Below are 61,281 nucleotides of genomic sequence, written 5' to 3' on the forward strand. Positions count from 1 at the left end.
GTCACCGCTCCGCAGTAACTTGGTGGAAAATGCAGCTGATTTACTCGAGTATTGATCTTTTCACTTTTTTCCTTTTTGTCATTTTCAGGGATGAAGAACCTCATTCACAGAGGTTTAACAAAATAATGACACTCACAAGTATTATTGCGCTTACTTCTTTTTTTAAGTGAGAAAAAAAAAACATGGAGGGAAAAAGGCTTCACCCATCAGATCAGATTTATTTTTTGCTACTGAGCCCATCTGAAGCTCTCTGCCCCCCCTGGGGGAAAAACACCCTTCACTTTAAAGCAGTGCTCTAAATAACGGAGCACACACACACACACACACACACACACACACACACACACACACACACACACACACACACACACACACAGGCGTGTGTCTCTTGTGTTAAAGTGAGGGCTGGGAGAGCAAGTGGGACAGATGTAAGAAATACTGTGCGTGTGTGTCCACACACACACATACACACACATACACACACACACACACACACACACACACACAAGCAGACAGGCAGCCCCCCGAGGAGCGGCAGCAGAGAGAGCTGGGACGGCGAGGACGAGCCGCCGGAGCAGAAGGTGGAGGCCGGGGCTCTGAGGGCCGCGTCTGTCTGGAGAGGCTCACTCTGAGGAGCTCGGCGGCGGCGGCGGCGGCGTGCGGAGAACAGCCTTGTCCAGATGGCTGCTGTGTGATTTAGCAGAAACGGGAAGCAGCTGTGGCCAGCGCCGGGCCCCCCCACCCCCCTCACCACCCCCCCCCTACGCTTGACTGGGACCCAACTGTGTGGAGGGAGAACATTTGCATGAGAGGGATAATTTGGCCAAACAAATGCGGCCGTGCCAGAATCCCAGATCTCACTTCCCCTTTCAGCCCAGCTGACGGAGGGCTCCTTCAAGAAGCAGACCGAAGGCCAGAAACGCTCAGGCGCTCCTCGTGTTGTGAGGCGTTGACAGCACGACGACGCCCGAGGCTGCTGAAGACACAACGGCTCCCAAAGCGGAACTTTCAGAAAAACACTCGTTCTCCGTCGCCGTTGAGATGGTGGGAATGCTGCTGACAGTCCAACTCGGCCGTCGGTCCATGTGTCCATATCCACTTGAGGCCCAACATCAAGCTCCATCATTTTCAGGACGTTGTGGTGTAACCATGAAACGACTGAGTTTTCATCTGGAACTTGGCCGTGTCAGCAGGACCTCACGCTCCGCTCTGGCTGAGGTTTTCAGATAGAATCATTTTCAGTGAATTATTGCTTCCTTTACATTTAAATGAAAAGTCCAAACACATCAAAACATCCATATTTTGCAAACGAGCTCTTAATACTCTTCATTTGTTACGCGCAGAAACTGCCCTGCTGAGAGCACGATCCAGTGTGTTCCTCAATAATAAGGTAGAGGTAAAGGCAGCTAAATTCATGCAGTTATCAACAAAGGAAGTGCAAATTTCAGATCCTTCATCTTTCCTGTAATATTTCCCCTTTTACTGACTTTACTCTTCATGATAACCATTGCAAGCTAATTTTGGGAACAGTTGAGAACAGAGGTGTAATGTGGCAGAAAGTATTTCGTTTCGGTGGCAGAAACTGTTAAAAGCTGACGGAGATCGAGTCACCGAGGTGCAAAATACTGGGGTTGTGTTGAAAGTTATGTTCCAGGAGGTTTTTTTTCTCACCTTTTCACCTCAGTTTCACTAAAAACAGACACTCACAACTAATTCATTAATCAAGCAAGGAAAATCTCTGAATATTTGGAGCCCAAATCCACAGAAAACCCTTATAGACGCAAGAAGACCATGCAGAGAACGCTCACCTGTGATTCACTTACCTTAATGCACCGTCCCTGCCGGACCACAGCGGTCCAGATGTTGAGGCTCTGCCTCTGCTAACGGGGGAATTTGCCCTGAACCCCTCCTAGCCTTCTTGATTTTGCCATTTTCATGCATCATACTCATTTTCAAACACCAGCTGCCACTGATAAATAAGTGATTAGAGAACGTGGAGGCATCACATGCAGGCGTCCACTTCCTGCATGCGGACTCACTCAGTGCTCTTTTATACCTTGGACTTCAGTCATGCAGCTGTGTGATGAGTGTGTTTGCAGCCGCTGATGTGACACACACGGTCAGCGGGACGGCGCGGATCCCGGCGGCACCAGAGGAATTCTGTGCATCTGTCCCGGTCCAGCTGTGGGGAGTGGGCCGTGTTCGGCGGCGCCCCCGGGAGGCCCGTGCGACGACTCTCGCTGCTGGCTAATCCAACAAAGTTTCAATGCAGTGGCCAACCACACAGGCCTGAAATATTTATCAGGGACTTGACAAAAAGATGAAAAATAAATGACAGCCGTTTTTCATGGTCTTCCAGATTTTCGAAGATTTGTTCATTAAATTTTCACGAGAATTTCACTTCATGTGTGCACAATCTATAATGGTCTGCTTCAGTGTGTGTGTGTGTGTGTGTGTGTGTGTGTGTGGTGTAAATCTCCTCTGACCACGGCGGGCTCTTGGCAGTGGACGGCGCTTCGAGGGGGGACGGACGACGAAGTCCAGACCGCGGCCGCTGTTTCAGACGCTCAGAAACTCCATGGAAGAGGACCGTCGGCCGCGACGGCCCGTTGTTTCATAAGAGGGATGTGTTGCCGTAAGAGATTTTCCTGTTGAGTCCATTTGTGTCTTCATCACGAAGAGGAAGGGAGGCAGAATGAACTTTAAAGTCTTTATTTTTCGTGAGACCAGGATTCAGGAAAAAAAAGCACAAACTTCATGTAAATAGATTCCCAAAAGGTTATTCAGCAGGAAAAACGTCTCTGGAAACCCAACTTATGGAAACGGTGTAAGGGACATCCAGAGCATGAAGCCTCCGTCACAGGAACAAACACAAATCAAACCTGATATAGTTGTTTAAGTTAAAATGACTTTGTTACTGTTTTTGTTTAAAATCCTTTTCAACCTTTCTGCTCAAGTTTTCTGTCTCAAAACATGTTTTTGATGGGAGGCGGTCAGAAGCTCTGACGCAGTGGACAGCTTGTCGGTGTGTCTGGGACGACATTCAGCAGGTTATTGTCAAAGAGGCACTAATGCCTCTTTTTCTCTTTCCTTTTTGACAGAATATTCCAGAAAATCACAATCTCACCTTTGCAACAATCATGGAAACTTTAAAATGGCCAATAAAAGAAGTCTTTCCTAACTTACACCCAAACTGCCTGGCGGCTGGTTGCACAAGGTGCAAAATCTCTCTGGTCATTTCCAAACAAACATCTGAAAAAAAAAAAAAAAAAAAACTACACGTGACGCTGTTGTCGTTTCTTGATGATGCAACCGAGATGTTCTGTTACAGTTTATCCAGCGTGATAACAGTGAGCCTTCTGACTGAAGTGAATTCCATCTGCGAATCTGACTAAAATAAAAATGTAAAGATTTCTGGTTTGCTTTTCATAGTGAGGATAAATAAATCTATATTATATGTTGACAGACTTGCAATAGCACCAAAAAAAAAAAAAAGATCGCATTGAAGGGTTGCAAATTAAATCTATCTTTGAAGAAAATTGGACAAAAAAATCTATTTCTTTATAAGCATTTATAAAGAGAAACAAGCTCGCAGATTTCTGTCAGGACTAACTTATAGTTTGTTATTATTGTCTCTTTAAGGGAAAAAAAGCACAAATCTGAGAGTTCAAAATAATTTTATTCACAAAAATATAAGTATGAACATGAATAGAAAACAACTTGCCATGTAGTGTGAGGAAGAGGTGGGAATGTCTGCGGTAAAGAAAACAAAACATTAACGTCTCCCCTCAGAGTATTTCAGGACGGACGGGAACGACTAAAAAACAAATTTAAAGAGAGATCAGTGCTTCATCTGCAACACAATGCGGTGCTCAACAATCCCACCAAACCGCAGAGCAGCAGAAGAATCGGTATCAGAACAAAACAGGCCGACTCTTTTCAAAACGCCCCAGAATCATTTGGATGCGTAACGCAGCCTGCCGAGACTGATGAGCAAGTAAACTGTGCTGAGAGCAAAACCTCTGAGTGCGACCGGTGAAGGAGGCTAATTAGAACAAGTAGAAGGCTGCATTTCAAAAACGATGCGCAGCAGACTCTTAATAACTCCTGTTTACACTTTCGACTTCGGCAGGAAGTGGGAGGCGAGCGGCGGCAGGGGAAGACGTCAGCGTCCGCACCCGAACGTCTTGTTCCAGTCCTCGTACAGCTCCAGGTCTTTCGCCGACACGCTGGGCCGGACGGTCTTCAGGGCCTCCTGGAAGTCGCAGTAGAGGATCGGACGGACCTGATCCGCCGTGATGGTGGCGATGTCGCCGAGCTGGATGCTGCGAATCGGCCCCAGCGCCGCCTCCCGACACAGCTGGGTCATGTCGGCGCCGGAGAAGCCCTGGGTCGCCGCGACGACGCCCTCCAGCTCCTGCTCCCTCAGCTGGTTCTTCTCCCGGGTCATGAGGTTGGTGACGATCTGGCGGCGGGCGGCCGCCTCGGGCAGAGGGATGTAGAGCCGCTTGGCCAGGCGCCTGCGGGCGGCCTCGTCGATCTCCTGCGGCCGGTTGGTGGCGCCCACCACCAGGATGCGATCCTCGGCCGCAGTGGCGGCGCCGTCCAGCTGCACCAAGAACTCCGTCTTGATCCTGCGGGACGAGTCGTGCTCGCCGTCGGTCCGCTGGGACAGCAGGGAATCGATCTCGTCGATGAAGATGACGGCGGGCTGGTGGCAGCGCGCGATGGCAAACAGGGCGCGCACCATCTTTTCTCCTTCGCCCACCCACTTCGACGTGAGCGACGAGGCGCTGATGCTGAAGAAGGTGGCGCCCGACTGGCAGGCAATGCATTTCCCAATGAGAGTCTTTCCGGTCCCCGGGGGGCCGAACAGCAGGATGCCTTTGGGCGGCCCGCGGAGGCCAGTGAAGATGTCAGGCCGCAGCATGGGCCAAACCACGATCTCCTTGATCGTGGTCTTGGCGAACTCCAGGCCGGCGATGTCGTCCCAGGCCACAGGAGGGCCGTGGTCCATGATCTCACTCATGATCAACTCCACGATCTTCGGCTCGAAGTTCTTCAGACGCTCGTCCAGGATCTGGGGCTCCTCGCTCTGGTTCCGGCTCGCGCTGCTCTCCTCCCCCTCCTGTCGCGCGACGGGCGGCACAAACTTTGAGAACGCGCCTCGAGGTCTGTTGGCACCGAGAGATTTCTTGACAATTGCTCCCATCCCAGGCGTCTGCGCTCTCTGGGGCTGATGGGAATTTTTCTTCTGCTGGTCAATAACAAACTGCTCTCGAGCGGATTTGAAGTTGCCTCCAGCTCGCGGGTCAGCGCTTCCTTGACCTCCGTGCGATCCCCTGCTGGTCTCCCCTCCGTCCGGGCTGTAGAAGTTCTTCCGTTTAGATGGATTTGAGGCTGGAAATAAGGCGGGCTGATGGTTTTGCAATCCCCGAGCAGTGCCAGCAGTGGCCTGCGGAAGAGCTGGAGGGTGGCCGAACAAAGACTGAGGTCGAGCCGGAGGCCCGGAGGACGGGTTTATACTGTTGGAGAACACATTACAGCCTCTCGTGCCCTCGGCAGACACAGACGCAGGATTTCTGGCAGCGCTGTTAACCTCTGATTTAGACGGTGGCACTGCCGCAGCTTTAAATAACGCAGCTTCTGACCTGCCTCCTGTGGAGGGGGCAGAGACGGAGCTGCCTCTGCCCTCTTGTCCCACCGGAACGTTAACATCTGCCGGAGCCACATGGAAGCCTTCTCCCCCCGTTCTCGCCTGAATCATCTTCCGTACGCTGGGCAGCTCCAGCACGCTCTCCGCGGTGAGGCCCGACTCCCATTTGTCGCTGTGGTTCTTCTGACTGCGGACCAGATGGAGCACGCTCTCTGCATAGTTGTTGAGCCCCGTGCGAGGGTCATCCGAGTCCAGCACCGAGCCGTAGCGCTCCGAGTAGGTCCTGAGCAGGCTGGCCGCGCCGGCCTGAGAGAGCTGGGAGCTTGCCCATGCATACTGAATGGAGAGGATGTGGGCTCGGTAGGCATCGGCCGTCTGTTCAGGTGTACAGCTGCCAGATGAAATGTCAAAGGACCTCCTCTGCCATTCGTCCAGGTGTGCGCTGCTCATGCCTGGCCTGTTCCAGCCGGGTGAAAGGAGAAGGGACAAAAGTTATTAAAATTAAATGATCACATGCACACAGAAAGTTACATCTCACTCAAACACATACAGAGACATTAAGACGCTGATTTATTATTCCATTATGTTTTAAATTAAATACCAAATAAAGCAGTGCAGGCTATTACTCATCTAAATGGAATAAAATACACTGTTTCCAAGCGTTATTTACCGCTTGTTTAGGATTCTGATGAAGGGACTGTTGTACTTTTCCTTTAAATGAATGCAGCCTTATAAAGGACACAACATTACACAACATGCAGGAACACGGTGGATATTCCAGTGACACCGTGCTGCGGAGTTCTGACAGAAGGCTGTGACACGACAAACATCCTGTAATCTGCTCATTTATTGAAACGTTACGTTACTTTATCTAGAGTTGATCTTACTGAGTATCTCCCCGTCTGTTCCCGCCGCTGCGTTCTTCTTCTGCTTCTTCTTCCTACTTCCTGTCTCGTTCCAACTCGCTCACGCGGGACCTGCGTCAGAGCTGTCAGCGCGAGTTTCACAGTCACAGACACAAAGTTTAATCTTCTTAAACTGCCGACCTAAAATAAAAGTACGATAAAAAAGATTAACTGAGGAAAAATATATAAATAAAAAAATATATATAAATTAACCCACCAAACAACTTCTAAATAATATTGGAACTCGGTTTAGTCATAGCATGTAGGGGATGTTTCTTTTATTCACCGGCTCCGCCCAGACACACGCTCCATCACAGTCCATTTGCAGACTATCAGGCCCCACATGAAACGTATTAAATTCTGTTGCTTCGTTTAAAGTACAGAGAAACACGGAGTTATTCTCGTGGACTCAAATACTTTTTTCACGGTAAGATCTGTGAACTCCTAACGAGGTCTGCATTGCCATCTTGTGGTCAAAATGCGCCATGCGTCGGAATTATTAATTGGGTCGCGTCTGCCTGTTGCATTCTGGGAAATGTAGTATCAAAGCTATGTGACTTCCACTAGCGACGTATTTTAGCGTACATTATTTTCAAAGTAAGCACAATCAAAAATAAGTATGCTTAGATATGGACTATATTGTTTTTAAACCCGTCTAAAAATTCTTTACAAGAAATTAATAAAGATCTACTTTCTGGCCTGAACTACATTACCCACAACCGTGGCGCTTTGTGTTGATGCCGTGGAGAGCGGATGACAGCGGCCGCGGATCCTGTGGGAATAAAGCACACGCTGTCGGTAAAAGACGCCGTTTTGTGACTGTGGACTGCTGATTATCTGGTTATTTGCAGCTCACAGCTGTTTATATCACCGCCTACCTTTGCTTTGAGCGCTCTCTGCAGCTGCTGGCGGCGGTCGCGGACTGTTAGCTGCAACGTTAGCTCGACCGGAGGCGGGATGTGAATGAATCCAGACGGGACCAGCCCCCGGAGCGCCGGCAGGAACTGCCAGTCACACCCTTGTCTGGAGGGGAAAAGAAGATGCTCTGAACGCTGAAAGCATCATGAGACCGCTCCCATTGCCGTGTCTGCGTGGTTTTAATCAGCTCGCGGATTGTTGAGGCTCCCGGATTGCACTTTTTGGGGCTCCAGTCGGGCTGAACTGGGAAGTGTGGGCTGGATATGACTGACTCATCGCCATGGCCCGGGCGGAGCAGATAACCCTGAGCAGTGTGTGTGCCGCAGTGACAGCCAGGCACGGCTGAGTGCTCCGCTACGCCCTCGATTCCTTCTCACTTGTCGGCTGGATTTCGCGGTCAGCGCGGCACCATGTACACCTTCGTTTCCCGCGATGACAACAGCACCGTTTATGCAGAAGTTTCCAAAATCCTCCTGTCGACGGGACAATGGAGGAGGCTGAAGAGAGACAATCCCAGGTTCAACCTGATGCTGGGCGAGCGGAACAGGCTGCCCTTTGGACGCCTGGGTGAGAGCAGTATTTTCTGTGATGGTGTCCACCCACTCAGGATCGGACAGCTGCAGGGCTGCATCCTGTGGAAACTTTAAATCATGTTCTTCTCATGTGACTTTACAGGTCATGAACCCGGCCTGGTGCAGCTGGTGAACTACTACAGAGGAGCAGACAAGCTGTGTAGGAAAGCATCCTTGGTCAAGTATGTATACTTTTTTTTTTTTTAACCACTAATGCAGTGAGTGAATTATTCATAGTGCATTAATTGAACATTTCCTTTCTGAACCATTAGGCTTATAAAGACCCGCCCAGAGCTGTCCGACTCCTGTAACTGGTTTCCAGAGTCCTACATAATCTACCCGACCAATCTCAACACTCCTGTTGCTCCAGCCTCCAATGGCATCAGTCATCTGAAGAGCAATCCTAAAACGGATGAGCGGGAAGTGTTTCTGGCCTCCTATCATGCGAAAAAGGAAAGCGGTGAGGGGACGGTGTGGATCGCCAAGTCGTCCGCTGGAGCTAAAGGTGATTCTCATCCATTTTTCACCGGTTTGAACCTGAGGAAACATTAGCCTCTGTTTGCAGGTATTTATTTATTTCTGAAAAGCCATCGTGTTGATATGAGATAAAATGCCCTGGAGATAAGGTGACACTACTTTGCTTCAAACTTTGATGAATAATGTAGTGAAAAGTGATAAATGTGTTTATGTTTGCTGTGTTTTTTGTTCTCGTGGTATTTTTATCTGCTCAGATCATCAGATTTCGCAATTTCTCAGCAGATCTTTTGCTCTGCTTAAAGCTGCGTCCTCCCCGATCACCCCGCCTGAGTGTGAGACATATCTCTTCTTGATATGGCAGGTGCTGGTATTTTGATATCCCACGATGCAAATCAGCTGCTGGAGTACATCGACAATCAGGGACAGGTGCACGTTATCCAGAAGTACCTGGAGAAGCCGCTGCTCCTGGAGCCCGGACACCGCAAGTTTGACATCAGGCAAGTGTGTGTTGCTCAGACAGACCTTCAGATTGTGTCTGAATCACTCATCCTTGTTGTCTCGCGCTGCTGCTGCTGCCAGGAGCTGGGTGCTGGTGGACCATCAGTATAACATCTACTTGTACCGGGAGGGGGTGCTGCGCACGTCCTCGGAGCCGTACAACAGCGCCGACCTGCAGGACATGACCAGCCACCTGACCAACCACTGCATCCAGAAGGAGCACTCGCAGAACTACGGCCGCTACGAGGAGGGCAACGAGATGTTCTTCGACGAGTTCAGGCTTTACCTGCTCAACACCCACAGCGTGACGCTGGAGTCGTCCATATTACCTCAGATCAAGCAGATCATCAAGTAGGTTCTTCTCCGTGATGGTTCTAACTCGAGAAGCGAAGAGACGACTGACGCTGGAAGAAGTGACCAGGTGATGTGCGGTGTTTCACAGGAGCTGTCTGACGTGCATCGAGCCTGCGATCAGCACCAAGCACCTGTCCTACCAGAGCTTCCAGCTCTTCGGCTTCGATTTCATGGTGGACGAGAGCTTCAAAGTGTGGCTCATTGAAATCAACGGCGCGCCGGCCTGTGCACAGTCAGTACCGCTCACCTGCTGCTTCTTCATCTTCCTCCTGTCTGAGTGAAAACATGTTCTCGTTTTCTCAAATTTAAGACCGACGCCACTTCACTGCGCATCCAGCCCTGACTAACGGCCCCGTTCCCCTCCTGCTCTCCCCAGGAAGCTGTACGGAGAGCTCTGTCAGGGTATCGTGGACGTGGCCATTTCCAGCCTCTTCACACTCGCCGGCGACTCTTCCTCTGCGTCGTCTTCGCCGTACTCCTCCTCCCCGTCCTCCTCGTTCGCCACCGGCGCCTGCTCCTCTCCCAAACTGCGAGCGCCTCTCCACGTGGGTCCCTTCACCCGGCTGTAAGCACACGCCTCGCCTCCCCGCCGCCTGGCGAGCCCAGGCCCGTCACAAACCAACGCTTTGTGCGTGTGTGTGTGTGTGTGTGTGGACATGTTCATGCTCCTCTCATTATGCATGTTGACGAACGTCCCGGGAGAAGCCCCGCCCCCCTTCCATCCAGCCCCGCCTCCTGCGTGAGGAACACAGACTGCAGTGCCTTACATTTCCACCCAGGCTCCCTTAAAAGAACCAGACAGATGAAAGCCTGCCGGCTCGCCGCTCCTCCTGCTGCTCAGTCGAGTCAACACATTTTCGGTCTCATCCTGACCTCTTTTCTCATCAGGCACTTTTTTATTTTTGATAGCTGGAGTGAGAATTACAAAGAGTAATCCAGAGGTTATAGAGGTCAAAGGTCGCCGATCTTCTGAGTGTGGAAGCAAAGTGAGCAGGTTCTAAACAAGCGTCCCAGAATACCTAGGTGTTTGTCGTGTTGTTTGAAGAGAGCATGTTCGTGTGACAGCATGTAGCAGACGCCGGTCCCGGTAACGTGTCGTGTTGATTATGTTTCTGAACAGAAGTAGAGTAGAAGCGTGCGGTGGGGAGACGTTCGGAGGCCCCATTGAAATAAAACCGACCCGCAGCGACAGGGTGTCAGACTCCACCGAGCTGACCGGCTCTGATCGCAGAGCATGACTTGAACTTCTCTGCTGTCTCTTTCCGTGCTTCAGGTTTCAATACGATCGACACGTATTCATCTAAAGCTTCGTCTCATTTACCGTTTCTAGTAATAATGAGTGTCAGAATGAAGGACTTTATTCTCTGCATGGTTTTATTTGTCATCAGTTTTTTGTTTCATGGGGTTTTTAGATATTTGTCTTTTTAATTGATTTTAGTGTTTGTGTGGGTAGATCAGACTGTAGTACTGTAGCTGTCGGACGAACCGTCAAATGAGCTTGTTGTTAATATTTTTCTCCTTGCTCTTCAGCGGCACTCCCAGGCAGGCGGCTTGGGTTTCTCTTGGCTCATGAACTTCAGAATTAGTTATTTTTTGTGTTTATTTTCTGATAGTAAGAATTCTGTGATCTTTCCATTTTTTTTTAAACATCTTCTCAAACTAGTTTAGGATCGTTTAACCATTTAATCCTTTTTCCGCCTCATACTTTGATTCTCTTGGGGAAATTCTCTGCATTTGAACTCATCCTATTTCACTGAAACTGCACGTTGAGTTTAGCCGCCACAGGATGAACACAGGCGAGCCTCTAGAACCTCCACACCACCACCACGACAGTATCTGGACAAATATGAGTCTGGATCAGGATTCAGGCCGGACAGACATTTGAGGAAGAGGAGGATATTGTAGAATTTAAAGTCGGTGTGCAGCAAATTCATCTTAACACTCGACGCCCCCCGATGGCTCTTGGAACTCAGACAGGACGGAGTTTCAGTTTTAATCAAACAGAAAATCACAGTAGTTAAAAACTCCAGATAATTGTACTCAGTTCATTTATTTCTCTGATCATTAAAACCTTTCTTGGTGGTTCACGGCACTATATTCAGCTAAGCTGTATCCTATTTAATCTTTTCTTTTACCGGCTTCCTCCTCTCATTTAAACGGGTTTCCTGTCACTCCGCCGTGTTGGGACGCCGCAGAGGGATGAAGAGTCGGGCGCGCCGGCTCCTCGTCCGCTGACACTGTGATGGATGTGGTTAAATCTCCCTTTTCGGCTGCGGCTCTGAAATGTTTGAATGTTTGAGAAAAAATATACCGGGAGAGAAATCAGTATTAAATTGACTCATTGTGAAAATGTGGTGACCAAAAAACATCAGTATTAAAAGTGAAGTAGTTAAAATGTAAATGAAGGAGACGGTGCCTTAGAGAGAATCTATATTGATGTAAACAAAAGAACAGCAGACCTCCAGCGTCTCGATGCACCTTCAGGTCTTTAAGGAGACTGTTGGATTTCAGCGATGTCATTTCCTCTTATTTGAAGTTGTTTCGAATATTTGATTCATCCTATTGTGTTTTTTTTCATGTCTTTTGTATTTCCTCATCTTTACCAAAGATTAAAGTTCCTGCTGTCCTCTCAGTGTCAGTATCTGAACGTCATGACGGCGTCTGGTCGACTCCGTCTGGAAGCAGATATTAGATCCAGGAGGACTTGTGCTGTGGTTTTTCTTAGGTGATGTCTGTCCCAAATCTTGCATGTGTGTTTGTCTTTATCTGAAATATTAGAATAAAACATTTACTGTCATGGAATCTGTGCTGTGCTGACTTCTCTGCTGAATTTTCCTCTCCGTGGACGCAGTGTAGTCTGTAAAGTGTTTCAGTTCTTTTAGTGGTTTAGTCTTCAATTAACCTCAAACAGATATGACTGGACTGTTTCAAGTAACCAAGGTACCTAGAAGAAACAAAAACGCACAGGTAGAACATGAAAACTGAATGATGGAAGACCAGTGGAGCAGATGAACTGAAGAAAAGATCAAACAGTCTGAAGTTGACTGGAGTCGATACAGGAAAGTAATTAATGATGCCACACATATTTGAGTGTTGTTTATCCTCATTTGTTGAGAACAGCATCAAATCAGGCATGTTGAAGCATCTGAAACATGCAGAGGACCAGGGTGTTGTTCCTACACTGCCCCCAACTGGAGAAAGAGTGTAACGACAGTGATGATGAGCAAAACAAGACATCTAACCAGTTTCACCACTGAGATGTTGGGTGGTGTTTTCCTTATTTAAAGTGTGTGGGCATAAAGAAAATGAACATAAAAAAGTCATCTGATAAATGGGAAGTGCTCTTACATTAAAAAGTCAAATCTTACATGCTGGTAAGTTTTGGTGTGTTAGACTGTGCTTCACTTCTATACCGTGATGTGGATGAAAAGTGACAGTGTGGTATTTATGTGCACTGATGCAGCATCGTAACTCAGAAATCATCAAATCAAAGTAACAGTGCTATATTTTATTTTCACAAACCTCCAGGTCAGCTCACAACAGTCAGGACAAATGAACTGATATTTTTAGGAGAACATAATTGAATTTCCCGATCGAGCGCTCGATTTGAGGGTGTCGAACATTGAGCAAACAAATGTTCACTTTCTAACTTGAAAACAAATCAGCGTTCCTCCTGGATGCTCCTGATGGTGAAGCTGCAGCCTTTGTTGATGCTCTTGTGCATCAGTTTATGAGATGTTCCTCCTTGAAGGTCACACTGACTACCGTGGATATTTATTATATAGATATGCTTGTTGTCTGACTGTATTCTTTAGCTTTATGGAGAAACCTGACAAAATGTGCCATCTTTCATCAGGAGCAATAAAAACTTTGAGGCGACCCTTCCAGTGGTGTTAGGGTCAGCACCGACACGTTTTCATTTTCAACTGCATGAAAGTACAACATAATTTTGTGTATTGAATCAAGAGTTTTGACTTTTTCAAAAACTTCAATTTAATCAAACTAAAATGGGTAAAATCAATTTGACTAAATTGTAATAAAATGCTCTGGTGGAAATCATGACCTTTATTTTGTTAAGGTAAGTTCAAACCAGTTTAATTTTTACTCACACTTCAAACAAAAAGTTGACGGCTCAAAAAACCTGAAAGTTGCACTAAGAAAATATCTGATGGGGACATACGTACATACTTTTATTGCTTTGGTTTTATACAAAAACCCTAACAAACACGATCAGTCCCAGAAGGAACACGAGAAGTAACATTCAAGACAGATTCATGAACACAAACCTGATTCCTGCTGACAATATTTGCTAAAAACAGAAACCTTTTATGTCGATGACTTAGTATTATAAATGGTTTCATCCACTTATTAAATCTATCATGTTTCAATATTTGTACATGTCAAGAAAAGTTATTGTAAAGCTTTTGATTTCAGATTAAAAAATGCAGATTATGAGGTCTGTATATGCTGATTACATTTCTTAACATCAGTGATGAAACCGATATTGTCAATCCCACAACGAAGAATAGAAGGGAACAGTTTACTGATAGTCATAGTAGATTCTCTTGAAGTCATGGTAAAGGAACCAATATTCACATTTACAAAAGCCACAGTCTCACTTTTAAATATCACTAGATACTGCACAAATGACAAAGTATCAATGAAAACTCATGTAATCTTCTGTAATGTTCTGGTATCTATATATATGCTGATGACATTGATTAATATTATTGATTTTATCCAAAACCCCAAAAATGTGCTCAATCCCACAAATAATATTAAAAAGGTTACCTTTCCAGTGGACATACTGGCCGTTGTAGGTTTTTTTTCTTGCAGACATGCTAAAGTATTGCTCTGTTTGAAAAACCTGAAATCTCACTGGAGTCGAACCTTCACCCAGCTGTTGTCTTTATCTGCTGTTGCCCCTGGAGCAGGGCAGTTTCCCTGCTCTGTGCAGAAACAGCAGGGGTAAAACCAAGCCGCTGATCAGAGCCAACCAGTTGACTGACGCCAGGACGATGCACCCAGTGTTGTAACTGAGCAGTCTGGAATTCTCCACAGCCAGAACAGCCACCAGGGCAACAAAGTACAGCAGCTGAACAGCCACGATGGTTGAGATGGTGTTGAAGGCCCTCAGCTTCGACTGATCTGGATGCTGACTGTCCCCGCCCACTTCCCCCGGGCCTGGACGAATCAGAACGCAGAGAACAGATAGGCCGCAGAACGTGACGACCGCCAGTGTGAAGACTGAGGTGCAGAAAAATGGTATGTAGGGTAAAACAGGGTAATGAACATGTGTAATGCCGATCCATGCAAAGCACAGCAGCCAGACACACCCGACGCTGATGTTCCTGATCCGGACTCCACCAGCCTGCCTCAGCCCCAGATAGGTGACGGGGTGAATGACGGCCACGTAGCGCTCCACACCGGTCAGGACGTGGAGCGCCAGCTCTGCTGGAAACCCCACTGAGGAAATGTAAAGCCAAACTTTAATCCACGCTGTCTGCCCCGTGTGCTGAACACAGAACAGCAGAAGTGCTGCGAAGGAGACTATCAGATGTATGACTGCCTGGTGGAAGGCGAAAACGTCTGAGTGGCTCATCGCTGTGAAGGAGCGACGTCGTCTGCATTTCTGGAAGCACAGGACGAGGACGAGGACACAGACAGGAGTGTAGGTGCAGAGTTTTACACCAAGGAGGGCATTGGAGAGGGCAATGGTGAGTTCAGAGTTGAAGCAATATGGTAACAAGTTGGGGATGGGTGCAGAGGAGTTTTCAGACATGTTGGCTGGTTCAGTGATCAGGCTTTAGATGAGAAAAAAAAAGACAAAATCAACTCAATTTCCAGAACTTTCAAGACTCTTTCTCAATTAAAAAACTGACATTTATATAATAGAATTTTTTGAGGGGTCTATATTGACCTGAAATTAAAATGTTTCTATGCTGATGATGTTGCTTTTTTATATGAGATTTATGGCCACCACAGGTGCTGCATTTTTCCAAACATGAACACAGTCAAAACATACCCAAACATGGATGAAACAATGACCCTCCTACCTTGCCATCTCTTGGTTGCTCCTCGTTCGACTTAAACCCAAACTCATCTGAAGGCTCAGGTGTGAAGGAGAGCTGGAGATGTGAACTGAGATTTTGCTCCACTGTGATGTTGGAGCTGAAGGAACAGGTTGGTTTCAAGATTAACTTTAGGAGCTCTGAGGGAGACTGAACATCATCCTAAAGTTAAAGCAGGGCACTGTTTCTTCAAAAGCTCACCTGAGTCTGTCATCCAATTGAAATGTTTGACAGCATTCAAATGATGTGTGAACAGAGTGCAGCAGTTCATTCAAATGAAATCATGCTTCCAGCAGTCACTCTTCACTTCATGCTTCTGAGGCCTTTTATCAGGCAAATGACTGTATTTTATATCTCCATCATTTCCTGACAAACCTACACTGATAAGCTCATAACATTTATTTATTTATTCCTTTATTCCTGAGTGTGTCAGAGTGTTAAAGTGTTTATTACTTTATTTTGAAAAGTGAGAAAGCCCGAACACATCAGGGTGATGTCCCTGTTTTGTCGGGATCCAGTCCTTCCCCCCGTTGGTGTGTTGTCTGTCTCTCATCCTTCTGCTGTCCTTGTCTATCCCTGGTTTCTTTCCTGTGTAATCAGCTGTAGTCTGTCTGCCTTGGTTCAATATTCCTATGAGCCAATCCCCTCCCAGCTCCTCTCCTCCTGAATGTATTTAGCCTCCTGTTTCCTGTCACTGAGTGTTGGATCGTTGCTCCCAGTCTCCTTGAGTGTTTCCACTTATGACTCAAGACTACAATAATCTCAAAAACCATCATCCTCTTGAGTCTACATCTGGATGCACCTCCTGCCTTGACATTTTTTTAAAATGATCAATTTTTCTGTTCCCTTTACAAAAAAAAAGAAAAAAGAACAAAATCATACAAATATTTGGAAATAAAGAGTTGGAGAGTGAGGCAGACTCCCACAATGTGTCTCCAGGTTAAAAGACTTCAACAACCATTGGTTTCATGACGTGTCTTTTTGTTACAGGCGCTGCTCTCGACAGGCTGGGGTTTAACTGTTGCTGTGTGAAAGACTGTTGAGGCCGCTGTGAAATATTAAAGCAAAATTACCAGATTGAGTTGTTTATGCAAAGATTGCTAAGATGGAAGTACTTACTAAACATGGCATCTGGGCGTAGTGATTTCAAAAGAAAAAGTAGTTCCCAGTATTTGCTTCAGTGTTGTAACGCTACAATATTATTTGTTGGTGTTCCACAGTGTAGTGAATGTGTGGATTATAACGTGTCCACCAAAGTGTTTTGGCGTTGTTGGATTGTGTATTTGATGAGTTTGACGAGGGGGAACAAAAATACCATCCACTTCCATTGTGTCTGTCCCGAAAACCTTCCCCGACTCACCTTTGGATAAACAATAGCTTGCCCTCACAAAAAAAGTAAGTATGCTGTTCGAAATGACTAAGGAATTGCGCTAAATGGACCAATTTGCCAAAATGTTGAAGTATCCCTTTAACGGGAGTGAAACCACACACTAATCAAATTGAACAGACCATATTGAATAATTGCTCTAGCCAACAGTGACACCTACTGGACGTTAATCACAAACCCACAAACTCTCCAATTAGGGTATCAAATAAGAAGTTTTTACAAAAACCAATCCTGATTTAGACAAATGGAAGCAGTAAGACATTCCTCAGGTGAACTGAACACACGTGCACTTAAAGCGATACTTCAACATTTTGGCAAATTGGCCCATTTAGTGGAATTCTTTAGTCATTTCGAACAGCATACTTTTTTTTTTGTGAAGGCGAGCTGTTGTTTATTCAGAGCTGAGTCGGGGAAGGTTTTCGGGACGGACACAATGGAAGTGAACGGTATTTTTGTTCAGTCTTGCTACACCACATTTTGTGAAAATGAAACTGAAACTGAAACGGTGGCGTTTGAGTTTGGTCTGCTTATCCTGAAATAAGCAGATTTAACTCCTCCCCCTGACTTTGCCCCCACCATGTGTGTGTGTGAGAGAGTGGGCGGGGACAGATGCGTTCAAGTGCATACTGGAAAGCAGGCCCTGAAACAGCCTGTTCTGAGGAGGGATCCTCAGAGCGACTTTTTTGTCAGCTGAAACTCCGAACAAAGGATGAATTTGGGGTAAACAAACTTAAATACTATGTTTTTGGGCTTCTGAGACCTATATGACGTGACTGAAAAATAGCATAATATGTAGAGGTGTCCCCAAGTAAGAGTTTACATAGTCGAATCTGATTCGGCCGATCCTGGTGATCGTCAACTGATAGTCAAATGTATCATCTTTTTTTTAATTATTTTTTAGAATCATTTGAATATAGGCTACAGCAGAATGTTGCAGTAATAATAATAATTAAAAAAAACAAACAGCGCAGGCAGGTAAAACAACACTTTTACTTTTTCATACACACAACTGAAACACAGACTGGAACAAAGTGTCGGTAACTTTAAACATCAAACAAATTAAGAACCGTATTGGCCTGAATATAAGACAATATTTTTTTCCAGAAATGGTATTCTAAAAAATGGGGTCGTGCTATAATCGAGGACGAGATGGAACCAAAGTACCTGTGACCTGTACTGCTTCTGCTTGCATGCAGTGGCTCAGCCGCCCCGTTAGGGGGAGGTAGTGAGTTAGACAGAGTGTAAGCCTCGCCTAGCCTGTTGCAAAATATATGCTGTTGCAGTTTTACGGATCTCTGAAGTGAATACGGTGATTAGGATGTAAACTGAAGTACATTCACCAAGAGACACAGTCGGTGGCGCTGTGCACCTAAGTCGTTGGTCGCCACCCGCTACAAAGAAGAAGAAGAAGGTCTCTGAACTGCAAACATCTTCTTCTTCTGCAACAAACTGCAACAGCATGTATTTTGGGACACCGGGCTGTGGTGGAGGAGTGGCTTGAGCGGACCATGAGGAACTTTTAACTTTTAAAGTTAAGCCACATCACCATCGAGATGCTGCTCTGTGATGGAGCTCTGTGCAAAATCGGATTGTGCCACTCACCATGGTGGATCATTCACAAACACTAAATAGATAGAATATTGAATAAAAGAACAAGCTAAGCAATTTTTTCCACAGTATATTTGATAGGCTAACATGCATATCAAATAGGCTTTATATCATGTTTATTTGGAAAAAAAACCAAGCAATTCTATGTAAAATCAGTCATTCAGCACCCCCATACAGCTGTAATGGAATGGTCCTCGTTTAATAACCACATTTTGCACAGACTGTGTGATTGGCCTTCGAATCAGGACCCTTCGAATGGATCATCGAATCGTCGAATATCTGAACACACCCCTAATAATATGGGACCTTTAATTTTGATTTTTACAAATATAAAATCAAACCTTCACCCAGCTATTGTCTTGATCTGCTGTTGCCCCTGGAGCAGGGCAGTTTCCCTGCTCTGTGCAGAAACAGCAGGGGTAAAACCAAGCCGCTGATCAGAGCCAACCAGTTGACTGACGTCAGGACGATGCACCCAGTGTTGTAACTGAGCAGTTTGGAATTCTCCACAGCCAGAACAGCCACCAGGGCAACAAAGTACAGCAGCTGAACAGCCACGATGGTTGAGATGGTGTTGAAGGCCCTCAGCTTTGACTGATCTGCATGGTGGTTGTCCCCACCCACTTCCCCCGGGCCTGGACGAATCAGAACGCAGAGAACAGATAGGCCGCAGAACGTGACTACGACCAGGGAGAAGACAAACAGGCAAAAAAATGGTATGTAGGGTATAACAGGGTAAGTGGCGTGCATGGCGCCGAGCCACGCAAAACACAGTAACCAGACACACCCGACGCTGATGTTCCTGATCCGGACTCCACCAGCCTGCCTCAGCCCCAAATAGGTGACGGGGTGAATGACGGCCACGTAGCGCTCCACACCGGTCAGGATGTGGAGCGCCAGCTCTGCTGGATAAACAATTGAAGAAATATACAAACCCAGTTTAATCCATGCTGTGTGCCCTGCGTGCTGAACACAGACGACCAGAAGTGTTGCAAAGGAGACTATCAGATGTATGACTGCCTGGTGGAAGGCGAAAACGTCTGAGTGGCTCATCGCTGTGAAGGAGCGACGTCGTCTCCATTTCTGGAAGCACAGGACGAGGACGATGACGGAGACAGGGGTGTAGACACAGACTCTTGCACCAAAGAGGGCATTGGAGAGGGCAGTGCTGAGTTCAGTTTTGAAGCAATATGGTAACAAGTTGGGGATGGGTGCAGAGGAGTCTTCAGACATGTTGGCTGGTTCAGTGATCAGGCTTTAGATGAGAAAAAAGAAGACGAAATCAACTCAATTTCCAGAACTTTAAAAACTCTTTCTCAATTAAAAAACTGACATTTATATAATAGAATTTTTTGAGGGGTCTATATTGACCTGAAATTAAAATGTTTTTATGCTGATGATGTTGGTTTTTATAAGAGGTTCATGGCCACCACAGTTCCTGCATTTTTCCAAACATGAACACAGTCAAAACATACCCAAACATGGATAAAACAATGACCCCCCTACCTTGCCATCTCTTGGTTGCCCCTCATTCGACTTATACCCAAACACATCTGAAGGCTCAGGTGTGAAGGAGAGCTGGAGATGTGAACTGAAATTTTGCTCCACTGTGATGTTGGAGCTGAAGGAACAGGTTGGTTTCAGGATGAACTCCAAATCCCAGGTGAGCTCTGAGGGAGACTGAACATCATCCTGAAGTTAAAGCAGGGCGCTTTTTCTTCAAAAGCTGACCTAAGTCATTCAATTGAAATGTTTGACAGCATTCAAATGATGTGTAAACAGAGTGCTGCAGTTTATTCAAATGAAATCATGTTTCCAGCAACCAGTCTTCACTTCATGCTTCTGAGGCCTTTTATCAGGCAAATGACTGTATTTTATATCTCCATCATTTCCTCCAAACCTACACTGATGACTTAATGACACACAAACACACACACACACACACACACACACACACACACACACACACACACACACACACACACACACACACACACACACACACACACACCTTTCTCCCCCCTGCCCATCCCTCCCCCTCCCCCTGTATCCTGGATCACTGCAGAATGCCCATGTCTCCAAATAGTGTTTTCATTTGTTGCTTCAGCGCCATGGACAGCACCACGTTCACTTTCTATTCATGGCTGTATGTATGAGTGTGTGTTCTTGTGTCTGGCATTTATTACACTGTACTTTGCATGTGTATTCAGTTGATAGTTTGTTTATTTCACACAATGTACCTACGAGTTACTGTATTAAGTCGATACTTCAGCACCACGGACAGCACCACGTTCACTCTCTATATAGCCCTCATTTATCCGTCTTGCATGGGAAAGATTCATCTTTTGATAGGAGCCACAAGTGATTTATGAACCATTCGTGTTACTATGCAATTTGTAGTTAAAAAAAAACCAAAAACTGGTTATGCAGTCTTACAGTTGACAGCTGGCTGGATACTTCAAGGTTACTTCCCAATGATCACCATGCTGGTTGTTAATCCTCTGAGGGCATGTTGGAGGAAAATAGTGATGAAATGAAAACAGAAAAGAAAAGCTGACCTTTGACTGCAGTCACTGATAATGAGGTCAGGTTTTCAAGCTTTAACAAACAAGATGATAAACCTGCTCCTTCAAGTGTTTCAGATAATTATAGGTTTTCAGTGTGAAATGTCTTTCTCCACTTGTTTGAATTTCTTTAATTTATCTGCAGTTTTCCAAACTTTTAAGTTCATTTAAACACGATTTTTCTCCATCCCTTCATCATCATTGTTTTTTTTCTTTCCCATTGTCTACATTCTATAATTAATTTCATGTTCATAATTCCCACTCTCGTCCTCTTTTTCCTCCCCAAACGTTTTCCTAACTCGTCTGAGCTTCAGTCCCTTTTGTCCCATCGTTCTTCTCAGTTGTTCCTCCCACTGCAGTTTCTCATGTCTCCAAAGCTGCCTTGCTGTTCTCTCTGGCTCCCCCTACAGGCGCTTCTACATCATTACAGCACAGACACTGATTTCTGTCACAGAGCAACCTGGACTGCAACAAGTTGCCTTCTCCATAGACAATGTCAAGAAAACAACAGAGATTAAAACAGGAATGGTGAAATAATGAGCAATGGAGTAGTGTGTTTGTTTTGTGGAACTGTTTTTTTTTCCCACAGAAAGGGAGAAAATACATTGTGATGGGTTTTAAGAGGTGAAATAATTTTAGCAGTACATAGTTGTGAGTTTTTTTGGAGTCTGTGCAGCCTTCAGCTCTCTGATTCTTAGGAGTTGAACAACACTGTTCCGGGATTCTGATACAGGTCTGTTGAAAAACCTCATATTTAGATCTCGGGGTGCCTCAGCAGAACACAAAGCATCACCAAGGACAGCTCACACCCCAGTCTCCGACTGTTGACCTGTTGCCGTCCGGTAGGTGTTTCAGATTCATCAAATCAACAACAGAGAAAGCAAGAGGTGTGCTGAGTGGGTGAGTGCTTGTGTGGGTGGGGGTGTTTTGTAATGTGCTGGCTGTGGGCCTTCAGCTGGGTTCATGCCCAGGGGGTCATGGGTCTTCAACTCTGTTGTCCATATTATGAACCAAGGTAAACCCAGAATCAGATTCACACAGGAAGTCAGGTTGACACAGAGTTTCATTGAAGTCCAAGGCAGAGGTGTCCAGAGGAGCCAACCATAGGCCAGTCAGAACAGAGTCCCAAATCCAGATGAGCCAAAACACAAAGATGGAGGACGACAGAGACACAAAGAGCACTGAAGATCTATCACAGGAACATGGAAATGTCGTATAATCCCCTTCAGCCCTTGTAAATGAGGATTGAACGTGGATTGCTTTATATGTCGCCCATGCATACAAATATGTTTAATACGATAGTTTTCAATGGGAAATGAAAAAAAAAAACAATCATGTAAATGGGGCCACAGTTGAGCTGATGTAATGGAAACCTGTTGAAACATGACAGTAAATTAACAGTTTTCCTTTAGTTTGATGGCCAGACGTCTTACTTACAAGAAACAGCTGATGGCTCTCAGGCCTCCAACACTTCTTTGCAAATATTCGTTATTGTCAGCCACTCTGTATATGTTTATTCACCACTTGAATTGAATATTAACATTGCCTTGTACATATTAATATCGACCCCAGTCCCGCTGAGTCTGCAGCATTTCTTATTGATCCACTGACTGGAGCCAGTGACCCATCAGCTGTTCACTGCTGTCATGTTTCCCAGCTGTCAGTGTGCTGGAGCAGTTTCTCAGTGTTTCATCAAATGTTGAATAATCTTTCCCAAAGAGTTTAAGTTAAAGAGTTAAAGAACTATCTGCCTGTCAGTTCTATATAACATGTTGACATGTCTATTCTTCTATAAATCATTTCGTATCTTGCAGTGTGACCAGTTGATTGAATTTCTTGTCATTTTATTTTGTTAAAATCATGATGTTACATTCTCTTAGACTATATATGCACTTCCATCACACTTTAACGTTTAGCTTTTACACTGATCCTTTGAAGCATATCAGGGTTTCCCCCAGAAAACTTGCTAAGCCCGGTGGTTGGACTGCCAGAGAAGCCCACCGTGTTTATGTAAAAAAAACAAAAAAACTTGACAGAAATGTGGAAATTCTGACTATTTTGTGTTATTGTAAACATTTATTAACATTACTTAAATGCAGAGTCTTCCAAAAAGGCATAATCTTAAATAAAGTTTTAACAAACACAAAAAATACAATTAAAATAAATATCAATTGTTTTCAATTAAGTTAAATCCTAATGCATCTTAAAACAAGGCATTGCTGGTCACATTTAAAGGTTAAATAAATTAACAAAAATAAAAAAGTGCAAACATGATCAAGGTGTAAAAACAGGGCACTCAGAGGCTGAAGAGATCTCTGCTGGACTGTCTGACCTCGTCTACTTTTGAATGAAAAACTAAAGAAAAATTATTAGATTGCTTACAGTTAAAGCAACACTAAGGAACTTTCAGTTTCCGTTGATTTTGGCGGCGCCAGTGGACAAAAGCGGTAGTGTTTTGCCTGAACAAATACTACAGTTCCCATGAGGACTAGTGCGTGGCGTCATAAAATGCTGCTCCGGTTGGCGAACTGTAGGACTGAACTCGCCTGCATTTGTTTCCAGTGGCTGTGTGAAGGACGGATAGCGACGAGGTAATGGATCTAATGGTGGCTAAACGATGTTATATCATAATGTGACGCATGCTGTGTGCAGGGTTCCTACCACCCTCCTCACAGTTTCTTAGTCCAAGTGAAAGCAATACTGATGCCCTCAGCCCGTGACAGAGGGGTCATTCAACTCGTTGTAAGTCGATGTATCATCACAAAAGATATTAAAATGTTTTATTAAGGTTGAAAAGTTCCTTAGTGTCACTTTAATAATATTCTTATGTTCGTTAAGTATTTGCTGTTTATATGGAGTTCACAGCAGTGCAGAAGTCCAGCAGTACCTCCTTCAGTCCAGCAGAGGGCGCAGTGTTACTGTTAGATGTATAGTGCAGTGTGAAGCAAATAGAAGAAGAATGTGTACGAATGGAGTCCCCCAGGCTGATGAAGCGTGTTGTTTGTGCAACGCAGTTCCACCATTTGGACAGTGAATCATTCTGAGGACAGAACACGAACCATTTTGGATTAAATCCGCTAGATCGATGTTTACCATCGCGACTCACAGAAGGCTGCTGTGGCGACGTGCTAGCATCCATGCTAGCTCGCACCGCCTCTGCCTCATCAACTTGCTGCGGCTCTCTGATGAAAATACGCCTCACCTCTGACCCCCTATGTGTTCACGTATCGACCATAATGTGTCGCCATTGCAACTGTATCACCAGAAGCCATTAAAAGCTCTGGAGATCGTCTTTGGTATCGCTGTTTTGGCTCATAAAAAAAACATTTAAAAAACAAAAAAAAAAAAACACCGACGCTTAGCCTGGCGGGGGGGGGGGGGGGGGGGGGGGGGGGGGGCAAGTAAAGCCTGGCGGCCCGCCAGGCTTATAAAGCACTGAGAGAAACCCTGCATATGATAGAGCAGGGGTGTCCAAACTACGGCCCGCGGGTCAGTTTTTATTGGCCCGCAGCAAATTTTGAAAATATAGTTGAATATGGCCCGCACATGGCGCTTGAGCTCAACTCTGTTGCACTTCTCAGTTTCAACACTAGATGGAGCCAGTAAGGTGCTTCTCCACTAAACAAAATAAAGCAAAGAAAAACATTTACCACGAGTCACCAGAAATGGCAGCGCCGAAGAAACGAAAGATAGCAAGTGAGTGCAGAAGATTTCAGACATGGTGGGAAAATGAATATTTCTTCAAAGAAATCAACGGAAAGTGTGTCTGTCTGATTTGCAATGAAGATGTCGCCGTGATGAAGGAGTATAATGTCCGTCGGCACTATGAGACCAAGCATCAGAACTACGCATCGTACACAGGTGCCGAACGAGCACAGAAATTCAAGCAAATGGCAGCTAGCCTGCAAGCTATGAAGTCGCTAAACTTATTGCCCAGCATGGCAAACCGTTCTCAGACGGTGATTTCATAAATCAGTGCCTCATCAAAGTCACAGAAGTAATGTGCCAGGAAAAAGTGCAGGATTTCAACAATGTGAGCTTATCCAGAAATACAGTGGTGCAGAGAATCGAGGACTTGTCAGCTAACGTGAAACTTCAGCTGAGAGACAAAGCTTGTGCTTTTGATTTAATACTCGATAGCATGCGATGAGAGCACAGACGCCATAGACACTGCACAGCTGTTAATTTTTTTGCGGGGAGTCGATGATATTTTTTGCTGCACGGAGGAGTTGCTTGATATGATGAGCCTAAAAGGCACAACGATGGGTGGAAATATTTTTGAAGCTGTGTCAGAGGCAGTTGAAAAGATGGGGCTTAAATGGGACAAGCTCTGTGGAGTAACAACGGATGGCGCTCCGGCCATGATGGGTGAGCGCAAAGGAATGGCATCCATGGTGTGCGCCAAGGTAAAAGAGAGCGGAGGTGAGGCTGTTAGGATGCACTGTATAATCCACCAAGAAGCACTGTGTGCCAAGACTGTCCAGCTGGGCGATGTGATGAACACTGTTGTAAAAACTGTCAACATAATTCAAGCTAGAGGACTGCACCACAGGGAATTTCAAGCTTTTTTATCTGATGTGGATGCTGAATACGGGGATGTACTCTACCACTCTGATGTGCGCTGGCTCAGCCGTGGCTCTGTGCTGCAGCGGATTTATTCGCTGAGATCAGAAATCGACAAGTTTTTGAAAGAGAAGGGCCAACCTCTTCATGAACTGAGTGACCCTCTGTGGCTGGTAGACCTGGCATTTTTAGTTGATCTCACTCATCATCTGAATACACTGAACAAGAACCTACAAGGCAAAGAACAGCTGGTGTCACACCTGTATGCGCACATGAAAGCCTTCTGTGTAAAGCTCCGCCTGTTTGCGACACAACTACGAAGCTTTAATGCTGCACACTTCCCTACGCTGTCTGAAATCAAGTCTGCTTTTCCAAAGGCAGACCTTTCTGCTAAAAAGGAGAAATATGTGTCTGTGATTACATCTCTCGTGACAGAATTCAACCAGCGTTTTCAAGATTTTTCTGTCATTGAAAATCAAATCAAGCTGTTCTCGAGCCCCTTCCTGGTGGATGCAGAAGAAGTGGAAGAGAGTCTGCAGTTAGAACTGATTGAAATGCAATGTGATGATTCTCTGAAGAGTCAACATCAGCTTCTCTCCCTCCCTGACTTCTATCAGAGTCTGGATAATGCCAAGTTTCCTCTGATGAGACGCCACGCAAAAAGAATGATGAGCCTGTTCGGCTCAACATACATATGTGAACAAACATTTTCTCTGTTAAATCAGAACAAAAGCAGACTGAGATCCAGAATGACTGATAGCCATCTCTGTGAAGTCCTTCGTGTCTCAACCACCAAACTTTCTCCTGACATCCCAGCCATCCTTCAATCCAAAGGACAGCATCACTGCTCCCACTGAGAGCAATGTTCTTCACATTATAGGTGAGTTAGAAATACACACAGTAATCATTTGTCAATATGTCACCTCTAGTGTGTGGCCCGAGCCTTTGCTTATTTTTCTGTATTTGGCCCTCACCAAAAAAACTTTGGACACCCCTGTGATAGAGGCTTTGAGTGGGATATAAACAGAGACATGAATCATTGTGTGATTGAGTCCAGGATCACACAGACTTCAGATCACACCAAAAGATGGATTTTAAACTGATTCTTCAACCATCTTAAAGAGACTTCACTGACTGATCTAAACAATAAGCACCCTGACTGACTGGCTGTGAGTAACATCACCAGTATGGAGGCTTGGAAGTGACAGACTGAACAAACATTGAACCAAACTGGTGGAACTGATGACACTTCTCCTGAAGAGAACTGGGGTCTATTTCACCAAGCAGGTTTTAAGAAAACTCTGTGTTCAATAACCCGGAAATGAGGGAAACTCTGAGATTTCCATTACACAAAGGGAGAGAACTCAAACCAGATACAGAGGAGTAACTCCAGCCTGTTCCTCTAGGAGAGGTAACTTAAACTGTCGTTCAGTTACCGCAGTAACACACTCCGTGACGCTAACCTGGTCGGAAGCAGGTTTTTCGTCCACGTTTCGAACGTCGACGCCCACGACGCGCGTCCCCGGCGTCAGGAACGTCGTGAGAGTCGCTTTTTGAGAGTTCGGAAAAACGGAACTTTCGACGCACTGCCAGTGGGCGTCAACCAATCAGAGAGGATCCCTCCGGTGCTACGTCACTACGAGTGATCCAGCCAGTGTTGCCAACTTGACGACTTTCTCGCTGGCGACTTTCCAAAGCCTTTTGGTGACTTTTTTTTGTCAAAAGCGACTAGCGACAAGTCTAGTGACCTTTTCTGGTGCTCTGGAGACGTGACAGGACGTCTCGTTGCTGTCGTCAATGAGCAGCGGGTGCTGCCGTGAGCCCCTCCCCAGTCCCAAAGCACTCACAAGCGGTCAGTCTCACTCAACCACTCACTTCATTTCAACCAGTCAATCAGTCAACTGCACCTGGTCACATGTCCTGGAAGATAGTTAAGAAGATAGTTCAGACTGATCAAGGACAGTTTGAAAATGAACTCTTTCAGATCTGGATCGTCTCGTTGTCTATGTGACCTTGCATGTTGGATCAGTTGGCTCATCGATAAAGTTACAGGAGTCTCAAACTCCGGTCCTGGAGGGGTGACGCCCTCCTGAAAGCCAAACCTCCTGTGGTCACACTGCCACAAAGATCTGAAGCTCTGAAGACCGCTCCAGGCTTTGGCGAAGTCCAGCAAGAAATGAATGTGTAGGAGCCATAATATAGGGTGTGTATGTGTCACTGGGTGTTTCAGGTTTCTATGTTGATGCACGGGTGCTTGGTCACGTGACACATGCGGTGATGGGCGGTGACGGTCAGGTAGTTATTAAAAGGTGTGTTTACCTGCAGGCAGGTGGAGAGAGGAGAGCGGGGTCGCCATAATTTTTTGTTGACGGCCTGGTCACAATCAACATTGACTCCAGGTGGACAGCAGACTAAAAAATTCAACCTCAACAAACTGTGCCAATTTTTATTTTCACTATACTACAGTTTTCGAGCAATCAGATGCAAAAAAATTCATCCAGTAATCTTATTTGGTAGTAAAATGGTGATCAGTTAAAGATGTCGAGGTAAAATGGGGTATGGACTCTACATTAGCATGACTTGGATAGCATAACAAGACTTAAAACAGATGAAGAGCATCACTACAACTTAATAAACTCAGTTGTTTGTTTAATTTAGTAAAATATATGAACAGAACTCTGCTTTATTGCCCATCAAATGACCACAAAAGACTCTATAACGTGCAAATGTGATGAAATATGTGGAAAATAAATTATCTTTTCTGCAAACTTAATATAAATGTCTGCACATACAATTTGCACATTGCTGGATTGCTGTAATTTATGTTTCTTAACTGATTTGTATCAAATGAACAACAACAACTGCATTATTTCTGAAATCTTGACACTCAGAAGTTTGTAAAACGTCCTATCGGGCCGATGAATCGGCCAATCCGATGAATCGGTCGACCTCTAACTGGTAGTGCAGTGAAATAACATAAAGTCACTGAAATTGTTGTTTAAATTATCTGGCAATTACCATTACCAAATTTACCAAATCAGAATTTTCCCGTAGCATTATGCGAGTTATTCAAAAAGAGGAATTTTGGAATTCAAAGTCCTTGCTTCGATTCTCTGCGTTAGTTTTCTTTGGTTAAAATTTTTATTTTTAATCAAATATGTTGTCTTGAGAGTTGTAGATAAATACACCCCTTTTCAACATGCTCACATGTTCCAATAATATCAAGAATTTCAACTTCTAAGTGGAATAACAAAATGCGAGGGTATGGACACTACATGGGGTACGGACACTGCAATTGCAAACAACAGATCCCATTTGCAACTGTTGTAATATTAATTGTGTGCACTATATCCACAACATATCATCATTCAAATAGTGCTACCCAGGTATATAAAATAGAACATTCAGCTCAAGCCAAATACATAGTAGGAATGAGGAACTGGATAGGGGTACGGACACTACCGGAAATTCTGGACATTGAGATACTATATTAGTTCAGCCTTTGTAACTTCATAGATAGTATATTGCTGATGCTATTTTTGGTCAGAAACTGATCCAATACCATAATAGATATATTTTAGACATGGCCTTGGCTTATATTGTGCTTATTTAAAAAAATAAGTCTCCATTAAGTCAAAAATCAGCTGAAATAGAGAAATATATAACGAGTTGAGCTTCCAGCTTCGCGGAACACAGCTCGGCCCCCACAGCTCGAATTTGCACGAAACAACCTGCAAAATAAAAGTAATCACATCCATTATCAAAAAACATCACAGTATTTCAATATATTTCTGATTTCCTTTGAAAATGAAGCTCCTAAAATTCAAACAATCTTGTTTTGACCAGATATAACGCCCTTTTTTCTACAAAAAACCTTACATCAAATCGTCTTGGCGAAGATGATCAATGAAACATGCAGAAATAAATGCATGTTGTTGTTTCAGTCAGCCATTGGCTGTCCAAACACACTCTCAAATGCATTCAAACACGAGCCTACACCACATTAGAAGACAATAACAACACACACAATACATTTCACAGGAAGATTGTGACCAGGCCGAGAGCATATGCCATGTTTTTGCCCGTATTCGTGGATGCACGTAGATGCAAAGAGGTGCAGCTGACAGTGTATGCAAGCAGATGTGAATTAAACGTTTTTGAACCGCATTCACGTCATTGTGTGCTTTCTGGAGGACGCGGCAGCGCGTCGGACAAACAGAACCCTCAACTTTCCTCTCAGGCCGACAAAGTTGGCTTAGAGTCGACGATACAATTTGTCAACAAAAAAAGGCATTCAAAAAGGCTTCGCCCCCGACAAGCCACAAGACAAGTCACACAAGCTACAGAGCCTACAGTAAGATGCACCGTGCCGCACAGCAACACCGGACACAACGCCACATCCACACGCCACACGCTAAGTGCACAGCAGTAGAAGCCACAGACTCAGCCGCTGTGCGCCGGTATATCCTTCCGCGGAGCACTATGCTTGTGCAGATCTGTGTGTATCAAAACATTGTTTTAACGGATTGAAAAGAAAACACATCTTTTAAAATGATTTATAACCATTCTGATTTACTTCACGTGCTAATACGCCGTCCCCAGGGAGGCTCAGCAGAGACGACACTTCCTGAGAGTCACTGTGTGAAGCTGATGGAGGAAACAAACACTGACTAACAGAGCTGCAGGCAGAGGAGGAGACACTGAAATCCAACGTCACACTGCGGGAGTGAAGGTCAAAGATGAAGTCAGAGCTGCAGTTCAGACACGTCTCTGAGTTTCTCTGTGAAGAAATCTAACCGGAGTTCATCTGGACTTTCACAGACACTGACTCCAACACTGGTGAGTACAGCTGATCACACTGATACTGACTTATTTTTTTTATAAAGTTTATTTCATCTGGTATCTACAGGTCTGGAGACTTTGAACTCCACATCATGATAGGATTTTTAGAGTTAAAAGGTCACTCCGAGTATGAATATTATGCAATAAATTACATGTTACATATATAAAATACAGTTACTCATCTACCAGTACTTGAGCTTGGGAGTGTCAACAGGACAATGATTTGCAGCTTCAGTTTCCAGCCTGATATTAATGCAGAATGTAAAGAGATCAGTGATTGAAACCTGCACAGTAAAAATCATACTAAGGCCTCACAAACACACAAAACATGTTTTACTAACACCCAACAATTCACAAACAAACTCAATAATTCACACAATCATTTTGAAAATGCAAAACATGAAAAACGCACCCATCAAATAAATACATCATGCATGAGGAACAAATACATGTTTTATGTACAAAGAAATGTGTTTATTGAATTTTAAAAAAAAGTCAGAATTGTGTGTGTTTTATTTCATAATCCCGTTTGTATGGACGCCTTCAGACTGTCTAACATGCTGCTGCAAGACTTCTAACAGGCTCTGAAAGAAGGTTCCACATTACTGCAGCCCTGGCTTCTCTTCATTGGTTAAATGTTAGAATACATTTTAAAATGTTCGTCCTCACTTTTAGAGCACAGTGTGGTCAGGCTCCTCAATACATGACCGACCTGCTGAAACCTCAGTCTTCACCCTGTAGTTAGAGTAGAGGTGTCCCCAACTAAGAATTTCCATAGTCGAATGTGATTCGTCCGATCCTGCCAATAGTCGACTGATAGTCGAATCTATCATCTTGTTTGGCGGTGCAGAGCGGTGCTCACACGGCACACAGAGCGCCTATGCCTACAGCCGCCCTGATTGCACTAATAATTAAAAAAACAAAACAAAAAAAAAACAAAACAGTGCAGGCAGGTAAAACAACACTTTTTTTTCTACACACTGAAACACAGTGTCGGTAACTCTAAACATCAAACAAATGAAGTAGTTCAAATGACCAGAACCAAACCCTCTTCTAACAAACAGGCTTAAAGCATGTAATTTATTTGTATCTATAATCTCTGCAGATAAGCTCACATTTTTTTGCAAAACAATTTCTCACATTATCTGCTCAAATAAATGAAATAGGCTTAATTGCACTGTGTCGGGTCCGTTTCGCAGCGCAACATCCATGCAAAAACAAACACTACATTAAATAGAATTAGCCTTTTAGATAAATAGAAATAATAATATAATAATAAGGTCAGCAGGTCAGAAGCTCCTCTTTTCCCCATGCACTCATTTAAAACTAGAGGGGATAAGACTTTCCAGGCAGTGGCAACAACACTCTGCTTTCTGAGAATTAACAGATTAATCTGCAGATTAGTCTCCAACAAAAGATGGAGTTATTATTTATTGTGCTCCTTGTGTTTTTGTTATTTTCAATCGTTCTCTGACGTTTTTAGCTGTTCTTCACAATGTTGTTGATGTCATCCTTCTTTTCATTTTGTTTCTGTGGACATTTATCAACATCTTTATCCTGAGTGAGATTACTGTCTGTTGTGTTGTTTCTGTTGTGTTCACTCTCTGTCTTTTGTCCTCAGTGTGTGAAGATGTCTGCTGCCAGCAATCTGCTCTCTGAAGACCAGTTTCTGTGCTCCATCTGTCTGGAAGTGTTCACTGATCCAGTCTCCACACCATGTGGACACAACTTCTGCAACGAGTGCATCACTCAGCACTGGAACACCAACAACATCTGTGACTGTCCCCTGTGTAAAAAACTGTTCAGAACAAGACCTGAACTCAACGTCAACACCTTCATCTCTGAGATGGTTTCTCAGTTCAGACGTGAAGCTGAACTCAAAGCCAGCAGCAGCTCAGAGCAACAAGCTGCCAAACCAGGAGAAGTTCCCTGTGACGTCTGCACTGGAACCAAAGTGAAGGCCCTCAAGTCCTGCCTGGTGTGCCTGGTCTCCTACTGTCAGACTCATCTGGAGCCTCATCTGACAGTGTCAGGCCTGAAGAAACATCAGCTGATGGAGCCTGTGGAGAACCTGGAAGGCAGGATGTGTCTGAAGCACCATAAACCTCTGGAGCTGTTCTGTCAGAGAGAGCAGACATGTGTCTGCATGATGTGCACTGTTTTAGAGCACAGGAACCACGAGGTGTTTCCTCTGAGTGAAGAATGTGAAGGAAAGAAGAAGGAGCTGAGGAAGACAGAGGCTGAGATGCAGCAGATGATCCAGGAGAGACGAGTGAAGATCAAGCAGATCAGAGAGTGTGTGAAGAGGAGTAAAGCTGCTGCAGACAGAGAGAAAGCAGAAGGTGTTGAGGTGTTCACTGCTCTGAAGGAGTGTGTTGAGAGAGGCCTGAAGCAGCTGATGGAGAGGATGGAGGAGGAAGAGGAAGCCAGAGAGAAACAGGCTGAAGGACTCATCAGAGATCTGGAAGAGGAGATCTGTGAGCTGATGAAGAGGAGCTCAGAGGTGGAGCAGCTCTTCCTCTCTGAAGACCACCTCCACCTCCTCCAAGGCCTCTCCTCCCTGAAAGCTGCTCCACCCACCAAGGACTGGACACAGGTCAGCGTCCGTCCATCATCATATGAGGGGACTGTGGTGAGAGCTGTGGCTCAGCTGGAGGAGACTCTCAGCAAAGAGGTGAAGAAGCTGTTTGAGGCTGATCTGAAGAGGAAGCAGCAGTTTGCAGTGGATGTGACTCTTGATCCTGATACAGCTCATCCTCAACTCATCCTGTCTGATGATGGAAAACAAGTGAGTCTTGGTGATGTGAGGAAGAAGCTTCCAGACAACCCAGAGAGATGTAATGATTATGCTTTTGTTTTCGGAAAACAGAGTTTTTCTTCAGGTAAATTTTACTTTGAGGTTCAGGTTAAAGGAAAGACTGAATGGACTTTAGGAGTGGCTCAAGATCCCACGAACATGAAGGGAGAGGGCACCGATGGAAGTATCTGGGCGATAGGTTTGGAAAATGGAAATGAGTATTTAGCTGGTACGGATGATATTGATGTTGAGCTCTCTCTGAAGTCTGCTCCTGAGAAGGTGGGGGTGTTTGTGGATTATGAGGAGGGTCTGGTCTCTTTTTATGATGTAGCTGCTGCAGCTCTGATCTACTCCTTCACTGGCTGCTGCGTCACTGACAAACTCCTCCCAGGCTTTAGTCCTGGTGAAAATGATGGTGGTAAAAACTCTGCTCCTCTGATCATCTGTCCTGTCAATCAAACTGTCTGATCTGTTTTCATCATTAAACATCACCAGCAATGAATAAAGTGGTGAGAAAGTGACAGATTAACTGTGATTCTATTTCATCCCTACTGACCGCCAGAGGCGGTGCTGAAAGCACTGGAATGTTCCCTTCGCGCATGCGTAGTTCGAGTATGTATACCAACACACGTCACTCGTGACTCCCCGGGTAACCCCGGAACCATATAAATACTGGTTCCCTGACCCGGAATCGGCTCCTGTGTTCTTCTCGCGTTTGTTTGCTTGTTGAGGCTTGAAGAATTGGGCTTGCCTTTTTTTCGGCATATTATTGCTCGATTGCTGGGAGCCTTGAGACCCTGTTGGTCGGAGCTGCGGACGCCCTCCAAAGGCTGCAACCGTGCTAACCTCTTCCATCTACACCGCGGCGACTACCAGGTGCCGCGTCTCCTCGGCAGGAGGATCTGTGCAATCACCGTCATGGTAAGGTTGCTGTTTCTGTCTGGACTTAGCAGATTGAAGGACTAGTCGGAGAGCTCTACTCTGCCGCACGCACACCGCTGCCGCTCCGTGAGCGCTGGGGCTGTGCTGCGGGCTTGGGGAAGCACGCCGTGACTGCGTTGCTCGTGGTGGCGTGTGTTGGCCTGCTGGTCGGGACGCCGGCTCTCTAGCCCGGCTGTTTCCGGTGGGTAACGCCGCTGTCGGCAGTGGGAGCGGGTGCCGCGAGGCGGCCGCTTCCCTCTCCCGTGTGTGCTAGGCTAGGCAGCTAGCTTCCCCTGTGTGAATCGCTACTGTGGTGCGGGCCGTGCAGGCGGCGTACGCCCTCTTCCCACAACCCTTCGTATTCTGGCTTGGCTTCAGGTGGAGGACGACCCGAGTGCCTGGTGGTGGATGGCTCCCACCATTGTGTGGCCTGTGGGGTTCCCCTGCAGGTGGATGATGGCCACGACCTTTGTCTGCGGTGCCTTGGCCCTGTTCACCTCAGGGAGGCGCTCTCGGACCATCCCTGTATGAACTGCAGCTTCATGCCTTATGCCCAGCGAGCTGCTCGTCTGGCCAGGAGTCTTCGTCACCGGGGCCACCTCCTGCCCCTCAACCACGGCGGTCTAAACGCCGCACAGAGACCTCGACGGAGACCCGACCGCTGGGGAAGAGACCAAAGTCCGTGCAGGAGCTCGCCGCGGAGGTGGCTCAGCTGCACCGGGAGCTGGAGGAGATGAGGTCTCTCCTACATGAGTGTGCGCCCGCCTCACCTGCGGAGGAGGGGGCAGGGACACCATCCACGCAGGCTGCATCCCCCCCCCCGAGGAGAACGTGATGTTCTTGGCGGCATCCGCCTCACACTTTTGTGAGGTGGGCTGTGACCAAGTCTCTGTGGTGTCGGGTCAGGAGTCTGCCCAGTCGTCTCAGAGTTCTACAGGAGAGACGGGGGATGACTCCATGCGGTCCATTCTGTGTGCGGTTCTGGAGCGTCTTCAGCTGCAGATTCCCCCACCGACCTAGCCTGCCACAGTGAGTGCCTTCTTTAGACGCAGGCGCCCTCCCTCTGCGTTCGTGGTCCCTCCCTCTGAGGACTTTGTGAGGGAACTGCAATCCTGCTGGAGGGATAGTACCGCCCCCTCCAGAGTGTCTGCGGATGGTCGAGCATTGGCGGCCATGCACGATGCAGCAGCGGCTAGCTTGGAGCGGATGCCCGATGTTGAGCCGGCCATGGCGGCTCTCATCGTGTTGGCGGAGGAGTCCCTCCGGTCTGAGGTGCAGTGCCCCCGTCCTCAGTGCCGGATCACAGACGACCTCCTTACACGGGCCTACAGTGTGGGTGCGCGTGCTGGGCGGATGGGTAATTCCCTGGCCCACCTCATGCTTGCACTCTCGGCCTCTCTGCAGGGAGGCGTCGTTGATGCTGCCATATTTAGCTTCTCTGATGCGGCACTGCATCATCATGCAGGACCTGGGTCGGATGATGTCGTTGATGGTTTTGGCGCGCCGCCAGGTGTGGCTGGCGCAGTCCCCCTTGTCGGAGGCCTCTCGTCGGGCTCTCCGGGGATTGGCGGTGGAGCCCGGACAGCTCTTTGGCTCAACCGCCGTGGAGATGTTGGAGAGGTCGGCCCAGGTGCGTGAGACTAGCCGACAGTTGGTCGGCATCGGTTGGGACCGTGCCCCCCGCGGGGCTTCTAGGGGGTCCCTCCGGCCGTTCCCGTTTTCGTCCGCCTCCAGGACCCCACCTTGCTGCGGACTACGCCCCCGGACGGGCGTCGCAGGGGGCAGCGGGGGCCTTTCGGCCCCCTCCCCCTAGACAGGCATCTCGGCGCACCCGGCGTGCGGCCCCCAGTGGTCGCCCCTCTGGCGCCCCTAAGGGCCGGAGGACCAGGGCCTGATGCCCGGGGGCCGGTCGTCGGAACTTTTTCTCGTCAGCAGCTTCACCTCTGGGCGGCTACGGCCGCAGATCCCTGGGTAGTGTCTGTCCTGACCCAGGGGTACAAGCTGCAGTTCCAACGGCGGCCCCCCACCCTTTGCCGGGTCACCATGACCTTCATCAGGGACCCGGCGCAGGCGCTTGCTTTGGACCAGGAGCTGGCCTCCCTCCTGGCCAAGGGGGCAATCAAGGCTGTGGACCCGGGGGGGTTCTACTCACCGTATTTTCTCGTGCCCAAGAAGACTGGGGGCTTTCGCCCCGTACTGGATCTGAGACATCTCAACCGCTGCTTACGGTTACTGCTGTTTCGCATGTTGACGTTAAAGGAGATGCTGCGAGCCTTCTCTCCGGGAGACTGGTTCACGTCTGTCGATCTACAGGACGCCTATTTTCATGTCCCCATTGCACCTCAGCACCGGCGGTTCCTTTGGTTCGCCTTCAGGGGCCGCCACTGGCAGTTTCAGGTGCTTCCCTTCGGGCTTTCCCTGTCGCAGCGGGTCTTTACCCGGGTCGTGAAGGCAGCTTTGTACCCCTTACAGGCACAGGGTATGACAGTGTTCCCGTATACATGTATAGACGACTGGCTGGTTTGTGCACCATCGCAGGCGAAGGTGGCCCGATCCACTGCACAACTTCTTGCCCACGTGGTGCAGTTGGGCCTCAGGGTCAACCGCCCGAAGTCCTGTCTGGTCGCTGTCCAGAGGATAGACTTCCTTGGGGTGACACTGGACGCTACGGTCATGAGGGCTTGGCCGTCCTCTCGCAGGGTGGACGACGTTCTCGGCCTTCTCGGCCTGTTCCGAAGGGGTGTCGTCGTGCGTTACGGCACCCTTCTTCGGCTGCTGGGGAAGCTCGCTTCCCTTACGACACTTGTCCCTCTGGGCCTGCTGTCGTTGCGCCCCGCCCGGGGTTCTCATCTGGGGAGTGGCGCCTCCACCAACGGGTGGTGTGTGCGCTCTGGGCAGCACGGTGGCTGAGTTGGGCAGCACGGTGGCTGAGTGGTTAGCGCTCTTGCCTCACAGCAAAGGTCCCAGGTTCAATCCCCGGACCGTGCGGGCCTTTCTGTGTGGAGTTTGCATGTTCCTCCCCGTGTCTGGATGGGTTTCCTCCGGGATCTCTGGTTTCCCCCGTCAACTGATAACATGCACCATAGGTCAATCCTCCAGTCAGGTGATACTGACCATTAACCTGACTCCACATCTGGAGATGGGTCCCCGGGCGCTCCCCGCAGCTGCCCACTGCTCCATACGGAATGCTTCAGTGGCATCGATGGATGGGTTAAATGCAGAGAACAAAATTTCGTTGTACATTCACTGTATAATGACCAATAAAGTACCTTACCTTACCTCTGGGAGCGTTTTGGCAGGGCCGAGGTCGACCTCCTTGCCTCCTCAGAGGCGTTCCATTGCCCACTCTGGTTCTCTCGGGGAGAGCCCCCCGGGCCCTTGGGCCCGGATGCGCTGGCACACCCTTGGCCGCGGGCCCTGCTCTATGCCTTTCCTCCGGTCCCCCTGATCTGGCCTACGCTCCTCCGGGTGCTACGGGAGGGACACACGCTGCTCCTGGTGGCCCCCTTCTGGCTGGGCCGGGCGTGGTTCCCCCTGCTCCACAGGCTGTCCCGCAGCAGCCCATGGCGCCTTCCCTGCAGGAGGGATCTGCTGTCCCAGCACAGCGGCCGGTTCTGGCATCCCTGCCCTCACCATCTCTGCCTTTGTGCTTGGCTTCTAAGGGGACTGAGCCGACGTTGAGCAGCTGTTTGGGGCCGGTCCGACGCACCATTCTCAATGCTAGGGCACCGTCTACCCGGCGGCTGTATGCTTGCAGGTGGCGATTATTTGCGCAATGGTGCAACGGCCGTGGGGCGGACCCGGTGCTTTGCCCGGTTCTGATGGTTCTGGACTTTCTGCAGTTCCTCTTGGACAGGGGCCGCTCCCCATCCACCCTGCGGGTGTATGTGGCAGCGATTTCGGCTGCCCATGCGCCGGTCACAGGCGGCACGGTTGGGGGCCACACGCTGGTGTCGGCCTTCCTCCGGGGGGCCTTGCGGCTTCGGCCCCCTAGGGTTCCGCGGGCACCAGCCTGGGAGTTACACCTGGTGCTGGACTCTTTGTGCCTGCCTCCCTTTGAGCCTTTGGCGACAGCGGAGCTTCAGTGGGTGTCCCGCAAGACGGCGTTTCTGCTGGCCATTGCCACAGCGAAGCGTGTAGGGGAGCTGCACGCACTGTCTATCCACCCGACGTGCCTCCGGTGGCACCCGTATGGGGTGGGCGTGACGCTTTGGCCGAACGCCACCTTCTTACCTAAGGTGTTGTCACGGCGAGCCGGCCAGCCCATCTGGCTCGCTCGGTACGACCCCCCGTCGGAACTCCTCTGCCCAGTCAGGAGCCTGCGATGCTATATGGCAGCTACGGCGGATGTGCGGGCATCAGATCAATTGCTTGTCTGCTACGGTGGCTGTCGTAAGGGCTCTGCGCTGTCCAAACAGCGCCTGTCCCACTGGGTGGTGGACACTATACGTCACGCTTATCAGGCCGCGGGCCGGCCTGTGCCCCAGGGGGTGCGCTGCCACTCCACCAGGGCGGTGTCTACATCGTGGGCCGCCCTGAAGTCGGTGCACCTGGAGGAACTGTGTGCTGCCGCATCCTGAATGACGCCTGGCACCTTCTCGCGGTTTTTACAGGCTGGATGTTGTGCCTCCACATCCGCTGCGAGTGGTGCTGGACCCTACAGAGGCGTCTCAGTAAGGTGGGTGCCTGGCTTCCTCATGACTGAGTTGGCATTCGTCATTCCAGTGCTTTCAGCACCGCCTCTGACGGTCAGTAGGGATGAAATAGAACGAGAGTTACGTATGTAACTACGGTTCTATGAATCCCAGATGACCGCCAGTGCGCTCTGTCACTCGGAATCCATAGGAGCCGATTCCGGGTCAGGGAACCGGTATTTATACGGTTCTGGGGTTACCCGGGGAGTCACGAGTGACGTGTGTTGGTATACATACTCGAACTACGCATGCGCGAAGGGAACATTCCAGTGCTTTCAGCACCGCCTCTGGCGGTCATTCGGGATTCATAGAACCGTAGTTACATACATAACTCTCGTTCATGGTGAACGATTCTCTGATTTCATTGAGCAGTGGTTTGTACCTAAAAAAACGTTCATCTGACAGTTTGAACAACACAAGTAAAGCTGTGATGAGAAGAGGAAACACTGAGCAGTCAGAGTCAGTATCAACCTGTTTCCTCTGAGTCTGATTCATGGCAGAGCTCCTTCATGGTTGAAGATTCCATCGGGACAGTTTTCATGTGTTTTTATATCTTCATGAGCAGGAATCTTTCAGTCTGTGTGTCTTCAAGCTGCAGAGTCACAACATGAACACATTAGATTTTCTCTCCAGCTTCAAGGTTTCTTCAAGGGGAAATTTAATGTTGAGATTTTATAATCCAGAGTAACACAGTCTGTTTGAAGAAGTATAACAGCTGTCTGTGAGGATCCAAACTGAAAACTGTGTAAACTGTGATAATCCTGCTGTCATTTGTGATGATTGTGATGCACCATAAATATTTTCGTCATTTAGAGTCCCACATAAACAAGTTCAATATAATAAACCACACACTTGGAAATCAGTTCATAATGAGGTCTTCCACATTCTCTCTCTCTCTCTCTCTCTCTCTCTCTCTCTCTCTCTCTCACTCTCTCACTCACTCACTCACTCACTCACACACACTTGAAGTGAAACATTACCAAATAATACAAAGTTAATTTGCTTGTTGTCCAGCAAACCAAGTTTTCTTCAGCACAATGTCTATTGTGTATACAGTATGTCTGTTTTATTCAGACCTCCAACATGAAGTTTGTCATCTTTGTGTTTTTTCCAAAAGAAGGATGCTCGTATTTTGATTCATTGTAAATCAATATCTTTGGAAACATGGATGAAAAAGTATTTTGATGATGACTCTTAATGACGGTGGAGATTTTCTAAAACATTAATACTGTGGTGACAAATCCAAACTGCAGCATTCAGATAAAGGAAAAATAAAGTGATCAAGACCATTCCAGTTTCCTTCTAAACAGTGACACAACTGCTGATGCATTCAAAGGTTTCAGGAATGACCCCACTGCCGTGAAGGAGTTGATGTATATAGTCAATAAATCTACAATCAGTTTAATTGACTGCCTGACATTATCTGTAATTCTTTATATATCCATGCAATGTTTGTATCTCACATCAAGTTTAATGTTATTGTGTTTTCAACTCATTTCACTATGTAAATAATATCCGTGATTTAACCAGAATATCTCATTCATTGTGATCTTGGCTGGGTCATTTAAATGTTCACTTCATTTTTCGAACAGTGTTTTGAAAATTGTGTTGTTTTTTTCAAACAACTTCAAATTGGGAACTAATGTTATATTTGGAATATTTGTCACACACAGCTTTATTAGGCTAAGGGAAACTGCATAAAAGTCAATAAAAGTCACTCATGTTTAAGTTCATTGTTCAGGTATTATTACGCAACGCACCGTGCTATCACATTTTCCAGAAAATTAAAAGTTGCAAGTGCATTTTTTAATAATCTCAGAATCTAATCATATGTAATGCTCCAAAATTGATTACAAAATGCGTTGGGGCACTGTATTATGAAATGCGTCAGTTCATTAAAAAATGCAGCTCACTACAAAATAATATGACAAAGTTTGAGGCATTTATTACAGAATCCACTGTTATTATAAAATGTGACTCAGCAGGGAGAGAAAGATGGAGGAGGAGGAAAAGGAGCTGGAAGAGATGGTCTATCATGGGCTGGATCACAAGGCAAAGGTCAGGACAGGGTTGGGTGGTGAAATACCATTGCAGTCTGATGTCCCATTTGGGATGAAGAGGCTGAGTGAGTGAGTGAGTTTATTTCAATGCAACGATGAACAAGGACAGGACAAAGATGAAAAACCATCGGAGATTAGCCAAGAATGGCATGCCTGATGTGATCACTGGTGACGTCAAACGCCAACATAAATATGGACAGAACGAATGAATGAGACAACATGGTTGAGAGCTGTTATCAGCACGGAGATACCTGAAAGCGGGCGTGGCAAACACAAAACAGGTAGATCAGAATGTGCTTATCAACAAAACAAAAAAACTCAAGCTGCAGTCTCAGAGGATCACTGGTGACAGAGCTTACGTTTTCCTGAGTGATCAATGGAATATGGAAATATTATCAAAGTACCGACAACTGTTGTGAGATGAGAGGAACACGTTCAGGTCATCTGGCTTTCTGTACAGCCTCCGTATGACTGTTCATGCACACACACACACACACACGTACCAAGACCAGTTCGTTGGCAGCCGTGGCTCGGATGGTAGCACAGTCGTCTCTATTGTATGGTTGCAAGTCAGATTCCCCATCCCCACCCCAAAATGTCCTTGAACAAGACACTGAACTCCAGACTGCTTCCGCTGGATGAACCGAGCACCTTGGATGAAAGCTACGTGTTTGTGAATGGATGAATGTGATTAGCAGAGTGAAGTGCGAGAGTGACTGTGGTGCTGGTACACATTTTTGTGAGCTCTTGGCAATTACTTATCAAATTCCTGGAAACTATCCTCTGTCAGTGTTTATATGGAAAGAGTAGACTCACAGAGGATATCTGTGGCAGCACTGTTCCTAAAAAGTCAAAGAAATCACACACAAATGTAGAATTTGAACCATCCAACATGTTAAAGTTGAGATGCTCACGGGAAGGCCAGTCCCATGTTTGCTTTCAGTGTTGAGCAGTCCAGAACATAGATAGCCACAAGAGGATATCTGTAACGTTTTCAGTCTTCAAATAAAGAATCTAATCCCCATGATTCGTCTGCACTGCACAGGAATGAAAAAAACAATGAAGTCTCAATGACAGGAAAATGAGTTTTCTCTTCTGTTTCGTTTCTTAGAGTCAATTGATAACCCTAGTTGTAATTTTTGTCATTATTCACAATTTAAAAAAATTAATCATTGACAGCACTCCATTAATTATCGTGATGACTGACATTAAAACTGAAAGCACTAAAAAGAACAATGGAAAAACAGATGAATCTCTGACTATCAATTCTGCACCTCTGTTTACTATCGAGCAAACCTGCAGGTATGCAGGGGATACAGTGAGGATTTGGACAATTTACAGTAAAAATGTGGTTAAAAACAACAAAAACTTCTTACAGTGCAGAGTCTATTTTAATTCAAAACCAGAGCAAAACAAAGAAATTCTTACATGAACTCAGTAACTTGTGACACTGCTGACAATCATAACATAAAATGTCTGTTTTTAGCATCGCTATTTTCAGTCATGCATGAAGCCAACTGGTCCTTCAGGAAGTCTCCTCTGTAGACAAACATCTTTCTCATTGTGCTCAGTATCAAGTGAATCCGTCTCTTCATCAGTTTCGATTTCTGAGCTGCAGCTCTTCACTGGGAAGACGCAGCTCATTGGAATTCCCAGCACAGCACTCACTTCTTGCTTCTAAGTTTGAACAAAAATACAACCAAAACTTGAGTTTAAGCGATTAAGAGACTATTTCAATTGTATATACTAATGACTTTAATAAGAGATAATATAATTTACTTTAATGACTTTATCCAATAATAAACGTTCATTTCTTACGCAGGTCACCCTGAAAAACAGAGGAAAAGCTCTTTAGTTTAACCTTCACTTGCTGCCTTCAGCGAGCTTGACTGATGCTAGCAGCCCACTATGTGACAAACACTCAAATTTGGATTAGAAGATATCGTAAATCTGACCCTAGCAGTCTGAAAGTGTGGTGAACGCACCAACCGCTGTCGACTGTCAGTCTTAAATGTGGTGTTTCAGCATCAGACTGCAGATATCCAGGCCACTGGGCGAGCTTCAGTTGGTTCAGACATCTGCAGTCTTGGCTTTGTTTCCACGCTGGAAATGCAGCAAATCATAGTCCTATGTTTCGAGGGGTTGTTCCCGGAGCACGCTCAAACCATGTTTTAAAGTAGATAGAAGAGAGATAGAGAATAAAAGTGAAACGCGAGACAGTGCACCCTGCTGATTTAAACAATATTGCAATGATGCACGGTGCTGCGACGTCAGCCTGTCTGTTGAACCATCAGCCTTGGTGTCCTTGTCAGCAAACATCCAGATCATGAATGTTAAGGCATCCCTGTCACCGTCTACTGACCAGCATGTTTTTCTGTAACCAACATCACACATTTACTTTTCCAATACACATATGTTCTGTATGGACAAGTCACTAAACAGACAATTAAATTACCTTTTCAACCTGATGTAACTGCACTGGTGGCCTTCCTTCTCTGAGGTCTTTCATAACGTTCTGTTTTGGAATCATTGTTTGCACATTCCTCCTGAGGCTTGATGCTTGGAACAAAGTCTGAGTGAGCAGAATCACTGGACTTCTGACCTGAGGGAAACGTGAAATGTAAAGTAGAGTCTCCAACAAATTTCAAGCACATTTTTTTCAGCAAATGAAACACTGAGAAAAGTGATAAAACAGTGAGCAGTAATGGAGGAGGAATCATGACAAAAAAAAACAAAACCACAACACGACTGTGACACTCCAGGATGACAGGCAGTGTCAGTGGAGGGACAAAATGAGCCCTTGGATCTCCAAATAAGCAACATTTATTTGGCCACATCAAAGTACTGGTTAAAAAAAACTTAAGTCAGTAAACTCCAAAAAAATGTCCTCTGCAGAGAGAAAACAAAATGTCAGTCCAACAGAAGAGGCTCTCCTGACAGCCTCACCTCACAGCTGAAGAATCACTGAGTTATGTATAATTTATTCATGGACAAACCTCTTTCCTCAACAGAAGAAAATGCAGAGCACACAGTGAATTTGTGTGTAGTTACAGTTTCTGCAGCTCATCTTTCTGATGTCTTCCTGGATGTTTCTTCTTGGATCGTGGCTCCAACACTCACCAGTCCTCGGCCTCAGCCATTAAAGATTCAGCACTGAACTGGTTTCAGTCATATTTCTCGATGGGCTCTATGCACAACTCAATCACTTCCTGAACTTCAGGAGGCTCTTTGCTTCCTGTCTTTCATGATAGGACGGGCTAATTAATACAGGTGTGTCTGACCATTACTGTTGTGGTTACAGAGGTCAGACACACCTGGATTAATCAGCTCGTCCTATCAGGAAAGACAGGAAACAAGGAGCCTCCTGAAGTTCAGGAAGTGGTAAAGTTATAGAGTCCATTGATCTCTCCTGGATGAACAACATCCCAGCCGTCACCAGGGAGGCTCAGCAGAGACGACACTTCCTGAAGGTCTTGAGGAAGAACCATGTGGCCACAGAACTGCTGCTGACTGCTCGTCCATCCAGTCCGTTGACATCCTGTGTGACAGTTTGGTCCGGGAGCAGCACTGAGCAGATGGGTGGAAGCTACAGACGGTGATCACAGCTGCTCTCTCCCCACCCTGATGGACATCTACATCTAAAATGCCTCAGCAGAGCACAAAACATCATCGGGGCCAGCGCACACCCTGGTTTGACCTGTTTGACCTGTTGCAAGATATTAAAATACCTCAGTCCCTGAAGTTTAAGTTAGTGCTGAACAACATGACTTAACAACTATTGGGAGAGTTGAAGTTTTGAAAAAGTGTTTTTTGAGCTGTAAAATAATAGACAGTAGATGATTTTGAGCTGATCAGAACAGCAGATCTTATCACTGTGTGAAGCTGATGGAGGAAACAAACTGAAGAACAGAGCTGCAGCAGAGGAGGAGACACTGAAATCCAACGTCACACTGCGGAAGTGAAAGATAAAGATAAAGACAGAGCTGCAGTTCAGACACGTCTCTGAGTTTCTCTGTGAAGAAGACTAACCTGAGTTCATCTGGACTTTCACACACACTGACTCCAACACTGGTGAGTACAGCTGATCACACTGATACTGACTCTCAGGAAACTGATGAAGAAGGTGAACAAATGTCCTCTTTTGTCCAGACAGGTCCACGTTTCAGGTCTGTTTCAGGGTGTGAGACAAAAACTAATGTATTTAATCTGAATATGATAGAACGGTGCTGTATAAAATACAGTAACAGAACTGTGATTTTTCTGATTACTGATTGGAATTTTTAAAAAATCATTACATGTATTTTTTCATAAAATATATTGTATTTGGTTTCTACAGGTCTGGAGACTTTGAACTCCTTAACACGGTTGGATTCTTAGAGGGAAAAGGTCACTTTGAGGGTGATTGTTGCTCAATTAAATGCAGTGGTATGAAAAAGTATCTGAACCTTTTGGAATTTCTCACATTTCTGCATAAAATCACCATCAAATGTGATCTGAGCTTTGTCAAAATCACACAGATGAAAAAACAGTGTCTGCTTTAACTAAAACCACCAAACATTTATAGGTTTTTATATTTTAATGAGGATAGCATGCAAACAATGACAGAATGGGGAGGAATAAGTAACTGAACCCTCACATTCAATATTTTGTGCCCCCCCCGGCAGCAATAACTTCAACCAGACGCTTCCTGTAGCTGCAGATCAGTCTGGCACATCGATCAGGACTCATCTTGGCCCATTCTTCTTGACAACACTGCAGTAGTTCAGTCAGATTCCTGGGATGTCTGGCATGAATCGCTGTCTTGAGGTCATGCCACAGCGTCTCAACAGGGTTCAAATCTGGACTTTGACTTGGCCACTCCAGAATGTGTATTTTGTTCTTCTGAAACCATTCTGAAGTGGATTTACTTCTGTGTTTTGGATCATTGTCTTGTTGCAGCATCCATCCTCTTTTTACCTTCAACTGTCTGACAGACGGCCTCAGGTTTTCCTGCAAAACGTCCTGAAAAACTTTAATCCATTTTCCATTAATGATTGCAAGTTGTCCAGGCCCTGAGGCAGCAGAACAGCCCCAAACCATGATGCTGCCTCCACCATGCTTCACGGTGGGGATGAGGTGTTGATGTTGGTGAGCTCTTCCATTTTTCCTCCACACACAACGTTGTGTGTTCCTCCCAAACAATTCAACTTTGGTTTCATCAGTCCACAAAATATTTTGCCAAAACTTCTGTGGAGTGTCCAAGTGCCTTTTTGCAAACATAAAACAAGCAAAAATGTTTTTTTAGACAGCAGTGGCTTCCTGCATGGAGTCCTCCCATGAACACCATTCTTGGCCATTGTTTCACATAGAGTTGATATGTGCACAGAGATATTGGACTGTCAGTGATTTCTGTAGGTCTTCAGCAGACACTCTAGGGTTCTTTTTTACCTCTCCAAGTATTCTGCGCTGAACTCTTGGCGTCATCTTTGGTGGACGGCCACTCCTTGGGAGAGAAGCAACAGTACCAAACTCTCTCCATTTGCAGACAACTTCTCTGACTGTCGATTGATGAACATCCAGACTTTTAGAGGTGGTTTTGTATCCTTTCCCAGCTTTATACAAATCAACAATTCTTGATGGCAGGTCTTCAGAAAGCTCTTTTGGGCGAGCTGTGGTGCACATCAGACAATGCTTCTCATCAAGACAATTTTTACCAGGTGTGTGTTTTATAGTGGGCAGGGCAGCTTTAAGCCACTCATCAGTGATTGGGCACACACCTGACCTAAATTGTTTGGTAAAAATTGGTTTTATTTGCTCTTTAATCTCCTTAGGCAGAGGGTTGAGTTACTTATTCCTCCCCCGTCTGTCATTGTTTGCATGCTATCCTCATTAAAATATGAAAACCTATAAATGTTTGGGTGGTTTTAGTTAAAGCAGACACTGTTTGTTCATCTGTGTGATTTTGACAAAGGTCAGATCACATTTGATGGTGATTTTACGCAGAAATGTGAGAAATTGCAAAAGGTTCAGATATTTTATCCCACTGTACATGTTAGATTAGGGCTGGACGATATGGCCAAAAATTTTATCACAATATAGGTCTTAATTTCAGTCGATACGATATAATTCTGATATCGATATAAATAATACAAAAGCCTCAGAAAAACTGTTAAGAATCATCATCATCATTTACCTTTTATTTATTAAGAAATGTGAAATCACCGTCAAATAAACAGAAGATTCACCTTTTTTCAATATAACTAGCTTTAACTTTACACTTAAATACAGTTATGTGTACAGTTATGGATTCAAACAAAGGTGCTTCAACCAGGAAGAAAAATAAAAGTGCTCAGAATTACTGCAATAAACAGAAAAAAGGGTGAGCAACAACAAACATAAATATTACTGGAACAGGGAATTGAGATAACTGGCATACACTCACCTTTTCAATATTAATAGCTTTAACTTTTAAAGGTGCCTTAAGGAGTTTGCACATTTTATGAGAAACAGTGCACCCTGCAGGCCTTGGGCGTAATGCAGCTTAGTGAAAAACTCGTCCCTGTGACTCGCGTGCACGGAAGAGGGGAACTCCGTCTTCGCTCGTTTAGAAGCGCTCAAGTAAGATTTAAGTTTCTTTTACCTGGTGGAGTCTGTGTGGAGCTGTGGCAGTGCTAGAAGCCAGTCTGTTCTTACTTTCTGGAAGCTCCTGCTCAGTTGTTGCTCACTAAGCATCTGGCGGAGTAATGGCGGACAAAATGAAACCTAACCAGCCAGAGCGCGCATTACGTCATTCCTTTCAAATTCTCCCCAAAAAAAACTCTGGTGCCGGACCAGCACTGTGACTTTCAAGTGACAATTTAGCGCTGTTAGAGGTACTTGCAATGAATATGTCAGGGCACATTGTACACATCATTAAAAATGTGTAACATATTTATGGTGGAAAATAAGTATTTTTAAGGTTGTAAAACTCCTTAATGCACCTTTAAACTACAACACAGTTTTTCTTACACATTTAAACAAAGGTGCTTCGACCAGGAAGAAAAATAAAAGTGCTCAGAATTACTAAGATTAAGTACAGAATTACTTAAAGGTATAATACAGGATTTTGATTTCCGGGTGGATCACCTAAATAACTGGTGGGTCTGTTTGTCAATCATTCTGACGAGCTGCTTTCGTAAGGCGGTTCTACGTGCTTGCGCCCAATAAGCTTCTCCCTGTTGCGCATGCGCATTCAGAGTGTTTATGTAGCCGGGGAGCTTCTGAGCTAGTACTTACCAATGGCGAGTCTGACATAATGAAACTGTAACTGTTTGGGAAAACAAGCTTTATGTATGAGCGAGGCCGATCGCAGAAACTGTAAACAGAGCCGTGTACGCCCGGAGAAGAGGAGATCGCGCTCGCATGCTTCCGCGTTTCCTGGGAGAAGCAGGAGAGCCGGGCGGATGGTCTGGCACATGCGCGTTGTTCAAAAAGTGAGTCACAGACGTTTGGCTTCGTCTTTTCGAGAAAATCCTGTGAGGTTGTAGTGATTATGGTGACACTGCAGTGGATGCCTGTTCTGTTTTTTTTTTGTTGTTTTTTTTGTGGTATTTGTCTTCACTGTTTCAGCGTCTACAAGACGGTCCCTTAACCCCGCAGTACATCAGTATTTTTTCTGATGCTTGATAGACAGATACTTTTAATAAAAATGAGCTTGTAGCATGTAGTCCACCTCACAACGATGGGATGGAGTCGCCCTTTGTATGTTACTGACATTTTGTTAAAGAGTTATTGAGACCAAAAGTCCGCATCTGTCAACATGCTGCTAACTTTAATAGACTGTTTATTGAATGAAATAATAATTCGTGGCCACGAATTAGTTTTTCTTGCGCACGATTTATTATTTCGTGGCCACAAATTAGCTTGTGGAAGCTTGTTCAGTCGCGTTTACGTCACAAGTTCTCATTTTGGAGCTCAAACTTACCGCGGTGGAGCTTAGCTTGTAGCTTGTAGCCTGAGCTGAGGACGGCCAGCTGTGGTGTGGCTGCAGAGCACTGATCACTCTCTGCAGCGCTTTCTGTTCGGCTTGAATCAGCGGCGCCGTGAACAGCAATTAGTGATTGTGAAACGCATACTGTAATGCACTATATCGAAATTTTGTTTAAAACTCATATCACCGTTTTTGAATAATCATTTGATATCGACATCAAAATCTTTAACATATTTCAAAATCGATATCATTTGATATCGAAATTCTGTCCAGCACTATGTTAGATGTATCAAATGGAGCCAACAGGTTCTCATGTACTAAATATCTGAGTTGGGAGTGTCAACAGGACAATGACTTGCAACTTTAGTTTCCAGCCTGAATGTGAAGAGATCAGTCATTTAAAATCATACCAAAACCTCACAAACACACAAAACAGGTTTTACTCACACCCAACAATTCACAAACAAACTCAGTGTGTTCTGTAAATAAATTCACAAAATAATTTTTCAAGTACAAAACATAAAAATCGCACCCGCAAGACTTTTAAGAGGCTCTGAAAGAAGGTTCCACATTACTCCAGTCCTGCCTTCTCTTCATTGGTTAAATGTTAGAATACATTTTAAAATGTTCGTCCTCACCGTCCTCAATACATGACCGACCTGCTGAAGCCTCAGTCTTAACCCTGTAATCAGAGGTCAGCAGGTCAGAAGCTCCTCTTTGCCCCATGCACTCATTTAAAACTGGAGGAGATAAGACTTTCCAGGCAGTGGCAACAAAACTCTGCTTTCTAAGAATTAACAGATTAATCTAAAGATTTGTCCCCAACGAAACCCCATGTTTTATTCTGTTGCTTGTGTTTTTCAATTCTTCTCTGACACTTTTAATCTGTTTTTCACAATGTTGTCAACATGATTTGATTTTTGCTCCATATTCCATATTCATGTCTTTCAAAATTTTTCTTAGATCCCAATGTTACGGCTGCTGCCTTTGTGTGTCATGGTTTGATCCTCTTTGTCTCCCCCAGGTGTCCAGTTGTGTTTTTCTTTCCTTTCCCAGCCTTCAGCCAAGACCTCACCTTTCCAGCCAGCAGCCATCCTGGACACCTGTCGCCAATCATCCCATCAGCCGATCAACCAATCAACCTCCAGTCCTGCCCCTATATATTGTTTTGCACCCTGTGTTTCTGCCTGTCTGTCTGTCTGAGAGAGATCACTGCATCTCTTGGAGAGCTTTTTGACGCTTTGACTAAAGTTTGAGACATCTTGTTTTTGCCCTCCTCAGCCAAAGCTACTATTTGAGGACTTACTTTTGTTAAACCCTGCCTGTCCCCACCTAGTGTGTTTTGTAGTCAACCCCATTCTCTGTATTGTCTTCTTCCCTGGAGAAGGGCTCCAGGTAAGACACCCCGGGGTCTACATTTCTGCACGTAGGTGACTTTCTGTATATACACACTAGGTAAGTGTGGGCGGCTGCCACGATCTTCTGTAGCAGGTAGGTAAGGTTCAGGCATAGTTAGTGAGTTAGGGCTAGTCACTGGTTAAGATAGTTAGGGTCATAGGGTTGAGGTGTAGGAGAAGATTAGGGTTTTTGTGTTTAGTGGCACCGCCCACAGGGCCCTTCTCCTAACGTCCGCCTGCCCTCCATTAGCTCTCCCCATTTTTGCTGTTTGCCAGTTTTTTTTTGTTTAGGATTATTACGTTTTGTTGTTTAAAGCCTGCTGGCTGCATTCTGGCATTTTTGTTGTATCTTGTGAGTTTGTAACGTTGCTTCTGTTTAATTATCTTTTGTTATATAAATTCCCTTTTCCTTTGGGGAAAAGGCCACCCAAACCCTTTTGTGCTGCACCTTGCTTCGTCCGCACACCACCTGAAGCATTTACATCAGCCAGTAGGCCTGCGCGTAAGCGTTGCGTTTCCCCCCCCGCTCCTAGCTTGGCCATCTATAACATCTAAAGGGGGGGGACGTAAACAATTTCATTTTTTCATTCTTTTATTCTGGAAAGCTCTTTGGAACTGTGTTTTAGAAAAATGCAACACTAACTGACTTTAATATGATTATTTTTATTATTATTTTCATTATTATTATTATTATCATTATTATTATTATATTTTCTTTATACGTCCTTCTTTACTTCTTAGAGAGCCGGGTCCAAACAATGGTCCTGAGGCGCTAAAGGGTAGCTGTTACTTTCTACTTGACTGATAGAACCCTCCGTAGTATGTGTGCTGTTCCAAGGAGGGCTGGACTTCTTGGATGTTGATGTTGCCAGGGATCTTGTCGGTGTATTTCTCTCATCCCTTCTTCCCAAGTCCAAGAGCTCCGATGATCACTGGTATTGTTGTGGTCTTTGTTCCCCACATCCTATTGATCTCGATTTCCAGGTCCTTGTATTTCGACAGCTTTTCTGTTACCTTGACAGAGGTGTTGCTTTCAGATGGTATGGCCATGTCTATTTCTGGGACATTCATCTCCTGCTTGAATTTCGCAGCTTCCTTTTTGATGGAGTAGAGCTTTTTCTTGTCTTCATGATGTTTCACTATTTGGAGAAGTGGGTCTTCTGTTGATGACAGGTAGGTGTCAAGGCCTATGATGGTGGTTTTATAGGTTAGTTCTAATTGGACCAGGCCTCTCCCTCCTTCTACTCTTGGTAAGTATAGCCTGTCGACATCAGCTTTTGGGTGGTGCATCTTTTCCATGGGTAGCATTTTCCTGGTCTTGGTGTCTAGTCTTCTGATGTCATTCAGCGTCCAATTGATGATGTTGAAGCTGTACGTCACTACGGGTATGGCTAGGGTGTTGATAGCCTCGAATCGGTTGGCCGCGTTAAGTTCGCTCTTCAGTACCATTCTTACGCTCCTGTAGTACTCTTTCCAGATCTTTTCCTTCATGGCTGTTGGATTCCATCTCCTTTGTTCACTCCTAGGTACCTGTACGTGCCTTCCTGATCTATCTCCTTGATGACGGTGTTGATGTCAAGGTTGATGTTAGTGGTCTTTGTCAGCCGACTGTTGTGGAATTTTTGGTGAATCAGAGCCAAAGATGACGAGTCAAGGTGTTGACACTGCACAAGGAGGATTTATTGAGCAAGGCTGTTGCTCCGAGGAGAATCCAACCCGACTCTGGCATGACTTCCGGCCATGCCAGGTCATATAGCTAGATCTCACCAGACTAGCAGACGCTGTTTCGAAGTGACTTCAGACATAACAGAGCGGTCTTCACACTGTGTTCCTGAGAACTTTGAAAACGAAGCATTATTCCATATCACCGACCTCTTTTGAAGGTGGCTTTGGCACATTTGTCGAGTCCAAGCTCCATCTTGATGTCATCACTGAAGGCCTTGACGATGGTGAGTAGGCCTGTCTGTTGGTTGTCATCTTTGGTCTTCAGATCGTCCATGTAGAAGAGATAGTTAATTTTGCCGTTCTGTGCTTCATACCCATAATTGGTTTTGTTGAGCAAGGTGCTGAGGGGTGCTTGTGCCTGGCAAAAGAGCAGTGGTGATAATGAGTCTCCTTGGAAGATCCCGCTGTTGATGTTGATTGGTCTGAATATTAGTGACCCATTTGCGTGATGGAGGTTCAAGGTGGTCTTCTGAATCTTCATGCTCTGTACAATGAATCGGGTGATGGTTGGGCAGACTCTATAGATCTGGAGGGTCTTCTCTATCCAGGTGTGAGGCACGCTGTCAAATGCCTTCTTGTAGTTGATCCATGCTGTTGACAAGTTCTTCTTCGACTTGGCCTCTTCGAGTACGGCTTTGTTGATGAGCAGCTGGTCTTTGCATCCATAACTTCCTTTCCTACATCTTTTCTGCTCTGCTGGTAATAGGTTATTCTTGTCGAGAAAGTTCTCTCTGTGATGATTAAAGTGAGGATCTTGTACATGGTTGGTAAGCAGGTGATGGGTCGGTAGTTCTTCGGGTTCTTCGTTTCTTCTGTCTTTGGGAGAAGGTAGGTGATACCTTGAGTGAGTCATTCGGGACAGTCAGCTGGATTTTCTATGATGTTTGTAAATGCCCCTGCAAAGATCTTCATGTGTGCTAGGGAGGTTTTTGATTCAGAAATTGGCAATTCCATCTCTTCCCAATGCCTTCCAGTTGCTGGACTTGTTGATGGCGGTAGTGGTCTCTGTGATGTTGATTTCTGACCATTCTTGGCTCTGTAGGTTCTTGTGCTGGTCCTATTCTTGTTGGATCCAGCTAGCTTGTTCATCATGTGTTTTGTTGTTCTCCCATATTTTGCTCCAGAACTCCTCAACTTCTTTGATGGGGGGTGGTTCACTGACCACGATCTTCTTCTTTCCAAGCTCTCTAAAGAACTTTTTTGCATCTTCTTTAAGGATCTTATTCTGTCGAAAGAAGTTGCTTCTTTTAGTAAATCTCCTGAGTCTCTGTGCCTTTGCTTGTATCTTTTGCTTCAGAGTTTCCTTGGCTTTTGGTATGTCTTCCTTCTTCTTGATGTTCAGCTTTCTTTCCAGTTGTTTCCTCTTCCTCTCTTTGACTGTTGAACCTTTTTCGATTTCACTCAGGAGTGATAGATCTCCGCGTAGCGTCTTAATCTCTTTCTCGATCTTTTCTTTCCATACTGGTTGTTTTCTTGCTTGCGTCTGCTTCCTCGATCTTTCCCCTACTGTTTCTGCAATTACTACCGCTGTTGCGTATATGAGCTGGTTTATTTCTGTCAGTTCCACCATTCTTGTCATGTCGCCCTTGATCTGGCGTATCGCTTCACTGGCACATTTGATGATTTGTTGTGTTTGCCGGTCTTTCTTGATCTTTGTTATATGTGGTCTTTCTCCAATGGGTGTCTCTTTGATGATTTCCCATTTCTGCTTGATGTATGTTGTCATCTCTAAAACTCTTTCATCATCAGGTTAATCTCGGACTACCTCTGGGTAATCTTCAGGGTCTGTGGTGTTAGCTTCAACTGGTTCTTGATCAGCTGCAGTTGTTTCGTTGAGTCTGTCTTCATTCAGTTCCTCTGTGCCGATGTCTGGGTTGTCAAGTTTGGTCTTTTGCCGGATGCTCTCAAGTCTCTTATTATTATTATTATTATTATTATTATTATTAATAATTATTATAATAATTTCTCACCGAAAATTAAAAGGAGTTGCTTTTTCACATGTGTCCACTGGGGCCGCACTGTTTAAGCCCAACGTTGAGAACCAGAAGTGACCAGCAGGGGGCAGCAACGCCACCAGCCACAGATCAGAGATGCTGCAGTGAAAGTGAGTCTCTTTCTTGGTGGCAGAAAAGCATCAGCATGAAGATTCACCATGAAGGAGAGTCAGTGAAAACACGCTGAAGGCTGCAGAAATCCTGAGTTCTGACAAGTGACACATTAGTGTGAAGAGAAACGTTGTTCCAGCTCACATCTTACTTTCAACTTTGTTTTCCTTTCAGACCATTTCAACTTGTTCATCATTGATTTTTGAAAAATGTCAACATCTGAGGATTGAGCCCTTATTTTCTTAAATTAACTAATTTTCTACTCTCAAAATGTTGCTTGCTTGTTTTTTTTATTTTTTATTTTAATTTTTTTTTTATTTTATTTTTTTTCATCCTTCTTTTCATTTTGTTTCTGTGGACATTTATCATCATCTTTATCCTGAGTGAGATTACTGTCTGTTGTGTTGTTTCTGTTGTGTTCACTCTCTGTCTTTTGTCCTCAGTGTGTGACGATGTCTGCTGCCAGCAATCTGCTCTCTGAAGACCAGTTTCTGTGCTCCATCTGTCTGGAAGTGTTCACTGATCCAGTCTCCACACCATGTGGACACAACTTCTGCAACCAGTGCATCACTCAGCACTGGAACACCAAGGTCATCTGTGACTGTCCCCTGTGTAAAGAGGTTTTCTCAAAAAAACCTCAGATGAAAGTCAACACTTTCATCTCTGAGATGGTTTCTCAGTTCAGACGTGAAGCTGAACTCAAAGCCAGCAGCAGCTCAGAGCAACAAGCTGCCAAACCAGGAGAAGTTCCCTGTGACGTCTGCATTGGAACCAAAGTGAAGGCCCTCAAGTCCTGCCTGGTGTGCCTGGTCTCCTACTGTCAGACTCATCTGGAGCCTCATCTGACAGTGTCAGTCCTGAAGAAACATCAGCTGATGGAGCCTGTGGAGAACCTGGAAGGCAGGATGTGTCTGAAGCACCATAAACCTCTGGAGCTGTTCTGTCAGAGAGAGCAGACATGTGTCTGCATGATGTGCTCTGTTTTAGAGCACAGGAACCACGAGGTTGTTCCTCTGAGTGAAGAATGGGAAGGAAAGAAGAAGGAGCTGAGGAAGACAGAGGCTGAGATGCAGCAGATGATCCAGGAGAGACGAGTGAAGGTCAAGGAGATCAGAGAGTGTGTGAAGAGGAGTAAAGCTGCTGCAGACAGAGAGAAAGCAGAAGGTGTTGAGGTGTTCACTGCTCTGAAGGAGTGTGTTGAGAGAGGCCTGAAGCAGCTGATGGAGAGGATGGAGGAGGAAGAGGAAGCCAGAGAGAAACAGGCTGAAGGTCTCATCAGAGATCTGGAAGAGGAGATCTGTGAGCTGATGAAGAGGAGCTCAGAGGTGGAGCAGCTCTTCCTCTCTGAAGACCACCTCCACCTCCTCCAAGGCTTCTCCTCCCTGAAAGCTGCTCCACCCACCAAGGACTGGACAGAGGTCAGCGTCCGTCCATCATCATATGAGGGGACTGTGGTGAGAGCTGTGGCTCAGCTGGAGGAGACTCTCAGCAAAGAGATGAAGAAGCTGTTTGAGGCTGATCTGAAGAGGAAGCAGCAGTTTGCAGTGGATGTGACTCTTGATCCTGATGCAGCTCATCCTAGACTCATCCTGTCTGATGATGGAAAACAAGTGAGTCATGGTGATGTGAGGAAGAATCTTCCAGACAACCCAGAGAGATTTGATGAGTATGTTGGTGTTTTAGGAAAACAGAGTTTCTCTTCAGGTAAATTTTACTTTGAGGTTCAGGTTAAAGGAAAGACTGACTGGAGTTTAGGAATGTGTCAAGATCCCACGAACATGAAGGGAGAGGGCACCTATGAAGGTGTGTGGGTGATTGGTTTGGAAAATGGAAATGAGTATTCAGCTGGTACGGATGATACTGAGATTGATCTCTCTCTGAAGCGTGCTCCTGAGAAGGTGGGGGTGTTTGTGGATTATGAGGAGGGTCTGGTCTCTTTTTATGATGTTGCTGCTGCAGCTCTGATCTACTCCTTCACTGGCTGCTGCTTCACTGACAAACTCCTCCCAATCTTCGATCCCTGTAATGATGGTGGTAAAAACTCTGCTCCTCTGATCATCTGTCCTGTCAATCAAACTGTCTGATCTGTTTTTATCATGAAACATCACCAGCAATGAATAAAGTGGTGAGAAAGTGACAGATTAACTGTGATTCATGGTGAACGATTCTCTGATTTCATTGAGCAGCAGTTTGTACCTAAAGAAACGTTCATCTGACAGTTTGAACAACACAAGTAAAGCTGTGATGAGAAGAGGAAACACTGAGCAGTCAGAGTCAGTATCAACCTGTTTCCTCTGAGTCTGATTCATGGCAGAGCTCCTTCATGGTTGAAGATTCCATCAGGAGAGTTTTCATGTGTTTTTATGTCTTCATGAGCAGGAATCTCTCAGTCTGTGTGTCTTCAAGCTGCAGAGTCACAACATGAACACATTAGTTTTTCTCTCCAGCTTCAAGGTTTCTTCAAGGGGAAATTTAATGTTGAGATTTTATAATCCAGTTTAACACAACCTGTTGGAAGAAGTATAACAGCTGTCTGTGAGGATCCAAACTGAGAAAACTGGGTAAATAGTGTGATAATCATAGTGTCATTTGTGATGATTCTCCCTGTAAAAAGTGTTGAATGTTGGAATCATGGGCTTCAGTTGATGAATAAAAACTCCTTTGGATCATCTGGATTCCTCCTGAGTTTGCCTCTAGATTTTGACTCATTGGAAGCCATTTTTTGGGGAACATGGATGTAAAAAGTATTTTGGGCTGAATCACACTTAATGCAGGTGGAGATTTTCTAAAAGGGTCAAGATTTTTGTGAAAAATTCAATCTGCAGCGTTCAAATAAAGAATAATACTAATTGATGGAAACCATTCCAGTTTGCATTCACATGTCTCTGAAAATGAGAAGGAGTTATGTATGTTGTCAACAATTCTCTGATAAGTTTGAGAGAAATGTATTTGATATTATCTGTGATTGTTTATATATCCATGCAATGTTTGTTCCTCGCATAAAGTTCAATAAAAAGACTTGAAAAAACACACTCACAGACTTGACTTTCGAAATGATTCCTGTCAACAAATAACAGAATTCTTTTCATCTTGGGCTCAGACATGGAATCACTCTCACCTGTGGACTTATTTTACTTTTGTCCCACACAATCCTTTCTTGTCCTGTCCAGTATTTGTAGCTGAGGAACTCCAGATGAACTCAGTAGAATGGAGCTCACTCACAGACTCACAGGTTTGAGGGGAAATCAGTTCATAACTGTGTAAAGTTCAGCTTCTCTCCTTGTTCTCATCTTCTTGCTGGGACTGAACCAGAAGAGAAGCTTCATCTCTTCAACACTCTCTGTGTCTGGGCTGGTGGTACCGTTGGCTGTGCAGGTGGCATACGCCCCCTTTCCTCAGCTTACCGTACTGCTGTTATTCTAGTCTGCTGCGCATGCTCGCTGTTTTCAGCAGGAGGCGCCACTGGAGCACGGCCGAAGAGCTCGGTTGGTTGTGAAGGCGGCTTAGGCCCCCTTTCCCTCAGCTGGCCCCAGATAAGGCGTGACATCGGTGGAGAGCCAATTATCAGATGGACGGCCTGTGAGGCCCCCCTGCAGGCGGGTGACGGCCACGACCTCTGTCCACGGTGCCTTGGCCCGGTCCACCTCAGGGAGGCACTGCCAAATGATCCCTGTATGGACTGCAGCTGCATGGGCTGCTGGGCTGGCGCAGGTCACTTCTGTCCTTGAGGGGGGCCAGGGAGCCTCCCCCCCAGTCCAGTTAACACCTTCACAGCCACAGGATTCGAAGCGCGGTGGGGGTTCCGCTGCTGAGGCCAAACCGCCTGGGAAGAAGGCGAGGACCGAGCGGCAGCTTTCCACTGAGGTGGATCAGTTGTACAGGAAGCTGGAAGAGATGAGGGCCGTCCTGCAGAGCGTCAGCCTGCCTCCCCCGGGGGAGAGGCGGGAAGGTCGCCTGGTCCCTGTGGTCCCAGACTTCCTGCAGTCTCTTCTGGACGGTGGCTGATCCCCTTCCATCCTGAGGGTGTATGTGGTCGATTGCAATCGACTGGTTGGGCACCGCTGCTATACATACTCGAACTGCGCATGCGCGAAGGGAACATTCCTGTGCTGTAAGCACCGCATCCGGCGGTCATCCGGGATTCATTGAACCGCAGTTACATTTGTGACTTTCGATTTACAACAGAAGTTAAACAGCGTACCAATCATTGTACTTTGCTTTTCTTCGTATGTGTTCTTATGCAGACATTTACATTAGTAAAACCTTATTTATAACAAGTGACTTCTGTCACATGTCACATCAATTATATGCACGTTTGTGTTTTAATACGTGTCTTTTGAAAATGACAGCTTGTGTCTCACTGAGATTACTCAGGTGAATAAGGGTGGAATAAAAGAAAGAACTCTAAAAATCCCCAGATACTCTGGATAGGATGTGAGAAGTTGGCATTGTTGGAGAACTGTATATTTAAAACAAAGCATAATTTTTAATGTGAAAAAGATGAAAATCAAGGTTCCTGGATTCAGCAGTTCCGATTTAAGAAATTTCTTTTGTCCTATGACCATTTTTCTCTCTGTGGAATTCAACTGTCATCAAAGACACAGAGGAATTTCGAATAAAGTAATTCTTGCATCAGTTAGTTTGTCCCTTTGCTGTGGGTGATTCAATCCCTCCAATCTCAACTCTAATCCAGACCGTCTCTCCTCATTCAGGCAGGAAATGACTGGGGTGCAGGTTGACCAGCATCCACTCAGAAAAAGCCCTGAGCAGGTCAGGTACACAGTGTTCCAGTGGTAAATGGTCTTCACTGCAGGTCTGGATTCATGAGAACGTGGAATGGAAGATGTTCACCCTCCATTGAGAGAAGCTTTTACGAGTTCACCTGCTATCATCAAATACATGTTTCTTTCTATTTCCTCCCTCGGGAACTCTGGCAGGGTCTTCACATCAGGGTCGAGTACAAATTCAGGTTTATTTTGTTTTTGTAATGATTTGAATTAGAATGGAACCACTTTGTTTGTATATTGGAAGAAAACTAGGAAATTCACTGTGTGTGTATGATCATGTGTGTGGCCTTCAATAGGCTATACTTTGTTTGTGTATTAAGTTGATAGTTTATGTTTTTCACACAATGTACCCAGTTACTGCATTAAGTCGATACTTCAGCACCATGGACAGCATGACATTAACTCTATGTGGCCCTCATTTATCAGTCTTGCATGGAAAAGATTTATCTTTTGATCGGACCCACGAGTGATTTATGAACCATTCATATCTGACCCGTCTCAGCAGGGGAATGATCAAGTCTTGATGAATACAGCGGCTGAAATCGATCTTGCTTGCTAAACTTTGTCTCCTGTTTGATTTGAGCAACCACTGCACTTTGGGTTTTTCAAATTTATCAACACACCAAACATGGAACTGATCATCTGGTCTCTCAACGCAATTGATACGATCATCGCAACGAAGAGCAAACCTGTGGGAGAACCTGCTCAGACGGGTCTTGGGCAGCTGGGTATGTGACTGACGCCTGGGGGAAGTGGAATCTGTGCCTGTCCTTTGCCTTTGTCCCTTTTAGCTGAGTCCCCATCAACTGCAGCGTCCTCCACAGCTGATCCTGAGGCAGCTCCAGGCCTCGCTCTTCCTACAACACCCCCCTGCTACTCTGGTCCCTCTGGGATGAGGACAACCCACAGCCAGAGCAGCTACTTTCATGAAGGATGAGAAAAGAAAAACACAATAAATGATTTAGACATGCAGAACTGAGATGTTTAATGTTTAATAAAAAAAAATGTTTCCACAGTCTTAGAGTTGACAGCTGGCTGGATACTTCAAGGTTACTTCCCAATGATCACCATGCTGGTTGTTAATACTCTGAGGGCATGTTGCAAGCAAATACTGAAATGAAAACAGAAAAGAAAAGCTGACCTTTGGCTGCAGTCACTGATAATGAGGTCAGGTTTTCATGCTTTAACAAACAGGATGAAAAAGCTGCTCCTTCAGTGTTTCAGGTATTAAAAGGTTTTCAGAGTGTGACATGTCTTTCTCCACTTGTTTGGATTTCTTTAATTTATCTGCAGTTTTCCAAACTTTTAAGTTCCTTCAAACACGATTTTTCTCCGTCCCTTCACGATCATTCTTTCCATTCTTTCCCATTGTCTGCATTCTATAATTAATTTCATGTTCATAGTTCCCACTCTCGTCCTCTTTTTCCTCCCCCAAACGTTTTCCTAACTCGCCTGAGCTTCAGTCCCTTTTGTCCCGTCGTTCTTCTCAGTTGTTCCTCCCACTGCAGTTTCTCATGTCTCCAAAGCTGCCTTGCTGTTCTCTCTGGCTCCCCCTACAGGCGCTTCTACATCATTACAGCACAGACACTGATTTCTGTCACAGAGCAACCTGGACTGCAACAAGTTGCCTTCTCCATAGACAATGTCAAGAAAACTACAGAGATTAAAAGAGGAATGGTGAAATAATGAGCAATGGAGAAGTGTGTTTGTTTTGTTGAGCTGTATTTTTTCCCACAGAAAGGGAGAAAATACATTGTGACGGGTTTCAAGAGGTGAAATATGTTTTCTTAATTGGTTAAGTTATTTTTCATGTTTTTGCAGTAATACATGGTTAAAGAGTGTTTTTGGAGTCTGTGCAGCCTTCAGCTCTCTGATTCTCAGGAGCTGAACAACACTGCAGCTCAATTGAAAAATCTCACATTTTGCTTTTCACAAGTTTTTTGGATTGAACGGGGTCCATCAGTCAGAACAAGGCAGAAAACTGCTTCTCACTTGATATTTTCCCCTTTTCTGAGACATTTATTGCCAATAATAGAGAGTGAAAACCTCATTTCAATGTGTAATTGAGAAATAATCAAATATATTACGACATTATTTTACTCAAATGTCACATTAATCTGCTCTGATTGAAAGAACGAGTCTTTAGTGAAATGATCGACTTCCAGTTGATGGGGAAGCTCATGATTGGGCTTCAGGCCTTCAGAATCACTATTAGAATCTTCATTATTCACAGCTCACACAAAGCACAGAGATAAAATGTGAAGCATCACATACAGTCACAATTATCGAAATGGAAACATGACAACAAAAAGAAAAATCATTGTTTTTTAATTATTTTACTGACAGAATTTTGCTCTGCCTTCCCGCCTGCTGAGAAACCTGACACCGCCTCATTTACATACCAACAGTGATTGGCTGTTCAGCAGAGGGGA

General features: G+C 45.5%; 4 protein-coding genes and 1 long non-coding RNA gene across 9 annotated transcripts; 3 read left to right on the plus strand and 2 right to left on the minus strand.

Moving 5' to 3' along the window:
* Nucleotides 1-3,660: 3,660 nt before the first annotated feature.
* On the minus strand, nt 3,661-6,867 carry fignl1 (fidgetin-like 1). 2 transcript variants are annotated; one of them, XM_030106106.1, is made up of 3 exons: nt 6,779-6,867; nt 6,544-6,702; nt 3,661-6,113 (listed from the first exon to the last, which is right to left on the minus strand). In XM_030106106.1, the coding sequence occupies exon 3, from the start codon at nt 6,104-6,106 to the stop codon at nt 4,166-4,168; it is 1,941 nt and encodes a 646-aa protein (XP_029961966.1). In that variant the 5' UTR covers nt 6,107-6,113; nt 6,544-6,702; nt 6,779-6,867; the 3' UTR covers nt 3,661-4,165. The 2 variants fall into 2 exon arrangements, with proteins under 2 accessions (XP_029961966.1, XP_029961967.1); XM_030106107.1 differs by lacking the exon at nt 6,779-6,867 and having other exon boundaries at nt 6,523-6,561.
* Nucleotides 6,868-7,305: 438 nt separating this feature from the next.
* Nucleotides 7,306-12,176, plus strand: ttl (tubulin tyrosine ligase). The gene is made up of 7 exons (XM_030106114.1): nt 7,306-8,046; nt 8,155-8,233; nt 8,324-8,556; nt 8,890-9,025; nt 9,108-9,377; nt 9,469-9,612; nt 9,757-12,176. Exons 1-7 carry the CDS (start codon nt 7,890-7,892, stop codon nt 9,947-9,949), a joined length of 1,212 nt encoding a protein of 403 aa, XP_029961974.1. The 5' UTR covers nt 7,306-7,889; the 3' UTR covers nt 9,950-12,176.
* Nucleotides 12,177-30,320: 18,144 nt separating this feature from the next.
* Nucleotides 30,321-33,680, plus strand: LOC115399371 (E3 ubiquitin-protein ligase TRIM21-like). The gene is made up of 2 exons (XM_030106693.1): nt 30,321-30,412; nt 32,037-33,680. Exon 2 carries the CDS (start codon nt 32,046-32,048, stop codon nt 33,678-33,680), a length of 1,635 nt encoding a protein of 544 aa, XP_029962553.1. The 5' UTR covers nt 30,321-30,412; nt 32,037-32,045.
* Nucleotides 33,681-42,371: 8,691 nt separating this feature from the next.
* LOC115399514 (uncharacterized) lies at nt 42,372-44,079 on the minus strand. The gene is made up of 5 exons (XR_003932653.1): nt 43,884-44,079; nt 43,343-43,489; nt 42,873-43,261; nt 42,667-42,715; nt 42,372-42,564 (listed from the first exon to the last, which is right to left on the minus strand). It is a non-coding gene; the product is annotated as an uncharacterized LOC115399514 (long non-coding RNA).
* A 743-nt stretch (nt 44,080-44,822) lies between these two features.
* On the plus strand, nt 44,823-57,086 carry LOC115399513 (E3 ubiquitin-protein ligase TRIM21-like). Of its 4 annotated transcripts, none has more exons than XM_030106933.1 (2): nt 44,823-44,958; nt 54,506-57,086. In XM_030106933.1, the coding sequence occupies exon 2, from the start codon at nt 54,515-54,517 to the stop codon at nt 56,144-56,146; it is 1,632 nt and encodes a 543-aa protein (XP_029962793.1). In that variant the 5' UTR covers nt 44,823-44,958; nt 54,506-54,514; the 3' UTR covers nt 56,147-57,086. The 4 variants fall into 4 exon arrangements, with proteins under 4 accessions (XP_029962793.1, XP_029962790.1, XP_029962791.1 ...); XM_030106930.1 differs by having other exon boundaries at nt 44,828-44,958; nt 49,860-57,086; XM_030106931.1 differs by having other exon boundaries at nt 44,858-44,958; nt 49,892-57,086.
* The last annotated feature ends 4,195 nt before the right edge of the window (nt 57,087-61,281 follow it).

Source organism: Salarias fasciatus, chromosome 13 (genome assembly GCF_902148845.1).
Source record: "Salarias fasciatus chromosome 13, fSalaFa1.1, whole genome shotgun sequence".
Classification (NCBI taxonomy): Eukaryota; Metazoa; Chordata; class Actinopteri; order Blenniiformes; family Blenniidae; genus Salarias; species Salarias fasciatus.

Bases quoted from the DNA above. Each gene is read 5' to 3' on its own strand.
- LOC115399513 (XM_030106933.1), top strand. From the start codon at position 54,515: ATGTCTGCTGCCAGCAATCTGCTCTCTGAAGACCAGTTTCTGTGCTCC.
- fignl1 (XM_030106106.1), bottom strand. From the start codon at position 6,106: ATGAGCAGCGCACACCTGGACGAATGGCAGAGGAGGTCCTTTGACATT.
- ttl (XM_030106114.1), top strand. From the start codon at position 7,890: ATGTACACCTTCGTTTCCCGCGATGACAACAGCACCGTTTATGCAGAA. The intron at 9,026-9,107 runs GCAAGTGTGTGT...TGCTGCTGCCAG, and splicing joins CACCGCAAGTTTGACATCAG to GAGCTGGGTGCTGGTGGACC. The intron at 9,378-9,468 runs GTAGGTTCTTCT...GGTGTTTCACAG, and splicing joins CAGATCAAGCAGATCATCAA to GAGCTGTCTGACGTGCATCG.
- LOC115399371 (XM_030106693.1), top strand. From the start codon at position 32,046: ATGTCTGCTGCCAGCAATCTGCTCTCTGAAGACCAGTTTCTGTGCTCC.